A 72,089-nucleotide genomic window follows, 5' to 3' on the forward strand; every position below is an offset into this window, starting at 1 on the left:
CAGTATATGGCTTCCCTGAGGAATCTGATTGTAACTTGTGACTTTGGGAATATGGCAGATGAGATGATTAGAGACCAGCTCATTGAGAAAACAACCATGCTTCGTGTAAGAGAACGCTTACTTCTAGAACCACAACTTACACTAGAAAAAGCAATAACCATTGCTTCTCAGATTGAGTCAGCTACAGCTGAAGCCAAAATAATGAGCAAAGATACAGGAGACACAGTCCACGCTGTGACTCCTTTGCAGAAAAGTTCACTATCGCTGCAGACAAACAATTGCAAGAGAAAAATAGTTGAACAGAACCAAGAAAAGTATAAGACTTTCACAGACAAATGGCGGGGTGCTAAGGAACCAAAGTTTGAGTATGTTTCCTTCGTTAGAATACGAAAATCTGGAATCTTACGCAAAGGGGACCATAAATTCACAGCTCCTCTTAAAATCATAGAGAAGAAGGGACCTTACACCTATCGACTTTCTGATGGGCGGGTATGGAATGCTTCTTATCTTGCACCTGCCTATGCACCAAGAGGAGATTATGCCAACACCCAGTCTGCATTGGATGACTTCACCGTAGAACCAACACAACAAGACACTGCACTGGAACCGGGGCTTGAGAGATGGCCTGTCAGACCCAGATGACCACCTGTCTGGACTAAAGACTATGTTATGTAGTATCTACAGTGTTTTCAGTGTAATATTCCTGCCAACAGTATAGTGTCTTGTTTCCTATTTGTTCCTGTGGTTAGAACAACAATGTTTATTTTAATTGGGAGAGTTTCTTAAGAGAGGAGGGAATGTGGTGTTTAGATGCTGCATGTGATTATTAGAACTGGGAGCACTGGCTGTTGGGAGTCTGAAAGGACAGGAAACAGGAAGGAGGGGGGAGGAGTTGAGGAGGCGGAGTGAGAGTTACAGAGGGTGCAGCAGCTGCTTGGTAAAGAGGTTTCCATTGTAAAAATAAAGTCCTGTTGAAGCTTGTTAGTACCTTGCCTGCTCGATACAACACTCCCCACAAGCAGCCAACTTGAAATCCTATTCACCAGGTCCTCGAACCCTGGATCACAGTGAGAAGAATGTCAGCTTGCACTGCCTCCCTACCCCCTACAAATGAAGTTAGTCTTCAGAGCTGTCTGCCATTCTCTCCACTGTGCTCTGGGGTTGGTAAATCCGGAGTGTAAACTTTGATGCTGGCCAGCCAACCCATTCCAATCCTGATTTGCTTCAAAACTGGGGAACCTCCAGGCTCATGCAGTGAAGAGTACACTACCATACAGTGTACCATCAGTGCTAAGAGTACATGGTTAACTGGGACATTGTGTTAAATCAGGCTTATACTTAACTGAACCTTGTCCCCACCGCCCTTTTTCACATATCTGTAGACATTTCTCTTTTGCCTCAGGCTTCTTTTCCCTAGAATGAACACGGCCAGCTCTCTTTACCTGAATTCATTAATCTTAATTTCAAAAGCTTTTGCTATTTTTGTTGCTGTCCTCTGAGTTGTCTCAAATTGTTGTCCTCCATGTATGTATGCAGGAAAGATAACCTGGGTATCAAGAGTGTAAAGATACTATGGTCACCTTGTCAACGAAGAAAAACACAACAGGTACTGAAAGAATAATTCAGCTCAAGTTAAATAGTCCATTTAGTAGTCTCAGGACGCGTGAGAGGCTAATGCTTAGGCTCTTGTTTTCTTGCTCAAAAAATGTGACTGAAATTGACAGCTAAAGTATCAGTGTTGTAGGAACACTAGAAGAAAACAAAAATGACTAAGCTGTCTATAAACTTCTGAATCAGTGAACTATTTGAAAGGGCAGGATGTGCATTGTCAACATTGGCTAGGCCACATCAAGGATGGAAATGAAATCATGTAAGTCTGACTCAGATAGGCCCATATTCTAGTAGTCTATTGCTATTCACTGGCGTTGTGACAATGTGGGTAAGAACCGTAAACTTCTGACTGGAGTTTTGTAGGGTTGCTTTCACTTTCTTCTCCCTCTGCCGCACAGTTTAGCTTATAGCTTTGGGTGGTTATAACCCAAACACACTCACGTGGGAATCAGTAGTAGTGTTAGCAAGGGCCACTAACAACTGCAGTAGGTTACCATATTGAAGCTACAGGAAACGTATAAAGGGGTAGAGAGAACAGCAAGCCAGTAAGGAGGATGAGGGGGTTACAATTATTTAGTAGGTCAAAGTGTGAATGGTGACACCCCCAGAGTTGGGGGGGAGCGTATTACTCAGTGTTGTTCTGACCTTCTTCCCCACCCAAGCTGGGGACAGCAGAATCAGTAAAGAAACCAGTCGTTATCTGACTGATTAGCACACCAGGGTTATAGCCAGTCTAGTTGTTCAGGCCCTTTGACAGGCTGTCAGAGTATCTTGTGTCTATTTTGCACGGGCTCTGGGACAACTAGCTGACACTGGGCAGTAGAGCAGTTAGGGAACTTGGTGTGTGAGGGGAGGGGAATGTCAGAAAATGCTGATTTATCAAAACCAAAAACATTTTGCAGAAACTTACCAGTTTTGACAACAAACTTTACAGGAGGGGTGTGTCTGAGTCTCTGGAATAGCCCAGTGGTTAGGGCAGTCAGCTGTGAGACCCAGGTTTAAGTCCCTGCTCTGCCTAACTTAGAATAGGGACTTGACCCTGAGTTTCCTACAGCCCAAGGGAGTACCCAAGCTCCCAAGCAATTGGATATGCTAGGTCGCTCCTGCAGGAGCTCTTCCACTTTGTATATAGCCACTGGGCCAGAGAAAGCGAGGCTGACTCCATACCCAGTGGTCAGGGCCCTCAATCAGGCAGAGAAGGACGTGAATCAAGCTCTGCCACATGCCAACTGAGTGCCCCAGTAACCAAGCTATAAAGTCAGTCTCTTGTTCTAGCCCAATTACTATTTATACACAAGGGAACAACTCCGACTAGAAGACAATGAGAGAGGCCTGCCCCTGAATAGCCCATAACCTGGTAGCTAGGGCATTCCTCTAGAATGTGGGAAACCAGTTCAATTCCTTGCTCTAACTCAAGCAGAACAGAGTCTTGAACCTGGGAGACCCAGCTCCACCAGCAGAGACTGAGCAAGGCCCAACCCTGAATAGCCACACATCCCAGGTAATGTGCCTGACCCACTGGCTATTCTGAGGTGGGTCTCTCTCCATAAAACATTTCCCAAGGTCTCAATTTTTTTTTTCTCACAACAAAACTAAACTCCAAAACCTCAGAATTTTTTTACAAAATAGTTCTTGTTTTCCAGCCAGCCCTACTGGGCAGAAACTGTATCACATCAACACCTGCCCCAGGACTTTGTGATACTTTACTTTAATTAAACAGTTGGATTCCAGCTCTGCACCAGTTCTACACTGGCAGCCAGGTGCTGCCCTACCCCATCTCCACAATGGGGACACAGGATGTGATTTCTGCCCAGAATGTCAGCTGGTTACTCTAGAGCCAGTTAGATATAGACACTCATTGATCCCACTGTCAGCATCATACATCTAAACACATAGGGATGGCTTATAAGATTGGGGCTCCAGTCTTCCCTTTGACAAAAGCACTTAAGTACATGCTTAACTTTAGGCATGTGCTTAAGAGCTTTGCTGAATAGGGATGGGCATTTAAGCACAAGCTTAAATGCTGTGCAGAATTGGGACCACATGTAGACCCTGAAAGAACAGTCTCACAAGCAATTGCTAAAGGCTGAGTCATTGTCCACCTTTTTTCTTCTTCTCAACAGTCACAAAGTGTGAGTGAAGGTACACAACTCTTCTAGTACAGCCCAGAGTACAAGAAGAACAGGGAAACAATGAACATACAAGCAGAAAAAATTCATGGACTGAGTTCATGGAGATGTGTGGATAACTGAGGGGATTTCTTAAAATAGAAAGGGGTATAGTTTTCCAGCTAACTCAATCAGCATATATTCTTCAACAGTTATTTCTCAGAAGAAAGATTTATAGGTATTGGGGAAAACCTGTCAATGTTCCATACTGGTATTGGGAATGAAGAAGTAACAACAGCATTTTAATTGCTGTCATCTAATGTTGCTCAGGTCAAGTCTAGTTGACATTGTTGCTGTTAGCCTTTTAAGCACTAACAGCCTGTCTGCATTGAGATTCCCAACTTCACTGGAGCTGTAATGGTGATTTGCAAAATATCCCTAGTCTATACTGGACGAGGGCTATAGATACATTCAGTCACTTCTACATGCAAACCAGTGGCAACATTAGATTTTAAGCTCTGTAGGGAAAGTACCATCTATTTGTTCAGCTCTTAGCACAATGGGGTCCTGAGCCATGACTGGGACTGCTAGACACTACCGCAATACAACATTTGTTTTATTTCTTCCTAAAACATTCAGGAAGTTCTCCCTAATGCACTGTGCTGTTCCAAATATATACAGGAGTCCAGACACACCAATACAATGAAATTCTAATTAACCAATATGTTGTAACTTTAAGAGGTTAGCTCAGACTATTATTTTCAGTAGAATGGCAAAAGAGTTTCAGTTCACACTAACTGGAGTATTACTTGGCTATCTGTCTATGTCTAAGGCATTCAAGCGGTTACATTAATTGGAGCTAAATTTCAAAAAACCTTTGGCGACTAATTCACATTTAACATAAGTCAGAGCAGAAATAGCTGTTGTTTCCACTGGAGCATCAAATTAGGCCCATTAATTAGTCCCTATTAATACACAATCCCTTGGTGCCGCTAGCACATTTCTGCTGGCAATTTATTCACAGAGACATTCACTAGTTCTAATTGCCCTAGCTGTTTTTAAAATATCTAACAGGTGCTGTTGGATGGAAATTAGACTGCAACAACAAAAAATCCCCAAAAGCCACACACTATCAGCACAGAACTTGGGTCTGATCCATCAGTCACTGAAGTCAAGAGAAAGATTTCCATTGACATCAATGGTCTTTGGATTAGGCCCTTTCAGACAGGATTTTTGCAAGACTTTTAACTTTTTTTTTTGTAGGAGGGTTCACAAAACTATGCCATGTTCATTCTAATTGACACTCAAATGATAAAAGGTTTAGAACAACCTGACCTATGAGGAAAGGTTAAAAAAACAGGGCATGTTTCGTCTTGAGAAAAGAAGACTGATGGGGAACTGATAATCTTCAAATATGTTAAGGGCTGTTATAGAGAGGTTGGTGATCAATTGGTCGCCATGTCCACTGAAGGTAGAACCAAAAGTAATGGGCTTAATCTGCAGCAAGGGAGATTTAGGATAGATTTTAGGAAAAACTAACTATAAAGGTAGTTTAGCTCTGGAATATGTGACCAAGGCCTGAGCTACACTAGCGGGGGGTTCGAATTAAGATACGCAACTTCAGCTATGCTATTCGCATAGCTGAAGTCGAAGTATCTTAGTTCAACTTACCTGGCCGTCCTCACGGCAGCGAGTCGACCGCTGCAGCTCCCCCGTCGACTCCGCTTACTCCTCCTGCCGAGGTGGAGTATGGGTGTCGATTCGCGGATCGATTTATCGCGTCCAGATGAGACATAATAAATTGATCCCCGATACATCGAACACTACCCACCGGATCGGTGGGTAGTATAGACGTACCCCAAGAGAGGTTGTGGAATCCCCATCTGCGGAGGTTTTTAAGAACAGGTTAGACAAACACCTGTCAAGCATGGTCTAGGTTTATTTGGTCCTGTCTCAGTGCAGGGGGCTGGACTTGGTGATTCCTTGAGGTCCCTTCCAGCTCTATATTTCTGTGATATGGAGAGATTTTGCAACTCATTCACATTGGGAAGCACTACCTTTAATGCGACTACTCATGTGAGTCAATGGAACTGCTTGCATGAGTAAGAGGGTCCCAACACCAGCAAGGGTTATAAAGCCTAACCAATAGTTTTTAGGTAATATTACATCCACCAAGTGTTTTTCTCTGTATAAAAGTAAGCCTTTATCCTTTTCTATTAAGGACAGAGGTGAGTTCAGCCCCCCAGTCTTGCTCCCACTGAGGTTCCAATGGAACTGTTGGGCCAAACTGGTGCCCTAGATATGCTATAGCATTTTTATCTGAATCTGTCTCTTCCTGTTTCTTTTTCACATCCTCTCTGTTTTAGCTGTTCACTTTGCCCACTCTCTGACTCTTTTTCAGGCTAAATTCTCAGGCCTCCGACCTGTGATGTAACCACAAGACACTCTCTCCCAGTTTATCCATCCCAACTGGTTAACTCTCAGTATTTTCCAGGCAAATGGAGCTCTATCTCTCCCACCCCCTATGCACCCACCCAAGCTTTAACTGCTATGTGTTTGATTGTTCCATTTGCCCAGGGCTTAGGAGGCACAAGATCTCCTGTGGCTTATTCTCACACATGGCGTTTGCCCTCTGCATCTCTCATTATGATGGTGCAGATTGCACACCTAGTGTGCCAGCCTTACTCTGCAGACTGGTGCAGGGGTGAAGGGTAGGACATGGCCCTGCATCTTCCCGACTCCTTTCTGAGTGATTTACTCCTTGCAGGGACCAAGGGCCAACCCTTCTCTGCCCATAGAGACTGCATTCTGATGTGCAAATCTTGCACAGGCTGCCTGAGATTGTGAGGAAGGGGAAGCTTCTTGCATGCGTCTCTGGCGCAAATGTAAGTGGGGGAATGGTCCCTCTATTGTGGGGAACTTTCCTGGCTTCTGCACTACCGTGGTGAAATGGGTTAGCGGAAGGATCTGAGTCCTCGCTCCCACTTCCTTTACCCAGAGGCCTCCCTGCCCTTGTGGACTCCCCTTCCACTCTCCTGTCTGGCAGAGTCCTCGTAACCCAAACAAGGCTGGGCCCAGGATTCCTGGGGGGCTCGACCCCCAACCTTGCTGTGGTCACCTAGGACAGGGGCTAGGGTGTCCCCACTCCAGAGTACTCTCTTTGCACTGGATGCTTTCCTGACCCACTGATCATTACATATAATTTAAAGCAATACAGTTTATTTAATTAACAATTAGTTTAAAAAGGAATAAAGGAAAAATGGGAAAGGTTGAAGGAAACACATCACCCTGCTCTGTGGCACGGAACATCACAAACAGAGTCTCTGGAACATCAGGGCAGTTCATAGTCTGTTTCTTGTAGGTCCCAGGCCTCCTCCTCAGGCCCGGGCTGTGCTGCAGGGATGATGCGGGTTGGACACTTGCTCTGGCAGCGGCCACACGCTCTCAGGCTCTAGGTGGCAGGACCCTTCTTCCCAGCGTCACCCCTCTGGCTCTGGTTGCTGCAGCTCTGCCCCCAGGGCAGGTCTGCTCTCTCTGGGCTGTGCTCTGGCTTTGGGGCTGCAGCTCTGCTTCCCAGCTCAGCTTGGGCCCCTGCTCTCTCCTTAGCTCGGCCCCACTCTGTCTGACCCAGGCAATTCCAGCTCACACAGAGGACGGGACCTCCTGGGCTCCTGACTCCCTGATTAACCTGCCCACCCTGTCAATCAGGCTGACCTGGAGCATTGGCCTCTCCCCATTGCCCCTGGGGACTGTCAGTCTCAGGGTCCTGATTTCCCATCGACCCTTCCCCTTTTAGTACTGGGAGCTAGCCAATCAAAACACCCCCACTGAATGTTAGTAAGGGGATAACAGTCCCCTTACACAAAGGCAAATGACAATCTGGCCCTACAGATGCAAAACCCAGCTCAAGCCTCCTGTAACTCCACTCTCTTCAGTGAAGCGGCTCCCAGTACCAGAGCTGAACTTGGCCTATAAATTGCCAACTGCCTCAGTCATGTAATTTACAGAAGTGGCTGTGAAGGTCAGTCCAACTCGGACAATGTGTGGTGAGTGCAATAAAAGCACTTGTGCATTTGCACAGACAGGATAATTATTTTAAAAAATAGCACTTGGGAGCATATTGATATAGCACTGGCTGAGCAGACTAATCCAGCCATTAATTTAATATCACAAGCCTTACATCACTGACTGGCACTCTAATTAACTAATTCCCCAAGGTTTCATTGAGTGCTCTTTCATGACCCTGAGTCTCTCCCATTTGGCACATTGCAGACTTTTACAGACCCCTTCATAAAAATACAATGTGTACTTTATGATTTAAAGACAGTGGAAGTGCTTTCTCTACTGAAAAACTAGTATAAACCTAGACAGCAGCCAAGGATTTTTTAAAAAGCCAAGATTTTATTAGGAGTTATTGAAATTCAGGGTGGTCTCTCTTCCCTACCAAATTTCTGGCTTTTTAGTTCCAGATTCCTTTTTTCCTCAAGGTATTTTGAAGATCAACAGAAAGCAAAGGAATTGCCATACTGGCTCAGACTAGTCTATCTGGTCCAGGATCCTGTCTCTGACAGCAGCCAGCCCCTGCTGCTTCAAAGGAATGGGATATCTTGCTTAATTACTTCTTTTTTACCTGGTCATTCTTTAATTTAAGAATCGCCTATCATATGGCCTGCATTATACAGAAGACCAGACTACATGATCGTAGAGGTCCCTTCTGGCCTTATATACTCTATGAGCCTGGTTTCAAAGTAATTTACTGGCATATTTCCAAACGTTGGTTAGAACATATCATGGCAGCCTCTACTAGAACCATTGTAGTAAAGTTTGAGATAGTTTATTGCAGAAACACTAATACTTTCAAGCAGAGGCACTGAGTTCCCAAGGGCTGCTCAACCCCTACCCCAAGCCCAGTCCCCACTCCACCTCTTTCCCCAAACCGCCACCTCCATCCGACCCCTTCCTGCCCTGTTCCATGCCCTTCCCCATGTCTTCCTGTCCCTGCTCCTCCACCTCTCACCCAGTGCTTCCTGCATGCTGCTGAACAGCTGATCATGGTGAGTGGGAGGCGCTGTGAGGGACGGGGAGGATCTGATCCATGGGGCTGCCAGTGGGTGCTGAGCACCCACTATTTTTTTCCTGTGGATACTCTAGCCCCAGGGCACCCATGGAGCAGGGGCCTATGATTTCAAGGGTTTGCAATTTAGTGATAAAACCCACCTTTTTCCTGAGTTGAAACTTGGCATACACCCCTCAGCTAGAATATAATAAAGAGCTGGCAGATTCTTCCCTCCACCCCCAGAAATCAAACCAAGTTTAAAGTGCTTTGAACAAAATTGAGCTAACTTTTTTAAAAGATTTTTTTTCATTTTCATTCACACCTTATACTGCTCTACTGAGACCAATTGGAATTCATTGATTGGCAAGAAACCCAGATAAACAATCTAAGGTTGCTTCCAAGCTTCAATTTAAGAGGTCCTGTTGCCTAGGGCCTGATCCAAAGCCTATTGACATTACTGGGGGGTGGTCTGGGGTGGAACACACACACACATATATTGATTTCAAAGGATTTTGGATCAGGCCCCAAATCTTTCGTCTGTTAAAGTGACACTTTCTTGCAGTCTGAAAGAAATCACCGCATGAGGTGATATGATTGCCATCAGAATTCAGAAACTAATCAGGGTTTACCTTGCTATATGGCTAGTGGGCCTCTACAGAAAACCAATGACAGTAAGGGAAGAGGTATTGATAATTCAGTAGTTAGTTCTCTTCCCCCTGCCCCATCACCTGAGTGAGAGTTAAGCCATTGTCCGAGCCTAATGCTTTATGGCATGGTGATGACAGAAGTATTAACTTTAAGATGAGATGTAAGCATAAGGAGAAGTTCAGAGGTTTGATCATTGGGTGAGGTTTCTTTCAATGCTGCTCTATGCAGTGCTGTAGGACTCATGCAATTTCACTTGTAATCCTCCTCCTTGCAAGAGAAAATGTTTTTGTGTTATTAAATCTCTGGAGAACCCTGTGCACTTGGCCTGATTCTCCTCTCACATATGCCGCTATAAAACAGGAGCAATCAGAATGAAGTAAATGGAATTATATCTGTGTGAAAACAGTGTAAGACAAGAATTAGAATCCCTGCAATTTTGAGAGACTTGGTATATTAAATTAACCCCAATATCCTGCTTAAAAATTAATATGGGTTACAACATTTGTCTACTCCTGCTTTGGATAAGGCACTTTATATTCACTTCCTAACCTAATCTGTTGGGTAACAGTGCAGATACTATTGCAAAAATCTATATTTTACATAGGTTTTTATACCATTCTTATTTTCATAGTATGTGCACCTTACTGTACTGCATTGAGATATGACTAATGTATGTTACATGAAGTTTGTTCTTTCAGTCTCTCTATGGGGGGGAGAATTGTGTGTGCAGTGTAGTGTTTTGTTGTAGTAAGTTTCGGGGGGGGGGGGATGTTCAGCGGCACTATTCGTGCATACATAACTAATGACAGCAACTGGTGAGGGAAATGAAATACAAAAAGAAGGGCTTGCTAAGTGATCGTGCAGGATTCTAGAGAGACCAGGTGGGTGAGGTAACAATTTTTACTGGACCAACTTCCAGTGTTGGTGAGAGAGACAAGCCTCCGAGCTTACACAGAACTCTTCTTCAGGACTCTGAAATTTAGCTAGAGTATGAGGGAAGCGTTTGCACAGATTTCCAAAGACATTGCTCTTCATGCAATAAAAAACCTTGTATTGAAGTTCTGTATGTCTGGACACCAGTTGGCCTTGATAACATTTAATACAACAAGGCAGCTGATATACAGTGTACTTAGTCTATACTAAGATAAAAAAAACCTCCATGTAAATCATTCTTTTCTTATTAGCATCAAATGAGAACCCCCAAATATGTATGTTCATTCATTTCCAAGTTAAAAGTGTAGAATTCTCCTACTAGAATTATTTCTCCCAATATCATTAGATGCCACAGTGAGGAACTCCCTGGATGAGTTTTATTTATAAGCTGAAAGCTGACTGAAAACAACCCAGCTCATTTAATAGATTAGACAACTAAAGCGATGGGACATGTCAGACAATAATATTTCTTATGCTCCCAAGGGGACTGGATGGCTCAGAGAATTGGTGAGGCTGTACTGGAGTTTCATTCTAGGATGCCCTTCAAATCCAGCCCAAATTGAGAGTGTACTTAAATAGTGGTCTATGTGAAAAGAATTGGTTAGCTCTGTGGTCTATCTCACAAGTGCCACCAACACAACTGACCCCAGTTTGTAAACTTGACTTTGTGTATCAGGCAAAAATGGATCCGTTTTCACTATGAGATCCTCACCAGAACAAGATTTCTTCTAGCCCCCTTGGTTTTCCATGGAAGCATCCCATTCACAGACTGACTGGGTTAGACTAGATTCGTGATCCTGTGCTGGCAACATCTCTCACATCTGCCAATGTGAGTTATAGCAGAACTAATATATGCCAGTGGGTGAACCAACCCCAGACTGTATTTAGGTTCGGGGGTGAGGTGGGGAGAGGGTGGAAAGCCATCTGCCCCCTCTCTTAAGAGCACTGAGCAGGCAGACCTAAAAATATGGGCTGATACAGGTAAAGCACCAAAAGTCTTTCAAAATTTACTCTCTAGCTGTTGACAAGATTCACATTTCAGCAGGTACAACTGGCACTGTTATTGAAAGCAAAAGAGCAATTGATCAGACAAGTCAGTAGAGAAACCACAACAACAAAATGCTGAGGATACATATAATTCTTATGCTAGATTTTTTAAAAATGGTTACGTTTAGTGCAGTGGTCACCACTGAAAATCAGCATTTGCCAACTGTCACTTACAATGGCACTTTAAGAACAACTTCCCCATACTTACAATAGGAATAAAGGTTTCAGATAGCATGATGTGGTAGCTTCAGGTGGATACTGACATTTTCATTGGTAGCCACAATAGGCAAATACCATTCACCGTATACCACTACCGATGATGTAGTAATAGTAGTATTTTCCTCTCAGTCTACTCACCACCACATTTCTGAAGACAGTGTTTTCAAACAAATCAGGTTCAGTGCTAAGTGACAAGTGGGTCCGTATTTTCTCTCCATATGGAAGTTTTTTTAAAGCAAAAATTAATTAAATTTAAAATAAGAGACATAGATGCTGTATTTACAGGTATATTATGCTTTACATTCTCTCTAACAATAAAAAGATTTGAAGTTGAGCTATGTTTTTTCCATACCACACTATTTCTGATTTTTAAACAGTATTAAGTCTTATATGCTACATATGATCGTTTTTCTTTATATCCAAAAGCGTATTTCCTTTCATCCAGAGTTGGAATGCAGAATTGCATCAATGCATACAAATGAAAAGCTGCTGAAGCAATGCTACCCTCTGGTGGGTAGCAAAGAATGTGCATTCTAAAGCCTCTGAAGCATCATATTCCTTTAGGAATTTTACTTCTGCGACTACAGAGGTGTTCCACAACTGGAGTAATCCTTCCTTTACATCTTTGGGTATAAGAGAGTAATGCTTGGTGGCTAACAGGCAACTTAACAGAGGATATTTATACCGTAGGTGGTTTCCAGAGAGGTCTGTGAATACACTAGAGCCGTGGTTTTCAACCATGGGGGTCCACAGACTATGTCTAAGATTTCCAAAGGGGTGCACACCTCCATTTGAAATTTTTAGGGGTCTACAAATGAGAAAAGGTTGAAACCCACTGCATTAGAGGAATCTCCTTCCAAAGAACTTTACGCTCAGTAGAAACGGGTCAATAAAAATAGTCCTCCACTAAGTACAAATGCTCTTCCCTTTATGTAGCTTCCACATTCTGCCAGAAGTTTTGGGTTGGACACCCTCCCGAAAGGATGCTGGCTCTGATAATGACGCTTGCTGCTGCATGGAGCCACCAGAGTTCTCTCCCATCTGGGGCACTTTGTGAGATGGTTTCTCATGTCTGGGGCAGCAGTTGAGGATGATGATAGAGCTGCAGGACCAGTAGGTATAAATGCAGGCCACTCACCAGAGAGGCCAGGCCCGCTCCATGCCTCAGGTGAAGGAGGCAGAGATAGGCTGGAGCAAGCCTGCTGCAATAGTAATTTGTGAGAGCTTAACTGTGTGAGGATGTGAGTGGAAGGGTCACACAGTGGATGAAGAACAGCGAGGAGAAAAATTCCTAATGCCTAACACCAATACTAGCCAGTTCCAAGGCTGAACACAAAGTGGGTACTAAAGGGTTTATTTTTCTTGCCTTTATCATGGTGGAGAATAAGTGAGCCCCAATAACCATAGTTCTTGCCATAGGCAAAAACCTGGGCACAAAGTTGGCAAATTTGGTTTAGCCAAAACAAGGTTGATTTGCGGTTGCCTTCTCTGTCTTTAGGAGATTGGAATTCTCTGTCAGACAGGGACTCAGCCCTATTTGCCTAGGAGGAGGAACTTCAAGCTGAGCCAACGGCACTGGAATCAAGGGACCCAGAGGGCCATGGCCCCCATTCTTTAATATGGACGGAGTTTGTGGGCAGTGTTGCCCTTCTCCCCAAACTGCAAGCCTTGGGCAGGTGTATAGTGAAGCCAGCAGGGGCTACGCTTCACAGCAGGGGAGCTGATCATCATTATCAGCTCCCCCACTGCAAAGCGCAGCCTCTACCAGTGCCACTCTGCACCTGCCCAAAGCTTGCCGTTTGATGGGGCAATGCCACCTCCTGCCTCCCAAACTACAGCCATGTTAAAGAGTGGGGGGGCATGGCCTAGAGGCTATTGCAGCCAGCAAACTGAGTCATTTGGGTGCAGACAGGCATCTCTCACATCAGGGGCTAGGTCTCTGCCTGCTGCATGGGTGTGTGGAGGGAGAGAGAGATTTAACCCTCTCCTAGCCAGCATGGGGCCTGTCTGATGCAGCACACCCATACCGATCATGAATTAATTCCACTCTCAGGGAGTCCACAAGCCTAGTTTCCGAGCCAGTCAAAGCCCACTGACTGCAGCAGCGCTTAAGCTGTAGGTGCCAGAGCTCAAGCAATTCATTTAGTTTCATAACTGACGCGGCAAGCCCAGAGCTGCCAAGGCTCAGCCATGGCACCCATTAAGCCCCGGACTGCAGTGAGACCAGAACTGGGAATTCATGCCGGTCTTCAAAGTGTTTTCACTTGCACTCAAAGTCACAGAAAAATGCAGGTTAATCTTTGTTGGCAATTTCTGTACTCAGGTACTTACAGACTTGTGGCTACTCAGCCCGGAACTCTGGGCACAGCTGGCCTTTCTGCTGACTGAAAGAAAGGAGGCTCCAACAGCAGCAACATGGGCCCAGATCCTCAAAAGGTTATTTAGGCACCTAACTGCCATTGATTGGAGTGTCTGGGCCAGGGTGTAGAACAGCACTGATGTGTACACATGGAGCCGTTTGTGAGTTTGCACTAGGCCTGTGTACAGTATACTCCTTAAGCCAAGGCTGAGCTGGGTATATTTTACCAAAATTTACAAACAAATGAATATAGTCAAATGGGAAAATAATCAGTGCTCAGTGTTTCCTAAATCTAATTTCCAGATTTCTAAAAATCACGTGACATCCCTCCCACCCCCAAGGTTTTTAAACACACACACACACACACACACACACACACACACACACACAGCGCGCTTTTGGGCTCTGATCACAGTTCATGAGGAAAGGTTAAGTTGAGCTACCGCTTTTGTTTGTCCAATCAAGAAAAGAGTAATTTCTGACAAAAAGTGCAGGGAGCAGTGCCTCACCATGAAGTGGCAATTAATCAGTCAGCCATCATGACATGACCTTAAAAGCAACCCGTTTACCACCAAGTGAGACTTTTCCACTGGGTCATTCATTAAGACTCTAAAGGCACACTCTCTAGTTGACTTTAGCCATGGAAGGGTTGGATTTTTCAGATGTGCTGACCACCCCAAATCCCATTGACTTGAATTGGAGAAGAATTCCCACCAGCGTTTTTTTTTTTTTTTAAATAAAGACTCCTAGGTGTCTAAAGCTGAGCATACAAAATTGGAAGCCATTTTTTTAAAGTTGGCCCAGAGTGATTTAGCCAAGACTAATATGTCTGTGTCACAACAAAGAATGGAGCTCCTAATTCCCAGTCCCATATGACCTGGTTTGGCATTGATGTAACAACACCCTTATAAAAAATAGATACTATGTCTTTGTAGCTCCCCCTCTTCTCACTCCCATGTGTAAATAACTTTAAACAAAAAAGGATTTAAAAGTGCAAGTGCCAGACAGTAACAGTCTAAGTGATTGCTCATTTTTAGAGGGATCCTCTCAGGTCTTCTGACAGCAGGGGTACATTTGTAATACTCCTCTTACAAAAGGGTGACTTTCTTCCAATCAAGGCTGTTACATGGCTTTCTCCAGACCCATTTGATCCCATGATGCAGCTTAGCCATAACAAAAAGAACGAGGAGTACTTATGGCACCTTAGCTTTCATGGGCTAAAATCCACTTCATCGGATGCATGTGGAGGAAAATACAGTAAGAAGACATATGTGTATATCTATACACATACACACACAGAGAGAACATGAAAAAAAATGGGTGTTGCCACACCAACTATAACGAGACTAATCAATTAAGGTGGGCTATTATCAACAGGAGAAAAAAAACGTTTGTAGTGATAATGAAGATGGCCCATTTCCAACAGTTGACAAGAAGGCGTGAGTAACAGTAGGGGAAAAATTAGCATGAGGAAATAGTATTTACTTTGTGTAATGACCCATCCACTCCCAGTCTTTATTCAAGCCTAATTTAATGGTGTCCAGTTTGCAAATTAATTCCAATTCTGCAGTTTCTCATTGGAGTCTGTTTTTGAAGTTTTTTTGTTGGAGAATTGCGACTTTTAGGTCTGTAATTGAGTGACAGGGAGGTTGAAGTGTTCTCCGACTGGTTTTTGAATGTTATAATTCTTGATGTCTGATTTGTGTCCATTTATTCTTTTGCGTAGAGACTGTCCAGTTTGACCAATGTACATGGCAGAAGGGCATTGCTGGCATATATCACATTTGTAGATGTGCAGGTGAATGAGCCTCTGATGGTGTGGCTGATGTGATTAGGTCCTATGATGATGTCCCTTGAATAGATATGTGGACAGAGTTGACAACGGGCTTTGTTGCCAGGATAGGTTCCTGGATTAGTGTTTTTGTTGTGTGGTTGCTGGTATTTGCTTCAGGTTGGGGGCCTGTCTGTAAGCAAGGACTGGCCTGTCTCCCAAGATCTGTGAGAGTGAGGGATCATCCTTCAGGATAGGTTGTAGATCCTTGATGATGCGCTGGAGAGGTTTTAGTTGGGGGCTGAAGGTGACGGCTAGTGGTGTCCTGTTACTTTCTTTGTTGGGCCTGTCCTGGAGTAGGTGACTTCTGGGTATTCTTCTGGGTCTGTCAAATAGTTTTCTGCAGAGCAATGCAAATGCTAGCTTGGCTCTTCTTTTTTAAGGCTATATTAATCCATTTAGCAGTATGATTGAGAACATTGAATTCCCAGGAAATTACGATTAGGGCTACACAAAATATCTTCAAAATAATTGAGAGCCTTCAATTTGGAGGTTTTTGCATTTTCAGTTGGGATTTGAGAGCAGCCCAGTTGTTCCTTTCTAATTTTGCACTCAATAAAATAGGATTATTTTGAGTGAACAAGAAGCTCACATTGAGTGTTCAGACAAAGATAATTGTTGCATCAAAATAAGCAAACATTTGAATTTTTATCTTTTGCTATCTAATTTGTGATTATGTCTCAAAAAGCAAATGTCTAGGTACTGAAGTGGCAGAGAGCAAATTGCAAAGAGAAAAAATGCATTTGTTTTCATACCTAAATTACTACTACTGTTTTAAAATACTTGCAAGTATTAATTAGCAAGGGACCTGTAGAACAAGGCAGTTTGTGATCATAGATTCATAGATTATAGGACTGGAAGGGACCTCGAGAGGTCATCGAGTCCAGTCCCCTGCCCGCATGGCAGGACCAAATACTGTCTAAACCATCCCTGATAGACATTTATCTAACCTACTCTTAAATATCTCCAGAGACGGAGATTCCACAACCTCCCTAGGCAATTTGTTCCAGTGTTTAACCACCCTGACAGTTAGGAACTTTTTCCTAATGTCCAACCTAGACCTCCCTTGCTGCAGTTTAAACCCATTGTTTAAATTAGATGTAATTAAATTAAATTAATGTAATTAAAATGTAATTAAATTAAATGTAATTAGAGATTGTATTGTGGCCCCTCATTTATTTACAAGGACTGTACAAAGTCCTGCTTCTGTGAACACAGGAGGAACCAGATAGCTGGTGATAGCTTCTTTGCTTAGCCAGCGCCAGAGCCCAAAACTCTCCCTTCTAGCTTCAAGGAACACACTGTGCTTATGGGCTGCTGCTTAGCTCTCCTCTCAGACGCACAAGACCTTTGAGTTACAAACAAATAGCAAAATTTCATAACTCCAAACACAATGTTGATACACACATTGTAACAAGATAATAATATTCAGCAGGTTATATAAACTTTGCCTTGTAAGGTATCATTGGACTACTTTGTTCAAGATTTATCACAACTTTGTAAAAGTGGTGACCATATTAGTGTAGATAGTCACCTTCCCCTTTAGACACCCTTACCACAGTATTAATGAAGCATCACACCCTTACCACAGTATTAATGAAGGATGGCAAGGTTTAACCCAGCTCATAACTGTATCATAATGCACACGCACAAGAAGTCTTAATAAAATTGAATGGGCAATGTTAATTCTGTCATTCCCTAACTTTTGAACACTTGACTTCGCAGCTTTACCTTTATTGTAACAGAGGAGAGGGTTTGTAATGTAGTTATTTATAGTGCCCAAACTGTGCTAGCTGCTGCACAAACATGTAACAGGAGGCTCTTATCCAAAGAGTCACCTTGCTCTTACCAAGCTCCCAAGAGCACCCCAGAAAAGGGTGGCTGTATTAACAGTGGAGTCCAGAATATAGTTATAAGAGATCACCTTTAAGTTATACAGCAGAAGGGGTTTCAAATAAAAAGTCAACATTTACAGACATTTTCTTGGCTTGTACAACAATCCAAAGCATATAAATGTAGTCCAACTATAATGGCATATTTATAAGCCCGTAACACTTACACTGCAGATTTCATATTTCATTTGAAAGAAGCAGCGATGTTCTAGAATATAATTTGATTTTGTTATAACTATAGCTCATGATATAATGTTGCCATATTTAAGTGATATTACTTATACTGCTCAGTTGCTAAAAGTTTTGTAAAATGAAATAATTTCTCATTTGGCTATTCCCAGTTGGCTTATCAAATATCCATATTCAGGTCCATTTATTATTTTTAATAACCTAAAGAATTCTAAAGACTAAACTAACTAACTAGATGCCCAGAAGTCAATTATTTTAATCAGACCAGTTCTTCTGGAAAAATGAGGTCTTATGTTCACCGTTACCATTTATTTTTCAAAAATTGAAAGAAATATTATATAGATATAGATGAATAGATTTTTATCTGCTAACATTTTTTGCTGGCATATTTGTAAGGGGTTCAGGATGTCTAACATTTCTGCAACATAAAAGGCAGAGATAATGTTGGGAATTATTTCTCAGGATGCAATTAGGTTTTATTTTGTTTTTTGGGTTAAAAAAAAAAAAAAACACTTTCTAGAAATTGTTTTACAACCTTTAAGGAAAAGCCTATAGACCATTGTCATGTCGGCAATCCAGACCACTGAGGAGTTGTGTCACAACCTACCCAATAACCCTGGATGCCTCAAATGTTCAACTGCTGTGGCTCACAGCCTAGACACCAGCACCCAGCAGACAAGGATGCAGGTCACATCCTGAGTGTCTGTGTGCTGTACATCCTTGGATCAACAACTCTGACTCCAACATCCTGCCTACAGCACAACAGCCCCACCCTGGCTTCCACCAATCCTGGAACATTCAGAAATAAGAAGGTTCATTTTCTCCTTTAAAGAGACAAAAGCACATTACAGCTTATTGACTGAACTGGATAAATACACTCATCCTTTCAAACACAACACTGAGTTGGTTTGTAATAAAAGTAAAACAAATGTATTAATAATAGGACATAGGTTAAGTGATGCCATGTAAAAAGCAAATAAAAGTGAAAATGCAACTAGAAGTCTAAAACTAAACCTAACAAGGTACAGACTTTGTCCAATCAATCCTTTCCAGCCAGGCAGGATCTTCCACAGAAGTACAAGGTGCTGGCTTCCCTTGTCTTCTTAAGTAAAAGACCTTTGCATAAGCGGGTTTCTCATCTATAGTCAGTTCCCAGAGACTTCAATCCCATTGGCTGAACAGCCCATCTTTCTCAGCTTGCAAAACCTCTGACCACCCACCACCCCCATGTCTGCCTAGTGATGATCCCCAAATATGGCTTCTGTCCTTACTTATCTCTCTCAAAGTTCAGTGACCTTATTTCACGAGGCAGGATGACCTCATGCTGTTCTTCCCTTCCTGTGGTCTCATTCCCCCGCTGATCTCAACCTAAATGGGGCTTCCATTGGTTTTGGTCATACCTTGCTTAATTTCATTGGAGACAGGTAGATAGATGCCTTCCCTCCTGTGTGGGAGAGACCTGTTTCTTCCTTTCTTTGGTGTCAGATTATAAAGCACAATATCAATAAGTATCTATAATTCCTTCTGTAGTGTTAGTACATACAATTCACAATGATATCAATCACCTCTGTGTCATAGGCTTTCCTAAAACACCACACTCGTTATGCTATTATAATACAGGAATATTGTATACAATCAGCTAATTCAGTTGTTTGTCACTTAAGGTTCACATCCCATCTTTATAGCCCAGATAAAGTTTCTCTTCCCTACTGCGGTGTAGATGCCAAGCTGTTTCCTCCTCTGCTTGTTACCTAGACAGCTTTGTTTATTTAATATGTAAATAGACATTCATTGTCAGAGATGACGGGGGGGGGCACGTGGGGACACGTGCTCCCTCAGACTTCTGCCTTCCATTTAGCAACAGCCTCTACCCAGAGGTTTTCAAACTGTGGGACACGTTCCCCTAGAGGGGCACAGAGGAACGTTTGGGGCTGGGGCTCTGAGAGGGAGTGCCACTTCCACCTTCTGACTCACCTCAGCAATGGGGCTTGGACCAGCCCTGCACAGCTCGGGAAGAGAGCACCACCTCCACCCCCAACTCACCTCAGCAGGCCACTGAGGTGAGTCAGGGAGTGGAAGTGGCGCTCCCTCCCGAGCCCTGCCTGGCACTGCCAGCCTGGGCTACTAAACGTTCCTCCGCGCCCCCGTTTGAAAACCTCAGTTCTAGATCCAGAGACAATGCATGGGGCAGTCATGTGGCTCCCGCAGAGTCTTTAAAATTTTGCCCTCCCCCTAACAACATTACATGTCACCTCTGTTCATTGTCTTTGCCTGACCACCGGGCTGCTCAGTGAAGGAAACGCATTCCTTTGTCTAGTGCAGACCTGTTTGCCAACTCCCCCTGAGATGCCTGGTTTAAACATACAATCATAATTCCAGCATATATCCATAACGCTTAATGCACACCCCATACAAACATCACACAATAATATTAATGATCAGTGAGTTATTAGTTTGCCAATGACATATTACATGACATCTTTTAGATACAGATTATAAGCATAGTGAGTTGGGTGGGGTGTGGGTATGCTGCTCGGATGAGCTGAAATTCATTCCCTTCTGGCACTGGGATGCCCTTAGCGTCACAAATATATAATCGTGATGAAAATAGAAATGTAGCAGAGTTCTTTAGAAATCTACTGAATTTATTAGAGAAAAACATCCTTTTATGTGTTTTCTTAAATCATCCTTTATAATTCTTTAGCAGGGACAAAGTAGTTCCATCAAATTCTACAGGACGGTCCAAAATATTCTATAGAAAATTAATATTTTTCTATTCCATTTTATAGGTTTTCCCCCCATAAAAGTGTGATTTTCACAAAGACAAGCGCTCCAGGCAATCACACTGTTCCTCTAGACCCCATTAACACAAGGGCCAGGAATTTGCTAGCTTATCTCCATGTTTAAACACAGTTGTTGCTAGTAGAGCTCAAGCATGGTGCTATTATTGTTATTCTTTATGTTGTGTTAGTGTGCCTAGGAGCCCCTATCCTGGGCAAGGAGGAGGATCCCTTTAAGCTAGGCACCATACAAACACAGAACAAAAAGAGGTTTTCCCACTTACTTCCAAATTAATTTCTGAGAACTGTGCTACAGAGTGCCTCCCCTTATGGCCGGTCTACACTATGCTACCAACAGAATCCCCCATGAAGCCTGCCAAAGAGATGGTCACAAATTTGGAGACTGTCACAAACACTGTCATGAAAACATGACTGGCCCAGCAAATTGCCAAGCAAGCGCAGTGGTCACACTTGAGTTCTGTTACTGGGAGAGTGCAAGTGAGTACACTGCCCAGTAGGCATCTCCTCAGGGCCGGGTATGGTGTGGCAGCTCTCTTGCTGGGCTAGTGCCCCTCTGCCCCCAACAGTTACTTCAGCAGTTCCTCTTCCAATGACCCAGCCCTGCAGCATGGTCACCATCTTAAGTTCAACACTTCCAGGGTCACAATTATCAAACTGAAAGTCCCAAAAACATCTTTAAAACAAACAAAAATCCTTCCCCCTCTCTGGGGCGCTCCCTTAGCCTGTCTTCCGCTCAGCCTGTAGCCCCCTTGCTGGGTTCAGCTTGTACAGCCCCTTCCTTGGGGCAAGTAGGGGAATCCAGTCCCACCTCCCATTCTAAGTTCTAGCACAGAGCCCTGTACTGAACAGTTAGGTTTGTTCCTTTACTTCTGCTGCAGTTTTCCCTGGGCCACTTCCTCCCTAGGCTCTTAAATTCTCTTTCTCTCTTCCCTCCTTAATCAGAGTCTCTCCCAGGCCTCTCTGTCTGAAGAGCTTTTCCCAATCTCTTCCCTATTTTCATCAGGGCCTCTCCCTACTGGAGAGAGAGTGACATACTCTCTGAGCTTTCACCACGGGCATAGCCAAGGGTAGGCCTGGGTGTGCTGTGGCCCACCCACTTAGCATCCAGGCCCACCCCTGAGCAGGGGTGTAGTGTTGCCACGGTGGCCCAGAGCATCACTCAGGCACCTGAAATCCAGGACAGAGCTATACACCCGCCCTTCAGAAAGCTACACTCCGGCAGCTCTGCCTTGCCATTTTCTGAGCCGCCCCATGCACGTGCCCAGCTCAGAAGGTGAAGCCCTGTGTCCAGGGGCATAGCATCAGGGGAGAAGCTGAGCTAGCACAGTTTGCCATTACCCATCCACCTAAAAGTCAGGGCCCACCCAAATTTCCACTCCTAGCTACGCCACCGGCACTCACCCTCTTCCCCAGCCAGTCTTCATCACCACATAAGCTTGGTTCTCTCCCTCCCTTCCACTGCAGCCACCTTCTGCTCTTTCTGGGTAATTGCCTGATTCTCCTCAGGAGGGACTCATTCAGTAATTAGCCTCAGGCTCTCCAGCCCACGGGGAAGGCATCCTGTTACAGAGAAGGATGAGAACAGAACAGAGAACCAAACATCTTTCAAGCTTTCAGCAAAAGCAAGTTACAGGATCAAATTCTCTACTGTGATGGGGCCTCTTTGTACCACATTGCAATTGTATTGTATCTGTAAACTGGCTTAACCAGCTCAGGGAAGATCGGCTCCCTGTTATGTTGAGCCTCTAGTGCCATTGAGCCAATATAGGTGCTTGTATGCCACTGCCCCTCCCACTACCAGCACAGCATAGAAAACAGAGTGTGTGACCAGTAGAAAGAGTATGTGGTAAAATATTCTTTTACCACACTAATCCTCAACTGCTTTTGTGGCCATTTGCACTGGAGTAAATTAAAGCAGTCTTTCGGCTGTTACAGCAGTGCATGGGAACTGGCGCTTCAGCAGGATGAGGGAGTGCAAAGGGGAACTTTAAGCCACCTTTGTACCCTGACTTGCGCTCTATGCAGATTAGCCACACCTCAGGATCTGGTCCACAGAATCTATGGGCCAGGTGCTCAGCTGGTGTAAAATTAGCATAACTCCATTGTGGAGTTGGAGGATGTGGTTGTTTGAAATTACTATAAGGTTGCAATTACTTCCTTTTTAACTGCATTGCCAGAACAAAAGTCTTGGTGATGTGTTATGAAGGCTAATGTGTGTGTTTATGATACTGAACCACAGGTCTGACTCCCCCCGCTTTGCATCTTTTGTCACAATTTCCCCCTGTGCAAAGTGAATGTACAATGCTCTATACCAGCAATGGTGTTTTATACTCCCTCTGCACATCACTATATAAGGGGAAAGCAGGAGAGAATCAGGCCCATGATTTTGTACCTTATAACGTTAGAAAGAAAGTAGGCCTCAAGGATGAATCTTAGAAAGAGCCAAGGTAGAAGGATTATTACAGAAAAAAATAATGCAAGGAGCTTTGAAAAATAACACTCTAAACCATGTACAACTGATATTTTGACCTGGAATTTTTTCACACAACTTTTAATAGGAGGGAATGGCAGGCAAAGGAGGAATAAGGATATGTTTTGTTACAAAATCAAGGTTGTCCCTGAAAGTTAGGGGCAGGTTAGACTAGAGATGGGAGAAATCTTTCAGCTAATTTTTTTTGGGGGGGAGGGGGGGAAGGGCTTGAAAAATGCAGATTTGGCAAAACTAAACACGTCAGTTTTGCCAAATTGTTCATCTTGGAGGGAAAAGGAAAAAAGAAAAATCCAGAAAGAGTCAAAACATTTTGCTCTGACATTTTCAAAATGAAACATTTTGATTTTTTAATTTTGTTTCGATATTTCCTTCAATTTTATTTTTAAAAAATTAAAAAGTTTTAAAATGCTCAAACTTGAAAAATTGGTTTTGACTTTTTGATTTCCCAAAAATTTGGTTGTGGGTCACCCAAAACAATTTTCCCCCCAGAATTGCCAGTAAACTTGTCAAATCAGTTAATCACACACAGCTCTAGTTGAGCATGAGATCTATTATAGTTCATTAAAATGTGAGAGTTTTTAAATGTGTTCATGCATATTTTACATGCCCTTGTTACACAACTCGTAATTAGCATTAAACTTTACCACAGTATCTCTGGAATTATAATTGGGAATGTTTCCATGTCTGAAGGTGAATGTGCCCCTCTACTTTACTAGTTCATAAGAGAAATTCGTTTCCTTGTCAAAATCTGAGGGATTTAAGCCTAAAATATGGTACTGCTCTTGGCACATTATTACCATAAATCAGAGATTCTTTCTGCATTACAGACATTTAGGGTCTTTTCACTGGAATTCTTGGGCTTCTCAAGAAGTAATTATTATACTAACAATAATATCTTGAGTAAGGCTTCTCTAACTGGTTAAAACCTCCAAAACTTATACATTCCATTAACCAGGATATGGAATTTATAGTGGCTCCATCCCCTTGACTAGCACAGTCTCCTTATTAAAAACAAATTCCCTGCCAAAATTAGTTTACTTTTATCTGATGATCCACTGCAGTTTCCTCAATAAAGCAGGGAAAGTATTTAACCATTGTTTATAACTTTTTTTTGCAATTTGAAAACACTGCAGGGGTCTATTTTTTGTGGGTTTTCCAAGATAAAAAGACTTTATTATTAAAACCAGATATTTGGAGCTTGCTATATCTGTGATACTGTGTATATACATTAAGATCTAAGTAAATCTTTCTTCAGGAAAGACTGTGGGTTGATTTCCCAACAGTGCACAGATCGTCAATGGACAAGCAAGACAGTGGAAATCAATCCACGTTCTTTCCTTACAACAATGCTGATCTTGTGTGTGCAAACCTGACTATGGGAGAGGTTCCCAGATCCACACTGCTCAAAGACATGGTCAGCACTCAATTTAAATCAAGACATATATGTTGGGCTAGATTTAAACCTATTTAAGCTAGCTCCCTTCTTTTATTTATAAACTTGGTGTTCTGGTAAATTCTGTCAAGTGAATTCTGGTAGTGTGTTTAAACCAGTCTAAGAGGTAGACTTTCTCCTAAGTTTGAGTTCCTTTTGAACTGCAAGAAACAGTTTTACAATTTTCCTTTGCTACACTTCTCTCCTTCTGATTTTCAAGACTATTATTGAAAGTGAGCTGTCTGAAAGTCATATCTCCCTCTGAATCTCAGCCTCATGTCTAGATTTCATGAGCTCGACTCTTGTGGTGGTGACGCTTTCCTGCAGACTCTAAGAAGTTCAATAAGACTTTGGCCATCATAAAATCCAGACATCAAAAGGAGTGGATCAAATTCAGAGTTTTCTGCCTCACCGATACCTCCTTTAACATTGGACTCAAATGCCAAAAAGAAAACTATATAATTGGACTGCTAATCCCCAGAACAGGCATTAGGATGCTTGCCATAGAAATCAACTCCTTGGACATATATATATGAGAAATGCTGACATAGATGGCATAACTATAAACTAAAGGAATTGTAATAATGTCCAGATAACTTACAGATGCATTACAGGCCACATAACGGGTGTTATAGATCTTTTATGTTCTCCTACTCTTTCTCTTCAACTATTCAAATGCCTTTTAACACTTCTTTAACTAGTAATTTAAATATGATTCTCTTGGCGTAAATAATTTCCATGACCAGCCTGTTTATTGTTGAGATATAGCCCTTCATTCTCTTTTGCCTGTTTTGCCCTCTACTTTGTCTCTTCTGCCTCCAAAAGTGAATGATTTTTATGTCTCACAAATGGCCTCCATCTATCAAATTGAGTTTCAAAAGTGAGTTAATTTTCCCAAGTAAATAACACACTCAAATATGAGCAGAGTGCTGCCAGCACAATTAACACAGTTGATAGAAGTAGTCAATATTTATGGCACGGGAACACCAAAAGGCCACAGTTCTAATTGGGGTTCATTGTGCAGGGCACTATACAAACAGAAAATCAACAATCCCTGCTCCAGAGGATTTACAATCTAAAAGAACTGAGAGTTAGTTTAAACCAATCAGCTAAGCTCATTTTCTCACCTGCCAAGTCCATTTTAAGGCTCTCCCACTATTTTCAAGGGTTGAGATCATCAGGAAATTGGAATGGAATAGGTATGCATATCAATCTATTCCCTATTTCTTTGTTTATATAATTCTACCTTTCCCAACTCACTGAGCCCGGTGACGTCGATGCTGCCGACCGGTGTTCCAACGCAGTGACTGAAGAGCTCTGTGAAGGGGGCATCGTCATGACTGGTATGCCCCACGCGCTCCAATAAGGCCACTGTGCTGGTCATTGGCCGTGCTGCCACTGCGGTGCCGCAGACGATGTGCAGGTTCCAGTGCCCAGTCTCGCCAGTGGGACCTGGGCGATGGGCTGAACTGGCCCTCCATAACAGACGAATCACCTTGACCCTTGGGTTTGTTTACTGGTTGTGGCTACCGGCGACCGATGACCAGATGTGGGAGACTGGTGTCGATACCGAGATCGGTACCAGTGCCCGGGAGACTGGTGCTGAGATGGGGAACGCGTCCATCAGGACGGATGTTGAGAAGATGACCAACGGGAGGATGACTGGTGCCGGGAATAGTATGGGGAATGTCAACCCTGTACAAATGAGTAACACCGAGGGGATCTCGATGCTAGTCTGGCCAAACGATGAAGGGTCTCGGATCTGTCCCAGATGACTCAGCACCAGAGTCATCATCAGAGCAGGTGGAGACCTGTGCTCTCGCTGCACCTGGGGAGCCTGAGAGGACGATGGTGCCGGCAGGGGTGTGGGTCCCGTACTGTTCCCAGGAGTCAGTGGCAGACCTTTGAGGGGGCTAGGGGCCCCAACCAGGGAGGCACGAGCACGTGGCTCCAGAATAGCCTGGTGGCCAGGCCCGGGTCCCTTGGCCAATGACCCTTGGACCTTTTGCTCAGTGCCAGGGAGCTGCACTTTTTCGTTTTCTTTTTCAGCACGGGCGATGGCATCGGTGCCGGGAGGAGCCGGGTGCTGGCAGCATGCTGCGCATGGAGGCTATGGATACCACTAAGGCAAAAATCTCCGACGACTGTGCATGTGGGTGTGCACATACCTCGAATGGAATCGACATGAACAAGCACTCAAAGAAGAACAATCCTTTTCACAATCAGGACCCAATTTTCAAATATCACTGCCTTTATAACAGTGACATAGGTACTTAGGTGTATAATTGTTCAATTAATATGATTACAAGCCAAAATAAACATCTAGAAGCAGGATTTGGCTGATCTATTAAGGCCCCATGTTCGAAATTTGGGGTCTTAGTACAAGTTATATGATCAGGCAGGGTGAAATTATTCTTTGTTATGCATCTTCTCAGTCACATGCAGTTATCTACTAGAAAATGGTTAAAGTCCCTCAGAGCCATTTGTCTCATTCTAGAAATTTTTGCTGAAATTTGCCATAGAACTGCTTTGTGGAGCTGAAAATACCACAATACGACATTTTTTTATTTTAAATGCATTGCAGTCAGAAAATATGCACTAGAGCCAGTCCTCCTCCAGGCATCCAGGACCAATTATTTTGAAGTACTCAAATTGCTGACAATAGGAAGTGATAATTAAATACTGCAAACCTCTGTGGAACTATAGCCATATGAGAGCTCCTTTATTGGGCTCACACTTTAGAGTAACTGGAGTAGCAATCTGAAATAATTGTTGCTTCTGATTACCCTGGGAACTAGACAGAGGTCTAGCTTTTTCAAAAGACAGACTGGTTGTGACTCACCTACCGCTTAGGAAGCATGATTGAGAACATAGGCTCCGACTCCATGGGCGGCAGCTCTCTGCCCCACCCCCCTGCCCCAGCTCACCTCCGCCTCTGCTCCACCTCCTCTCCTGAGCACTCCGCTTCTCCCCCTAGCTCCCAGTGCTGGCAAGGAGGGGGGAAGAGGGGGAACACAGCACTCTCGGGGAAGAGGCGGGGCCGGGGTGGGGATTTGGGGAAGAAGTCCAATAGGGGCAGGGAGGAGGCGGAGTTGGGGCAGGGACTTTGGGAAAGGGGTTGGAATGGGAGCAGGGCAGGGGAGGAGCAGGAGTGGAGTTGGGGCGGGGCCGGGGGGGCGCAAGCCCCCTCCGGTGCTGGGAAAAGTTGGAGTCCATGATTGAGAATCTGAAGGCTTATGTGGGTGAAGGAGAATGATACTTGGCGACTTACTAAAATAACGTATCCCATTTCAACCATGCCTGATACTTCAAAGTCTCTTTCATTAGTGACACAAGGTGAAATCAAGTCAATGGGAGTTTTACTGTTGACTTCAATGAAGCCAGGATTTTACCCACACATTTTCCTCATTGGGGTGAAATTCACCTTTAGGTAGAGATCCCACACAAGGCCTATGCCCCAAGAAAGTCCTATTTGAGATCTATTATAAGTCCGTACGTTATTATTTATTGTTTGTATTACCGCAGCACCCAGGAGCCCCAGTCATGTACTAGGACCCTACTGTGCTAGGTGCAGGACAAACACAGAACAAAAAGAAGGTCCCTGCCCCAAAGAGTTTACAATCTAAGTGGGGCTTAACTGGGGTATAGACCTCACACTACCCATCTCCAGAAGGGTGAATTTCACCCATGGGTGCCTATTTGACCACAGAGATTTAGATCTAAGCTTCAAAGAATTCAGCAGGATGCTACAAAACTGTATGATCTTTCAAGATGCTACTTATCGTACAATAGTTAATTGGTATTGGTGGTAACATGTCACCATAAAAATAAAATATTAATAAAAAATTCAGTATACATAGGTATGTGCTTCTGTATTTTTATTACAGATGGCTAGAAGTGGATTCAGCTGCCCAGTCAAAGCTGACTGTTACAAATAACAGGCCTGATTGTCCACTGTCTTGTATAGATTGGTCATTTATTTACACCTGTGAAAAGATGCCTAAAAAATCTGAATGGTAGCATTTTACGTCCACTCTGCACCAACTTTACGAAAGTGTAAATGATCACACAGGTGCATGACAATGGAAAGCCATGCCTGATGGAAATGCAGTCCAGCTTGCTTAATAAGGAGAACATCATTACTAGGCAATATGTTTTTTACATCATCCAGGATTTTCCAATATGCAATCGGTTTGCTCCGAGCTGAAAGTGAAAACACCAAAGGGGACATCATCAGTCCAGTATAAACTAAACCAAATGCATATAATCATATAATATTATACACTGAGAACCCTGTTGGACTGGATGGGCATGAGGTGTTTAAATAATAGACATTATGGGCTAGATTGTGACTCAGATAACAGACCACACAAGGTAGGGAGTACACTCCCACATGGACTCCCCACATATTGGATCTGGGTGTATAGCTGTTGTGATAAATGAAGGGGGGCAGGGGGTAGCTCCCTGTTATGGACACTCAGCCAGCCAGTTAGCTATAAAATCCCTCTTAGTAGCTGTTCTCTACTTGCTTTACCTTTAAAGGGTTAAAAAGTATCACTGCTATGCATAAGTAAAAGGAAGTGAGTGGGCACCTGACCAAAAGAGCCAATGGGAAGGCTAGAACTTTTTAAAATTGAGAAAAACTTCCCCTTTGTCTGTCTGTCTGTCTGTTATTCTCTGGAGAGAGGGAACAGAGCAGCAATGCTGTAAGATGCTTTGGGCTAGGTATGAAAAATCATCAGATCATACCTAGAAACTTCTCATTTGAAACCCCAGATATGTAAGTAGATCACGAAATGTCTAGGAAGGCACGATTAGGTTTATCTCTTTTTTATTTCTTTATGGCTTGTGGACTCCTCTGTGCTAACCCCAAATGCTTTTGTTTTGCTTGTAACCTTTAAGCTGGACCTCAAGAAAGTTATTCTTGATGCTTAATCCTTGTAAGTGTATTTTTTTTAAATCTAGCAATAGCCTGAGTTTCCAAATGTATTTTCTTTCTTTTTGTTTTTAATAAAATTTACCTTTTTTAAAAAACAGGATTGGATTTTTGTGTCCTAAGAGATTTGTGCACATGTTGTTTAATTAGCTGGTGGCAACAGCTGATTTCCTTTGTTTTTTTCCTCAGCTCTTCCCAGGAGAGGAGGTGAAAGGGCTTGAGGGTACCCCACAGGAAGGAATTCCCAAATGTGCCTTCCTGGGTTCTCAAAGGGGTTTTGCACTTGGGTGGTAGCAGCATCTGCCCATCCAAGGTCGGAGAAAAGCTGTAACCTCGAGAGTTTAATACAAGCCTGGAGTGACCAGTATTAATTTTTAGAATACTTGCGGGCCCCCACCTTCTGCACTCAAAGTGCCAGAGTGGGGAATCACCCTTGACAGCTGTAAGTACACAACAACCTGATTTTCTTCTGGTATAATAGGCCAGCAGCAATTATTATCTCCACTCCTGTAGCAAAGAGAAAGCAGAGTCAGATTTGTGACTTAGAGGTATATCTTTGAGGCACAGTCTTCCTGGTGCTATTCCTGGGGAGGTGCACCTGACATATCACCTCTTGCTCAAGATTGGACCTAAAGTCATAATCTGTTTGAAGCAGAAAGTCTGATTTTTTTAGCTGAAAGAAAGAAGAAATTGTTTGGTGTCAATTAACAAAAAACAAGTCAAACGGCACCAAACCATTTAGACTAAATTCAGTATAATGGGATTTTCCCCTCCCCCAATTTTGGGAAACTTTCCATCAACTGACACAAATAAGCTCAGGTGTAAGGTTTTGGGGCTCTCCCCAAACTCCCCTCTTTTTCTTCTCCTTTCTAAATTAAGCAATCCCAATCTCTTTGATCTCTCTTTTTAAAGAGTTTTTCCCCAGGCCCTTAATCATTCTTGTAATCCTTTTTCAAGCCCCCTCTAATTCTGCATTATCCTTTTTAGCTAGGGAGAGCAGTAGTGTTCCAGATGAGGCTATATCATTAATGTTCTGTGTTATCCTCCATACCATTTTTATTCATCCTAACAAGCTTATTTAGTGAGCAGAAAAATGGGTTGATGTGCTCATGTGCTGATGAATGGCTGCTGCTCATATAGCAGTGCTCATGACTAATGCGTCCTACCGTCTCCAGCTGCCTAGGACATTGTCCACAAGGATGGGATGTAGTGTCCTAGGCAGCTGGAGATGGTAGGATGCATTACTCAGGGACACTGCTTTATGAGATTGGAGAGTTTGTCTACACTAATACTGGAGATGTAATTCCCAGTTCTGGTAAATGTACATGCACTAGCTTTCATCAAGCTAGCATGCTAAAAATAGCAGCGTAGCTGTGGACAGCAGCATGGACTAGCTACCCAAGTTCTTACCTAGAGTCTTGGCTGGGATTGTATTTGCCCAGCCTGCCACCTGAACCGCTATTTTTAGTATGCTAGCTTCATCAAAGCTAGTGCATGTACATTTACTCAAACTGGGAATTACACCTCTAGCTGAAGTGTAAACATACCCTCTGTGTTAGCAAAGAATCTGGGAGAACTTCTAAATTGTGGACTGACTGGAGTAATTATGGGTGTATGTTTTTGACCAGAGAACATTGCACTGTATCTACAAATTGTTCAAAATGTTTTTCACTGCAAATAAGAGTTTCTTTACATTTTGTTCTTCTAAAGTTAACTTCTAAAGTTTCTTTCTTTAAATCACCCTTAGATGGAAAACTTCAGTGCTGGGAATATGTTGTCTATATGAATATAAAGTGCCATGTCAATTTTACAGTGCTCTAAGAGATTGTTAATAATAGAAGTAATTTAAAAAAAAAATAAACAGCAGCTCTTTAGCTGCATACAGCAACATATACAACAGTTTAGGAGAGAAAGCAAAGTGAAATATTTTATTCAACTGAAACTGCAGGAGGAATGTTGATGGGGCAGAATGCACTTCCCTAAATTGGGATTTAGCCAGGAGAATGTGATTAACACATCTATTCTTGCAGAAAGTACCATTAGATCTTTAAGTCACTGTTACAAACATTAAGAACCTCAGTGTTATGTCTCTATAGAGTGATCCTTTTGATAATAGCACAGTTCCTAGATGTACAGGTCTTTGGAAAAGTGAAAGAAGAAACTTGCAATTCAAATTAAAGGACATACACTCAGATCCTCAACTGGTATAAATTGATTCAGCTCCTTTGAATTACTCCAGCTGAAGTTCTGAGCAACCATACTGAAGCATTTGGCAGTTGGTCAATAAGCTGTGAAGAAAAAAAGATGAAGAGGAACAAAAACATTAAGAAACAAAGAAAATCCGTCAATAGTCAGAGGCTGGAACCCCAAGGGGCTGATCCTGTAAGGAGCTGACTTGAATGCCTCCTGAGAGGATCTGAAAAAAATCAAAATTAAACAACATATGAAAACAGAAAATGGTAACATATAGCAACAGAAATACATATGAACAATATGAATTCTTTGTAAATATCACTCTCCCAAGAGGAGTTTATCCCTGTCACTTGTTTTCCGAGTCATGTGTGTGATCTAGAATGCTGGTATAAGACAAGTGCTGGTGGAGTTTAGTTGCCTCCATTCTCTTGATGATTCTTCCCAGAAACAGGATGGAGATGGGCTAGTAGTTAATGAAGTTATTGGCATCCAGTGATGGCTTCTTGAGCACTGGCTGAACTACTGTGTGCTTCAAGGTGATTGGCAGATTTCCTCCTTCAGGAAAGGCATTCATGACTTAGGTCAGAAATGGGCCTAATTGTACTCTGCCATCTGAACAAATCTGGTATTGCCCAAGCTGCTTAAATAATATGAATCCTTATGTAACAGGTGATGTAATAGCTATATCCATATATTAAACCAGTAATGACCAGATCAGAAAGTTTCTTAACAAGTGTTATTAGGGTTCTCAGCAGGAAACTTTCTTCAGCTTGTAAGTAAGCAGATGTAATTTACTTTTCCAGACATTTATTATTACAATTCTATTTTTAACCCCCCAAAACCTACTGACTATTTACCATAGAGCAAAGAGCTCAAATGAGTGACTTTTTTTGCCTTTGGGGTGGGAAGGTGGGGGTGGAAGCATGGAATCCTTTCAAAGATTCCTTTTTTGCAGGCCTGTCTCGCAACAATTTACTGTATACTTTAAAGCTAAGTGCTGTAAATTGTTGTGATTCAGAATGCATGGTCATGTACTGACCTTCATATGTTTTGGTTAAATCAGTGGGAATTTGCACATGATGACTGAGTATATGGTATAGCTCTTAATAGCTTACTTCTGGATGTCCAAATGTTCCTGTTTTGTTTTTTGTTTTTAAAAGCAGTCTTTACTTTATTGAAACATATTAATGGGTTGGCTTTTTGGATGTATGCCATATTATGTTCTGTTAGAAAAAGAACTCGACTAAAGAATTACGCAAAATGCTTTAATCATTTAAAAACATTCAGCCATGTGGAAATGTACAATTAGTTTGATGTTTTGTGGGAAACTTACAGTAGTTATGAAGTTAATGGGTTTTTAATGACCCATCCATCATTTAACACTACAGTACACAGAAGTAACAGAACATTTACCCTACTGCAATTTACCATACATACTGAAATGCTCAGAGACAAACTTGAGGTACAAAACTTGAAGACTAATCAAACCTCCTCTCTAGAGTTTAGGAATGTGTAGATTTGAGGTTTAGTCCCGCTATCTCTGGCAACATCATCACTATCATCTTTGTATGAGAAAATATCATTATGATATTACACAAAATGGAAGACATAACCCAATAATGTGATTAGGCAGTAGTTATATTTTTCCTTTAATGCTTTGTAAAGAAATAAAGCTGAAAGAAATATTGACAGGCAAAAATTAGCATTCCATTGACAAATATTGCAATGAAGTACATTATTCCTATGTAAATAATTTCCTTGAGCAATAATATATTTTTAAAAGGTAAAATTAAATGTCAATAGTTGGTTCACTGTATAAAAGTGACATCTATAAGAATCTGATGATCTTATGCCCTACTCACAGCAAAAATATCCTTAAAATCTGCAGCAGTACTAAAAAGATGTAAACATGTCAAATATATTACTCTGAAGTAAATTAATAATTATTTTTCAGTAACCTAGCATAGGAACAAGTAGTAATGATTTTCTTATAAAAACTATCAAAAATTGTTGGAGAAAATATATGTAGTGTAGTTGATTAAATCTGCAACATGGCCAAAGAGAAATATGCTGCAGATTGTCAAATTAGCTCTTGTGCAGAAATATCCACCATAAGTTTATTAATTCATTTTTCACTGGAGGACAGCAGAAGGTTCCATAATGCAACCATCATAGTCCAATTGATTCCATACTGTACCATTAAACTTTACCCGTAGTTGTACCTTACGACAGTTAAGATTTTTGGTGCTCTGAACTTTCTTGCTGGCTGGACTTATAAAAATCTTCAGCGGAAAGGCAGCTGTCCCTTAAGTTTAGATGAGTGGTCTATGCAAAGGACTGATTCAAAGGAAAAAAATAGTTTTAGATGGACTGATATAACAATAATATAAGACATTAGCACTTTTAAAACAGAATCTGTTAAACAAGGGAGTTTGGAAGGGGAGCAGGAAGGGGGCGAGGTTCCATCTGTTTTCTCTTGATTCCCCTTAATACCTATAAAGCAACTACATTCTAACTTTTTGCTTAAACAACCCTTTCAGCTGACAGGGGGCTGCAGACGGGAGTTTGACAGAGGGAGGCTTACGATGGTTAGGAAGACCCGCAACACCTGTGCCAGCACTGCTACTGTCTCCTCCACCTGTGCCTGTAGCCAGACAGAGTGCCTAAGCATGGATGCCTCTACCCAGATCCTGGTGTGGTTTTGCAAAGACTGTAACTTGCAATTTCCACTTACTGATATCCAGGCTGGGGGGACCATCCAATGTGAGAGGTGCCTGCTGGTGGAATCTCTCAGGCAGCAGGTGGGAGAGCTACAGGAGGAGGTGGCTAGGTTGAGGAGCATCCGTATCCACGAGCAATTCCTCGACAGTGTCCATGTGGAGACAGCTGAGGTAGCTGTCCCAGTACACAGGACTGCTGATACACCACTGGTGGAGGAGGAGATGGCTCAGGGTGGACACTGGCAGCTGGTTACTTCTGGCAGCAGGCAGTGCTCCACCCTTGCTCTGAACCCTCCTGACGTGGTTATAGGTAACCGTTATGCTCTTCTTGATACAGGAAAGAAGGAATCACTCCCTACAGTAAAGGAGGAGAAGCCTCGTACCCCTAAGGCTGGAAAGTCTGCTGCCACCACTGCGAATAGGAAACGTAGGGTAGTGGTGGTCGGAGACTCTCTGCTGAGGGGGACGGAGGCGCCCATCTGTCGCCCTGACATTTCATCTCGGGAGGTATGCTGCCTGCCGGGGGCCCGTATCCGAGACGTTACGGAGGCATTGTCGAGGATTATCCGGCCCTCTGACTACTACCCCATGCTACTCATCCATGTGGGCACAAATGATACTGCGCGGTGTGACAGTGAGCGGATCAAGAGTGACTACAGGGCTCTGGGAGTACGGGTGAAGGAGTTTGGAGCGCAGGTGGTATTCTCTTCAATTCTTCCTGTCAAAGGTAGGGGCCCGGGCAGAGACAGATGCATCATGGAGGTGAATGCCTGGCTGCGAAGATGGTGTCGAGGGCTTTGGCTTCCTAGACCACGGGATGCTATTCGAGGAAGGACTGCTAGGCAGAGATGGCGTTCACCTTTCGAGGAGAGGAAAGACCCTGTTCGGACACAGACTGGCTAACCTAGTGAGGAGGGCTTTAAACTAGGTTCGACGGGGACAGGTGAGCAAAGCCCACAGGTAAGTGGGGAACATGGAGACCGGGGAAATGAGTCGGAAACAAGAGGGAGTGTGGGCTATATTGGCAGAGAGAAAGGAGAGTCAGGACAAAACTGGGAGGAAAGATCAAACAAGTATCTTAGATGCCTATATACAAATGCGAGAAGTATGGGGAATAAGCAGGAAGAACTGGAAGTGCTAATAAATAAATACAACTATGACATTGTTGGCATCACTGAAACTTGGTGGGATAATACACATGATTGGAATGTTGGTGTGGATGGGTACAGCTTGCTCAGGAAGGATAGACAGGGGAAAAAGGGAGGAGGTGTTGCCTTATATATTAAAAATGTACACACTTGGACTGAGGTAGAGATGGACATAGGAGACGGAAGTGTTGAGAGTCTCTGGGTTAGGCTTAAAGGGGCAAAAAACAAGGGAGATGTCATGCTAGGCGTCTACTACAGGCCACCTAACCAGGTGGAAGAGGTGGATGAGGCTTTTTTCAAGCAACTAACAAAATCATCCAAAGCCCAAGATTTGGTGGTGATGGGGGACTTCAACTATCCGGATATATGTTGGGAAAATAACACAGCGGGGAACAGACTATCCAACAAATTCTTGGACTGCATTGGAGACAACTTTTTATTTCAGAAGGTTGAAAAAGCTACTAGGGGGGAAGCTGTTCTAGACTTGATTTTAACAAATAGGGAGGAACTCGTTGAGAATGTGAAAGTAGAAGGCAGCCTGGGTGAAAGTGATCATGAAATCATAGAGTTTGCAATTCTAAGGAAGGGTAGAAGGGAGAACAGCAAAATAGAGACAATGGATTTCAGGAAGGCAGATTTTGGGAAGCTCAGAGAGCTGATAGGTAAGGTCCCATGGGAATCAAGACTGAGGGGAAAAACAACTGAGGAGAGTTGGCAGTTTTTCAAAGGGACACTATTAGGGGCCCAAAAGCAAGCTATTCCGCTGGTTAGGAAAGATAGAAAATGTGGCAAAAGACCACCTTGGCTTAACCACGAGATCTTGCATGATCTAAAAAATAAAAAGGAGTCATATAAAAAATGGAAACTAGGACAGATTACAAAGGATGAATATAGGCAAACAACACAGGAATGCAGGGGCAAGATTAGAAAGGCAAAGGCACAAAATGAGCTCAAACTAGCTACGGGAATAAAAGGAAACAAGAAGACTTTTTATCAATACATTAGAAGCAAGAGGAAGACCAAAGATAGGGTAGGCCCACTGCTTAGTGAAGAGGGAGAAACAGTAACAGGAAACTTGGAAATGGCAGAGATGCTTAGTGACTTCTTTGTTTCGGTCTTCACCGAGAAGTCTGAAGGAATGCCTAACATAGTGAATACTAATGGGAAGGGGGTAGGTGTAGCGGATAAAATAAAAAAAGAACAAGTTAAAAATCACTTAGAAAAGTTAGATGCCTGCAAGTCACCAGGGCCTGATGAAATGCATCCTAGAATACTCAAGGAGCTAATAGAGGAGGTATCTGAGCCTCTAGCTATTATCTTTGGAAAGTCATGGGAGACGGGAGAGATTCCAGAAGACTGGAAAAGGGCAAATATAGTGCCCATCTATAAAAAGGGAAATAAAAACAACCCAGGTAACTACAGACCAGTTAGTTTAACTTCTGTGCCAGGGAAGATAATGGAGCAAGTAATTAAGGAAATCATCTGCCAACACTTGGAAGGTGGTAAGGTGATAGGGAATAGCCAGCATGGATTTGTGAAGAACAAATCATGTCAAACCAATCTGATAGCTTTCTTTGATAGGATAACGAGCCTTGTGGATAAGGGTGAAGCTGTGGATGTGGTATACCTAGACTTTAGTAAGGCATTTGATACGGTCTCGCATGATATTCTTATCGATAAACTAGGCAAATACAAATTAGATGGGGCTACTATAAGGTGGGTGCATAACTGGCTGGATAACCGTACTCAGAGAGTTGTTATTAATGGTTCCCAATCCTGCTGGAAAGGCGTAACGAGTGGGGTACCGCAGGGGTCTGTTTTGGGACCGGCTCTGTTCAATATCTTCATCAACGACTTAGATATTGGCATAGAAAGTACGCTTATTAAGTTTGCGGATGATACCAAACTGGGAGGGATTGCAACTACTTTGGAGGACAGGGTCATAATTCAAAATGATCTGGACAAATTGGAGAAATGGTCTGAGTTAAACAGGATGAAGTTTAACAAAGACAAATGCAAAGTGCTCCACTTAGGAAGGAAAAATCAATTTCACACATACAGAATGGGAAAAGACTGTCTAGGAAGGAGTACGGCAGAAAGGGATCTAGGGGTTATAGTGGACCACAAGCTAAATATGAGTCAACAGTGTGATGCTGTTGCAAAGAAAGCAAACATGATTCTGGGATGCATTAACAGGTGTGTTGTGAGCAAGACACGAGAAGTCATTCTTCCGCTCTACTCTGCTCTGGTTAGGCCTCAGCTGGAGTATTGTGTCCAGTTCTGGGCGCCTCATTTCAAGAAAGATGTGGAGAAATTGGAAAGGGTCCAAAGAAGAGCAACAAGAATGATTAAAGATCTTGAGAACATGACCTATGAAGGAAGGCTGAAAGAACTGGGTTTGTTTAGTTTGGAAAAGAGAAGACTGAGAGGGGACATGATAGCAGTTTTCAGGTATCTAAAAGGGTGTCATAAGGAGGAGGGAGAGAACTTGTTCACCTTAGCCTCTAAGGATAGAACCAGAAACAATGGGTTTAAACTGCAGCAAGGGAGGTCTAGGTTGGACATTAGGAAAAAGTTCCTAACTGTCAGGGTGGTTAAACACTGGAACAAATTGCCTAGGGAGGTTGTGGAATCTCCGTCTCTGGAGATATTTAAGAGTAGGTTAGATAAATGTCTATTAGGGATGGTCTAGGCGGTATTTGGTCCTGCCATGCGGGCAGGGGACTGGACTCGATGACCTCTCGAGGTCCCTTCCAGTCCTATAATTTATGAATCTATGAATCTATGAATCTATGAATCTATGAATCTATTAGCTATGTCTTTGTTAGAAATGCAATAGAGGCTTCAGAGCCCAGATACTGCAAACATAGGTGTATATGAGCAGTCCTGTAAAATTCGATGGGATGCTTTACATGTGTAAAGTTACACATGAGTAAGTCTTCCCAACATGAGGCACTGATTCAGCAAGCAAGGGCTTGCTCCTGCACCATTCAAGTCAATGGAAATTTTTCCATTGGGTTGAATGGGAAAAGGATCAAACTCCAAGAAATATACTTTTAAGTATATGAGTAGTCCCGATGAAGCCAAAGGGACCATTCACATGCTTTAACTAACCATGTGCTTAAGTGCTTTGCTGGATTGCAACCAAAGTGCTTAACACTGCTCAAAATTATTCCGTTTAAACTGTTTTTGGTAGAAAAATTGGGGGTTTGATTAAACTGAAGTATCTGCTTTCTATGGAAATGTTATTATTTTGAGAAACCCATCACTTGAAAACCAAAATATTTTAGTTTTCAGATTAAATGTTTGAAACTTTGAATTCCCACTGGAACATCTAAATTTCCCATAGAAAATTTAAATGAAAAAGATTTTTTTCCCTCTTCACTGAAATTTTCTGTGGGAAAACCCTACTTTTTTTTTTTTTTTTTTAACCATTTCTACCCAGTATCTCGGAGGATCAAGCCATAGATATCTTATATATTATTAAGACAGCTCCATGGAAATAGTCTAATACCTCACTTGTTTTATATATTTGGTGCCAAACCATGCCCTGGCCCTTGTATTTGTGCTAAATCTGAAAATAAGTACTGTAATCGCAAATGACCTGCTTCCATTAAAACCTTCTTCAAGTCTACTGGCCTGATTCTACCAAGTGCTGAGCACCTTTACTCTCATTAAAGTAAATGGGAATTGAGGGCACCCAGCTTCTCACCAGAGGCTCTCGGTAACACTATAAGATCAGACCTTATTTCAGTCAATACATTTATAATGGGGTTGTCAGTACTGTAAAGTAAGTCCGAAAACACATGGTAGCAACATAAGAAATGTGGTTATTGAATTCTTTTCTTTTTACTTAAAAATTCTACACATATAAAATTTGTTAAATCATACTGTACCTCCTGATGATTCAATCTTGGTGTATTATTTTCCTCTAATCTTAAAGGGAAAAAAGAAAGGCATACACAGTTAAAATATGGCATATTATTAATTTTAACACCATGGAATGTAATACAGTGCAACAGATTAATCATTTTCTATATCAACTGAATGTATTATTATCTGCTTGTATAGTAGTAGCATCTAGACCTCCCCAATCAGGGATCAGAGCCCCAGGTGTCAGAACGCAGACACTGTTTTATTAAGTATAAAAATATAAGATATATTTATATGTCATATCATTCTCTTGTTATCAAGCAAGAATCTTTAAAGCTAATGCATGTTCTCTCTGCCTCAAGAAAAAATATCAAATTGTGATGGGTGCAGCATAAGCTAGACAGAACAGAACTAAATCTGAAATCAAGCAATCACTGCCTTGCTACTGTTGGAATTAAGCATAATTTAAGTAAATACATTCAGAACTATAAGGAACACTAAAACTCCATAAATATATATCACAGCCCCTTAATCCTGTGAGGTGTTTACACTGAATACCACTAAAAACACTGAAAGATTATATTAAAATTACTCATGAGAGACAAAATACTGCAAATATATCATGGTCAGAAGCAGATTGTTGCTTTTTGATTACTACAGTAGGCAGATGGAAATTTAAACGAATAGGAAAAATGACCATAGCTACTGTAAATAATTCCATGCAATTAAATTGCTCCCTATGCTGGTCAGTCTTACTGAAATAATATATATTGTAAAAGATTAAAATGAATGGGAAAAGCAGAGGAAATACAATAAACAATCTACAAGTACCTTTAGGTTCAGTCTTTGTCTGACTGGGAGCCATGGTAGCAACCTCAGATGGCAGACCAACGTATACACCACCATAGTTCCTTATTTGAAGAGAAATCATGGCTTAGTGTTAATGCTTTCCCATAGAATGTCTACATAAAACAGCCACATTAGAAAGGCCATAGAGGGACAAACAGAGGATGATTTGTAACTACTTTTATAAAAGAATCCCTTGTTTCCAATGCGTATTAAGAGGCTGCAATTTTAAATGTAATGTTTTTATTAAAACTGAGCCCTTGTTTGACAAAAATAAATTTAGGCTGGCCATTGATTTTAAAAAGGTACTTATGCTAGGAAGGGAGCAAAGACCTAATGGGTCCTCAACCAAGTTCTTCATACTTTCCATCAAAACCCAACCTTTTCATGGCAACAAATACCCTCTGACACTCTTCTTTCTTACCCCCAAAGTTGTCTAGTGTTTGCCTGATGGGAGATTTAATCTGCTAGTAATGTACGCTATTGAGACAATTTACGCAACTCACTTGCATGATGCACGCAAAAAAGGGGGTCATGTCCCCTCCCCCACCCCCGATTTAGTAAAAAAGGGCCTGGATCCCTCTCCACACAGCCATGCATGGGGGACCTGTCTACATGCAGAAGGCTTATGGGTGCCAAATGCCTCCACAGTCCATCCCACTCCTTCTGTGAGCCCAAGGGTCTGAGATCTGACTGGCAGGATGGGGAAAACATGAGGTGGGCAAGGGGAGGAATGGGTGAGGTGGAACATACATCTTTCTTCTCCCTTCCAGCCCAGGAGAGATTCCTGAGAAATGATAATACAGCTTATAATAATTATATTATGTATTATCATTCTGCAGAGCACCCACACCCAAGCCCAGGGTCCCTAGTGTCCTGACTCTAATAAAGCCAGGAGCCAGAGTTGATGTGAAGGCAGAGGTCTTCTGCACCAATAGTCTTTTTTCCACTGGCAGATCCCTTGAGATCTGCAAGGTTTGGGGGCTGGGCTCAGTGGCCTATTTCGTGAGTAGGCAAAACCCCTTCCACAACAAAATGCAAGGGGAGAACTCTTACAGAGGGATCCTCATGGAGATTTCTTCCCCCATATCCCCTCCCTTTGTTTTTTTCCAGGTGATCCTCATTTGATGGCAGAATTCTGTCTGAGCTATTCAAATTGAAGCCATTCCCAGTACAAATCCTACCTCCTTTTGTCATCTTCTGACACTGATTCTTCTGGTCTATAATTTACAAAAACATGTAAAACTCATTAGCAACCAGTTTATTACAATTGCTCCATTCATCTACTGTTTAGTTTCAGTGGGAGGCAGAGGAAGAGAATGATCAATCAGAGTGTAATCTAGAGTTACTATTCAGTACTTGGTGCCTACCTCACTTACCTATATAAGAGAAAAAAAACACTTATTACTTAACTACGTATGTGTATAAGAGAGAACAGGACTTGACAACAGAGTGAACTAAGATTTCATAAATGTCCTGTCAGAATATCTTATAGAACCTTTTTGTAAAGCAAAATGTTAAATTTCTTTGAATCAAAAGAAAAGCTGAATAATCTAATTTGAACTCAGTTATTTAAACCTTTATAAATAGACTATGACTTTTATTAGACACTTAGGGCAAGATTATGGCTTGTCTTATGCATCCACAGGGAGTGGGTGGATTTTTGACTCTGCCCATCAGTGTGCCAGCCAGCACAGCTGGTCTGATGTGGAGGGCAGAGTAATCAGCATCAGGTATAGGGTTGGCACAGATGACTTCACCCTTCAACCAATGTGGAAAACAGAGACTTAATTGTTACTCTCTGAGTTACCATCTAGACTCTGGCCTGCTGCTAGAGCAATACTACTGTGTGTTGCCCCTTACTCAGCCCCAGTGATAAATCCACAATCCAGCCCTCAGAAAGCATTTCTGAACTACAGTATTAAAAAGTGACTTATAATGTTTATCATTACTAATCACTTATTTAAAAATATAAATGTGCTGTCTGTTCAGTAGGCAAAGCCATATCCTGCAATTGATGCATTAAGCCCATGGGAGTTTGATAGATGGCAGGAAGTGGGATATGGCCTTAAATACAGATAAAACTTGTTTGGATAATAAAAATGTTTGGATGGTAATAATTTCCTACCATTTCAATCTTCTTTCCACTCAGCTATCTATTGCCTTGAGGATATAATGTATAATAAGATAAGCTCTCTTCTTCCCCACCAATGGAGCAACAGCAAAGAAGGTAGCAGAATTCAGAACTTCAATCAGCTTAGCATATAATTAGCATGGCTTTATGGAGTCTCTGATATTACTCTGACCCAGTTCATCCCCTCCCACAGAAAACCTAGCAGGAGAGGCCCAAGGAGAGGCAGTCTTTGGGAGCATTCTCTCACAAGGATTTCCTGCCCTTTCACACTGTCCTATCGTGGGGGTGGGGGGAAGGGGGATCGCCCCCACAGAATAAGTCATGGGATGCCTCAACCTGGGTAGCCTGGGCTGTCTGCATGAAGAACCAGTGCCTCTATACCAGCTATGGCCCCCAACACCTTGGCAAACTAAAATTGCAGTCAAATGGAACCACACGACCAAAAATTACCCCAGCCATGGCTGCCCCCAGGAGACTTGTCTAGTGGGCTCCTGGGGATGTATCATATTTTCTAGTTATCTTCCAAAGGTGGTGGGAATTGTGTACCCCCTTACAATCCTGCCTCAGCCTGCCTATTCTTTTCCCAGCCCACCGAGTCTCCCCTAGCTCCCTCAGACAAACCCCAGACTGTTCAGAAGGGACTCTACAAGGTCTGGAGGATAGGAGACAACACCATGGAGATGACTAAGCCCCCCTCCCCACCCCAAGTTATCACAAAAGGAGGAGATGTGTGCAGGTATGGATCCTTTGCCCATGTGTCTGCTAGATATCAATTTGTATCTTGTTCTGATAGTCAGCTGGCTGAAGTGAAAGAGAGGAGACTCCAAAATTCTAAAAGGGAAAACTGGCAGTTTTGTGGACAAACAGCTATTAGCTTGCCTGATAGCTTTTCTTGCCCTTAAAAAGGCTTTACACTTTGCTTTTCCCCTGCCACAGATAGCTAATAGGGATATATGGATCTTTGTAACACTGGAGGTTTGGTAATAATTTGTGCATGCAAAAGAAATCATCTAGATGGAAGATGAAGGTTGAGAGTCTTAAGGACCCAACTAAACGTGACCTTTTTCAGCAGTGCCTCACCGAGAAACTGATAAATATCAAAACTGAGATGGAAAGCTCCAAAGTGCACTGGAAAGTGCTCAAATTGGCTATCCATGCTGCATGTGAGGGAACACTGGGCTTCTCAACCAGGAAGCACCAAGACTGCTTTGACAAGAACGATCAGGAAACCCAAGACCTGATCGACCATAAGCACAAGGCCTTCTGTGCTTGGCAGAATGACATCAATTCCAAGGGGAAGTAATACATCAACCATCAACTCAAAGCTGAGGTTCAAAGGCAAATCCATGAAATGGTGGGAGAAGAAAGAGAAGGAGAACAAGTGCTGGGAGAACAAAGAGAAGGAGATCCAACAACTCGCCGACACCCATGACATGTGCAGATTCTTCAATGCCATCACAAGCCCTTTATGGTCCCAACACCCAAGGGCTAACCCCCCTCAGATCCAGATCCTTCCAGAATTGCAATGTGCTTTCAGACCATCTTGAGGTACCACCGACATGATCTTCACTGCCCGCCAACTTCAGGAAATGCCACGAACAACATCGACCACTGTACATCACCTTCATTGACCTCACAAAAGCATTCGAGGCTCTGTGAAGAATTCTCCTTAAATTTGGATGCCCACCAAAATTTGTTGCTGTCCTCTGACTCCTCCATGACAACATGTCTGTGACGGTTGTCAACAATGGATCCAAAACAGAACCCTTCTAGTCAAGAAAGGAGTTAAGCAAGGCTATGTCATCACTCCAGTCCTTTTCTCCATCTTCCTTGCTGTCATCCTCCTTCTCATCGCTGACAAGTTCCCCTGCAGAATTGACATCCAATGCAAAATGGACGGCAAGTTCTTCAATTTCAGTTGCCTCTGATCCAAGACAAAGACTATCACTAAATCAGTCATTGAACTCCAATATGCAGACAACTGTGCCCTGTGCGCCCACTCAGAAGATCTTCAAAAAATGGTCAACACTTTCTCTGAGGCCTAAAACCAACACCCAACACCAAGAAAATTAAAGTACTCCACCAACAGGCTCTGAATCACCAGGATCCTGCTCCCGTAATTCAGAGCAATAAAGAGATCCTGGAGAACGTTGAGCACTTCCTTTACCTCAGCAGCTATATGGCACAGAAAGCTGACATTGACAAGGAAATGCAACACCACCTTAAATGCGCCAGTACAGTTTTGGGACACTTGAGAAAATGTGTCTTCGAAGATCATGACATCAAGAATCAAACCAAGCTTCTCACGTACTAGGCAGTTGATATCCTGCTCTCTTGTACAGTGCCAAAACCTGGGACATGTACTGTAGACACCTCAATGTTATTGAGCAATACCATCAATGTTGCCTCCCGCAAGATCTTCTGAATCAAGTGGGATGACTGACACACCAACATCAGTGTTCTGTCCCAACCCAAAACTTGCAGCATTGAAACTATGATCATCCATCACCAACTCCGTAGGGCTGGTCATGTTCTTTGAATGCCAGAAAATCGACTCCCAAAGCAGGTCATGTTCTCACAACTGACCCATGGCCAATGGACGATGAGCGGGTAAAAACAGCACTTCAAAGACACCCTCAAAGCCAACATGAAGAAGTGCAATATTGACATAAACTCATGGGAAACCCAAGTTCTCGACCGACCAAAAAGAAAAAGGACCTTTTGGCAAGGATCCCAGTATTTCGAGATCCAACGGAAACAACAGGAAATGGAGAAATAGGAAAGAACGCACCACAGCCTGACTCAATAATCCAGATCTGTCCCTTCCATTGGGAAATGTCTGCCCCAGTAATGACAAGATCTATGGATCCCAGATCAGTCTCATTAGCCACCTGAGGATTCACCGGCAATAACTGGCTATCATTTTATAGAAGATTTTTATTGAGCCCATATATTAAAGACGGCCCTTATTCCAGAGCAGAACACCCACTGATGACAATGACAATTGTGTGTCCATATCAAAAGATCAATTCTTAAAATTTCATTCAAAAGAATGACTGGATTAGACCAAAAGGAAATATAAAGCACTGGGTCAAAAGTTTAGAAAAGGGGTAGACAACCTATGGCACGCGTGCCAAAGGCGGCACGTGAGCTGATTTTCAGTGGCACTCATACTGCCCGGGTCCTGGCCACCGGTCCAGGGGGCTCTGCATTTGAATTTAATTTTAAATGAAGCTTCTTAAACATTTTAAAAACCTTATTTACTCTACATACAACAATAATTTAGTTATATATTATAGACTTATAGAAAGAGACCTTCTAAAAATGTTAAAATATATTACTGGCACACGAAACCTTAAATTAGAATGAATAAATGAAGACACGGCACACCACTTCTGAAAGGTTGCCGACCCCTGGTTTAGAAAATAACTTTTGTTGGCAGATTCTGTATTAGGGTGACCCACTGCACTGTATCTTTTTGAAAAATAAAATTAATAAAAGATTTTCTGCTACTCCAGAACTGTTTTATAGCTGAGCATCATCTGGACCATTATTGACATCCTTTGGCCAGACAGAATAATGATAGTAATAATAATAAAGAGAGGAAGGATGGTCCAGTGTTTGGGGCACTGGCAAAACCTGGATTCAATTCCCTGCTCCACCATGGACTTCCTGTGACACCTTGAGCAAGTCACTTACCCAATCTGTGCCTCAGTTCCCTGATATGTAATCTGCAGAGTCAGTTTTTAAACTCCCTGCTTTGCTCCTTCCTTTCAATATTTTAATACACTTCTACCTCGATATAACGCTGTCCTCGGGAGCCAAAAAATCTTAACGCGTTATAGGTGAAACCGCGTTATATCGAATTTGCTTTGATCCGCTGGAGTGCGCAGCCCCTCCTCCCCAGAGCACTGCTTTACCACGTTATATCAGAATTCATGTTATATCAGGTCATGTTATATCGGGGTAGAGGTGTAGTTACAAATTAAGTTCATTTCTTGTAATCACCCCTCTACTGAACTCACAACAGCAAAAATAGCCTGGGATTTGGATTGACTATCTCTGGCTTTCTTGACTGTAATTTCTTATAGTTCCTCTGGGAGAGAGGAGACGGGCATAACAGAGATGTGGAAATGTGGAAGGGAGAGACAAAGGAAGAGTGCTGGGGATGATAGAGGGGGAAGCAGCCACTCATCGTTGCATTCTCCTCTGGGGTCCCTTATTTAGCACTGTGGGACTTAATACTGCTCCAATGTATTGCACTACACATAGTTATACACTTCTTGCCTTTACAGTTTAAAGACCAACATAACAATTTTGCAGGCTGAAATTTGTGGGTGCAAATATGAGACACACAAGACCTGATTCTCATTCTGTGCTCAGATATAATGGCCTTTAGGGGCTGCTGGGAACTGGTTACAGCTCTCTGATCCTCAATCGCTTGGCCTCAGTGGAAGTTACAGCAAAAAGCTGCCTCCTCTGACTTCTGCCATTGGCATAAATGCCTGATCTGACACCAGAAAGGGATCAGACATCACAGAGCTTGGCTCTACTGCATCCTTTCCTGTCCTGCCCCACAATCCACCCCAATGTGCTCCCACCTACTGCTTACACTGGTGATGAGGGGGGCAGCTGGTGTAAAAGGCAGGTAGGGTGCCTCTGCCAGTTTTACACGAGGGGAGATTTCCCCCTAAACCGGGGGAATCCCCTAGGGGGAATCTCGAACTGGTTTAAGTTCATTTTGTGCCACGTAAGTAGCAAAAAGGGAACCTAGTAGACCGCATCCAGCCAAAGTGTTCAGTGCTGGTCTGCTTTTGCGCCACTACATCTTTCCTCAGAAACTAGCATCTATTGCAAGGAAAATAAGATTATATTTTTAAATTGGTATCTTAGATGGAAAGGAGTTCCGTAGCTGTTAGAGGGATTTAACATCAATGTCATGTAACACCATTCTCTTTCCAGCTAGAAGAAATTCCTCTTCCAGTGAGACTTTTCTTTTCCTGGAAAGCCTCTTGTCATACTGTTATGTTTGGAAAGTACAGTTAAGACCCCTGATATTGGTTCTTTAGTCATCATTTTCCATGTTCCATGTCCATTTTTTGACACACACATAAGCTGCCATTTTTCAAATAATATTTGAGTTTAAAATCTCTTGGATTCACAATACTACTGTCCATCCATTTTTTCCTCATCTCAACATTTCTGATTTTATTCATTTGTATCCACTCTATAACATTCTCTATTAACATTCCTTTCATTCAGTCCTTCCGCTCAACCCAGATGGTTCATTGCACTACACACGCTGACAGTTTCAGCTCTTTAATTTCTAAATGTTTCTTGGGAGGTTGAGACTACTCTTTTACAACCTTTGTATTTTTGTCCAACATTTTGAAACAGCTTTTAGTCCTTGGGTATGTCTACACAGTATTTTTGAGCCCATGACAGCGAATCTCTCAGCCCAGGTTAACAGACTTGGGCCGCAGGGCTCAGACCAGCACTGCAAAAATAGTTGCATAGACAGCACTTTGAAGTTGTGGCTCCAAGTCGAGCCACAATTTTTAAGTGCCGTCTACACACAGCTATATTTAGAGCACTGGTGCGAACCTTGCTAACTCGTGTCTATTGACCCAGGCTGGAAGGTTCACTACCATGGGCTCCAAAATGCTGTGTAGACATACCCTTAGTGTCCTGAATTGTTACTACTGCTTATCGTCAGAAGAATTAAGCCACATTTCTGTGCATAACTGTCATCACTTTATTTTCCACTACATACTTTTCCACTATCACAAAGTGATAGATGATATATACAAATGAATAGCATTTTCCTCATGTAAGTCCTAAGGCACCTGAACCTGCAAACACATTCAGATGCACAAGCATCTTTATGCACTTGAGTAGTCCCACTGAACTCATTTTCATAGCGTTTGCATTTCTGGGGTCCAAAACTAAAGGAAGAGCGAGGCCAACAATTTATTTCTCAAATAAAAAACAGACAAACTCAAATGGACAAACTCTTGAATGAAAAACTCACAGGTTCTTATCAAATCCAAATCAGAATATATCCAAATTTAAGTAACTGGCTAATTAATGTTTGTACAATGCTTTAAAATACATTAGAAGTGCTAGGTGGTAAATGTTATGTAATACACCATTTCTGATTTGTAAAGAGACTTTTTATTACTTAATAAAAAATATGTTGCCATTTATGGAAAGTGATTTTTAGGCCTGGTTCTCATTCACACTAAGGACCTTTACACTGCTTTGGCAGTGTAAAAGCAGCCTTCAAATGGGTGCAAATTTAATTTTATGCACACTTTAAGGCACCTTTTATACTACCAAAGTTGTGTAAAGAGGCCTTAGTGTAAATAAAGACTAGTTCCTTTATATATATAAAATTATTAAAGGCATGGGTCCAGTAGGCTATGTCAAGAGGATGTTCCCCCATAAACTTGCCCTAAGTAGTCCATTCATTTTCCAATCAGTGACAATGAAAATTTAGAAAATAAGTTACATGTTCAAGTAGATCTTGAGATTACCTATGACATCAGTATTCATCTGTTACATTGTCGATCTTTGGTTCTTGGCTCTAATCTGTGGCAGCAGACTCAGAGCTACTGTTATGCATTTATCTACTGTTATTTAGATGTGACGGTGGCACTCATTTCTATACTGGGATTCTTCTACCTACTCAAAGTAGTTAGTCTAAAAAAAATTGAATTAAATTCAATAATTTTTTTTACTTAATAACATCAATTTTTGTTCGGGTTACTTGGACTCAAGGCAGAGCTCAAACTCTAGTAATAAAAAGTTTGTCCCTTGCAACAGAGGGAAGCAAGAGCTAGACCTTGGGAGGTCTTCCTTTATACCTTCTTCCATTGAAGGAGACATGGTTGAGGGAGGCCACTCCCGAAAATTTTTGCTTGAATGGGTGAATACTTGGCTGTGAGAGGCTACCTCCTGCTTCCCTTTTTCACTGAGACAGAAATGAGAGCAAAGGAGGTTCAGGCCTTCTCCCCTTCATTGGGAATGTGAAAAAAAAGCAGTACAGGGTGAGAATATCCTCAATGCTAATCACCGAGATTGATGGAGAAGAGAGAAGCTGCCAATTACAATCTTCAATGTGGAGAGGAATTAGGCCATGAAAAGCAATTCCTTTTTGCTCCCTCAGTGGCAGAGGAGACCTCATCTAGAGCTGAGACTGGGGATGCTGGATGTTTTTGCAGGGCAGTCTGTATGAGGTGCCAAGTGTCTCTCAAAGAAAGTGAAGTACATGAGTTGTTCTCTAAATGTCTTACAGGCAGTGGGAGAGACGTATATGAGCACTGTATTTCTCACAAAGGGAGAAACATGCTTTGGGGTGTACCAGTACATGGTAGGAATGAGTAAATACAAGGGCCATGGGCGGGCATGGGAGACAGATGTCTTACAAGTCAGAAAGAGAGGGAGAGCTTTTGTTATATAAGTATAAAGGGGAATTGTCTCTACAGGGGTAAGTGAGCCACCCGCAGTCCCTTCACTCTGATTCTGCTGTCTCTATTTGGGTGATGGAAGCAGGCTATCAATTGATGACCTCTAGATCAGGGTATGGTGGGTCTAACATATTGGGTAGCAACTGAACCACGTATAACAAAATGAACTATTGTGCTAATGTGATTATAAATAACCCTTGAGTTATGTTGCTGAAGGTGTACAGACTATTGTAAGTACTTACACATCTTTAGCTGTCCCTGCAGTACCTAGAATGAAAAAGAAAATGTGTTTTACTGTGTGATGGTGTGATCATGCTCAAGCTAACCAAAATGACACTAAAAATCTTTCTCCCCTTCTCCCCTCTTGCTCTCACAAACAATCCTCTCACATACAAACCCCAAAAATGGATGGACACAGTAAAGGACACTTGTTGTTATCGTGATTAGCTACTTTCTCCTTAACTCTGTCACACTCATACCTCTCTTTCCGAGCCAAATCCTCAGCGGATGTAAATGGTAAACTACAAGTAAAGCTTCAGTGGACCTGTGCCCATTTACACCAGCTGAGGATGATATCTGTATTTTTTTACTTTCTACATAAGCTAAATTGCAATATTCTGCATTTTGGGGTTTTTCCAGTTGTAAGTTACCACAACTAACTAAGCAATTATCCTTAAATGTCTATTTATTTTGTGAACATGCTGTTTGATTCTGTTACAGACTTGGTACTGCGTGTGAAATGCTGTGGCATAAAATAATTTTTTTTTATATAAAACTACTAGACTGAAATAACTTTAACATTGGGACACAATCCACCCAGAAATCCCAGACATCTACAAAATCAGGTTCTTCCTAATTCAGCTTGTAATTTAAAAAATAAGGGACAAAAATTACAACTTTGCTCTATGGTTCTAAGCGTTGAATTTTCATGACTCAGTCACCACATGGTGGGAGAGCCGGAATCACTTAAAGATGACCTACTTCTTGGTCCTCCCAAGTTACTAAAGACTGTGTTGTTGTTGCAGGTATGTCATTCAGTTGCACAGTCAGTAAACCATCCCTTCCATGAACTTCAAGCGCCAACAAAGGCATTAGAAACCCCTTTCACTCCTCCATCTCCTCTCAGGAGAAATTCAAGGTTAGCTCACTCTAAAGAAGCTACAGGTTTAGTCACAGCCTGAAAGGTTTTGCAGCATTTTTCCCCTAACACTCTTTGTTTCTTAGAAAACATTTTTTTTCTGGTGTGAAATTGCTGCAAAAACTAATACAGCTCTTCCCTCATTATTGTGGATGGAAGCTGAAGCTAGACAAATTTGAACAGGAAATAAGGCACAAATTGTTAACAATGATAGTAATAAACCATTGAAACAATTTACCAAGGGTTGTGGTGGATTCTCCATCACTGACAATTTTAAATCCAAGATTAGATATTTTTCTAAAAGTTATGCTCTAGGAATTATTTTGGGGAAGTTCTATGGCCTGTGATATAGAGGATCTATGAATTGCATGGAAGAATGTGTAGTTTGTGCCTCACTTTAAAACTACAATTGAGCAGGCAGGGTTCTGAGGCTTCCCAGAACCAGGCTCTTGTATGAGCACACGAATATTATACATGTAAGGAAAGCCTCTCTCTCCATTTAAGTCCTGTATGTAATTTTGGTTCCAGTTTCTATTACTTGGCTATCCCTCACACTGATATCATCACCAATAAAGATTTAAATTACAGTGCTTGCAGAACAACCCTCCTTTATATTATATTGTTTCCAAGATCCCTTTGGGTCTCCTCACTGTACAGTAGGCCCAACTGTAATACATCACTGGAGAAAACCCTTGGTAAGGTTTTAGGGAGCTCCTCGCTTGGGATCTGGTTGACGTCCTGATTTTAAAACTTCCTTTAAACCGGCAGTGTTCTGAGGGTCCCCAGCTCTATATGCTGGCGATGTCTCTCAAATAACCATCATGTTTGAAAAGCCCACTGTGACAGTTCTCGGGGTACTCAGGATTGTGAGTCACCTTGTTATCCCCTGCCTCCAGCAAGAGGAAATCTCGCACATTGTGGCTGGGTGTTAGCTCCCTAACACCACCAGCCTTTCAGCCACTCCAGCACTCTCCTCTGGGCTATGCCAGCCCTAGTTTCACCTTGCAGGTTAACAATACCGCAGTCCCTGAGTCCCTTTGAAGCATTCCCCTGCAATATCCAGCCCCTGACACTGGTTACTGACAGAAATAAGAACATAAGAACCGCTATACTGGGTCAGACCAATGGTCCATCTAGCCCAGTATCCTATCTTCTGACAGTATCCAGTGCCACATGCTTCAGAGGGAATGAACAGAACAGGGTAATTTCAAGTGCTCCATCTCCTATTGCCCACCTTCTTGCAGTTGGAAGTTTAGGGACACACAGAGTAGAGATTACATCCCTGACCATCTTGGCTAAAAGCCAAGTTCATCCTCCATGAACTTACCTAATTCTTTTCTGAACCCAGTTATACTTTTGGCATTTACTATATTCCCTGGCAATAAGTTCCACAGGTTGACTGTGTGTTATGTGAAGAAATTCTTCCTTATATTTGTTTTAAACCTGCTGCCTGTTAATTTCATCAGGTGACCCTGGTTCTTGTGTTATGTGAAGGTTTAAATAACACCTATTTACTTTCTCCACACCATTCATTATTTTACAGACCACTATCATCTATCTATCCCCCCCTTTAGTTGTGTCTTTTCTAAGTCCCAATCTTTTTAATATCTCCTTATGTGGAAGATGTCCCATGCCCCTACTCATTTTTGTTGCCCTTCTCGGTACCTTTTCCAATATATATATATTTTAAATGGGAAGTGTGTGTACCCCAGTTTACTAGTTTTACCTTAAACTACCACTTCTGTATAACACACACCACTTGTGAGCACTTATAATGAAACAAAAGTAGAGAAAGTGATGAAAACAAATGGTTACAATACAAAACAAAATAATAAAATGAGCACTAGGACCTACACTTATTAATAGTTATCTTTCCTGTCTGATAAAGTACGTTTCCCCCCCAAAGTTCAGTCGGTTGCTGAGCTTGCTCCTCAAGATGTTTCCACTGTGAATGGATACAGAGTGCCTCACCCCACTCTGTTATACTGCAACAGTCTTTTGTGCCTATTCATAGAATATTTTATTCTATAAAATCCCGCCTGTTGTAAAGTTCCGTTTTTACCTCCAAGTGGGGTCGGATTCTTTGCAGTTGTCTCTGATGGTTTTCCATTGATAGTCTTGGGATGGAGCAAGGCTAGAAAACTGAGCCTTGCATTACATCACCAACTAACCAGGGATGGTGACAGCTCCCTGCTGCTTGAATAGGCCATCACCCATTTACTATTCATCACCAAGCTATATTATCCTCTGGTGACTAACTTTTATGCCAAGTTCATAAAAGCATACATTCAATATAGTTACATTATTCTTTAAATATTACCTGTAAGTACATCTCACAATGATTGAGTCTTGGTAAGTTATGAGCTTTCTGTAAGTACCTTACATGTGATCTCTTATTGATAAATACCCTGCCAGACATGTGTTTGGTGTAGTGAGTTTGTTAGGCCTAAGACAAGAATTGTTTGCAAAGAACAGAGCACCCGCTGCCAAGACTCCTCTGTGTCACATCTATCTATGTGGCTATACCTAGGGAAAACACTTCTTTAGTGACTACTCCCAAGGGATAAGATACATCCATCTCTCCTTCCATTCCTGTATGATCACCTTCCAGCATCATGCAGTCTCTGTCTGTCTGGAACTTGGCAGCTCTTGCAGTACAGAGTTATCCTACAGTATCGTTTCATTTAGGTTCACATTACCTACCTTTGGGGATCAAACAAAACCTGAAGCTCAAGGGAAAACTGGAAAAACTGTCAAATGTCGCCTGGTTTTGCATCAAAACCATGAATTGCCTCCCCCTTCACTTAAAGACAGGTGCAGGACACCTGGGGCATTACTATTAAGCCACTATTACAAGCACTACACTTCACTACCTAACAACTCTGTGGCTGGTGCAGTCATACAGTGTGGACCCCAGGACCATGTTCATGTTACTCCTCGAGCCTCTCCCAAAACCTCTTCACATGCACTCATGGATTGGGGCCAGCCACATATTTTGACTCAAAGAGAGCAGGAGGCATAAAATTCCCCTGCATGACTTCTGTGCTTCTTGCCTCCACCCATACACAGTAGGACCACAGCTGCATTTTAGCCCTTCTATGGCTGCAGAAGGAGGAGGAGCAGGATTTCACCCTTAGGAATAAATGAGGCACATTCAGATATTCTGTACATTGAATTATTAAAGAATAACATTCAGAATACTGTAGCTGCAAACCCCCCAAGTACATATCATTTAAACAGTTGCATGTGAAGGACAAAAATGTATCTTGGGGGCATCTTTCATTGATCAAGACGGTTACTGTAGTTTTAAAACAACAGATGCTTGGTACGGAGCATCACCACAGAATGTTAATAAGTGGACTCTGAATGAAGAAGACTGTTGAAAGAATTTTACATACATATTTTTCTGAGCTGAAGAAATGCATTATGAGTGACTGCATATAAGAGGGAGCATGGCTTCAGGGGAAAAGTGTTAAGAAGGATAAGAGATAACCAAACACTGACTTAATGGAATAAATACATTAATATAGAAAAAGAGACCCTCCTCTCTCTATAGATATCTGGCTAACAGAGTTGGTCAGGAAATAATTTTTCCCATGAAAATTTTTGACATAAATAAAAATGTTCTTAGAGAAATTTCTTACAATATTTTTTGGAGTTTAAACAAAAACTCAAAATCAAAAAATGAAAATTATGTGGGCTAGCAGCTTCTCTCTTTTTTTAAACGAAAGCTTAGGTCTCCAGCAGCCATTGAGCACCCACATTTAAGGCTGTCATTGCTCCCACCATTACTCCCAACAGTGGCAGTGCAAAGATGGGACATTTTAAGAAAATTGCTAGCACAGACAATGCTGGAATGGTGGGACATACCCTAACATGGGACAAACTTAACAAAGTAATGTTTAAGGACAGATTTCTTATGGGCAAAAAAGAAAAGCCACTTTGGAGCTTCTAAAACCCATCAAAAAATAAAAAGGAAAATAGGGATTTGTTAGTAGAAACTCCTTATGGATAATAGGAAAGTTTAAAAATAAACATCCTCTATAACTAAGGGTATGGCTACACTACAGCTTAAGTCAACCTAAGTTATGTCGCTCAAAGGTGTGAATTAGCCACCCCACCCCCCAAGCAACATAACTTATACCGACATAAGCACTGGTGTGAACAATGCTATGTCGGTGAGAGAGCGTCTCCCACTGAGATAGCTGCCACCGCTTGTTGGGAGTGGATTAATTAAGTCGACAGGAGAGCTCTCTCCCGTCGGCTTAGAGCGGCTACACAGAGAGCTTACAGTGGTGCAGTGGTGCAGCTGAACTGATTCTCTAATGTACCTTAGCCTAGTGTACTGTAGCTTAAAGACTTAAAATTGTGGGGCTATAAATAAAAAGAGGGCGTATACTTCAGTTTACTTGGATCACAGAAATTGCCATGTTGCAAGAGACCAATGATCCATTTAGTCTTGAATCCTGCCTCCAATGCTTGATGCTTGGAAGACGATTTAAACACCCCATAATATACTTTATTGTGAAATACTATACTTAGGGTGGTAATTTTGTTCTTAATCCCACCTGTCTATTCATTTATATCCTCCTGACTCATGAGGATTGATAGCTCTTCTAGTGCTATACTAGCTAGCATAACTGAAAGTGCTGTTATTCTATGCATTGGGCAGATAGTATAATTACATATATGCCTTACTCAGACAAAACTCGCATTGACATCAATGGTTATTTTACCTAAAAAAGGAAAGGGGTATCAGACTCATACATGCCTAAGCCTTTTTGTGAAATTTACTAAAGTATTAGCTTCTGTAACAGTGTATGACAGATCGTGTTTCAGGTTAATTATATGTCATGCAATGCTAGCTTTGCTATTCCTGATAGCAGCACAGCTATAACTTAAAGCTGGGTTTACACTACCCGCCTGAATCGGCGGGTAGAAATCGACCTCTCGGGGATCGATTTATCGCGTCCCGCCGGGACGCAACAATCGATCCCCGAATCGACGCTCTTACTCCACCAGCGGAGGTGGGAGTAAGCGCCGTCGACGGGAAGCCGCAGAGGTCGATTTTGTCGCCGTCCTCACAGCGGGGTAAGTCGGCTGCGATATGTCGAATTCAGCTACGCTATTCACGTAGCTGAATTTGCGTATCTTAAATCGACTCCCCCCCTGTAGTGTAGATGTAGCCTTAGTCTTCAAAGATGCAGCGTTACTGTACAAAGCAGAAAACTAATTTGTTTGTAAATACAGTGTAATATTTTTATTTGTAATGTGATGGGAATTATTTTTTCTTTATAACTCCAGCATGATGATAGAAAGCTATATCTCTGTCCTTTCCTTAAATAAAACATCATTTTATTTTAATTAGACCTACTTTTAAAAATGTTTGCCTTTCAGGACCTGTACTCTTTTTATATGATTTTATGAAGAAAATTAAATGCTAGGAACCTGATTCTCTGATCACTTATGCCATGTTTACATTAGTGCAATTTCATTGACTTCACTGGAGTTATTCCAGATGTACATTGGTGTCAATGAGAGGAGAATCAGGCCTAGGAGATGTGTGTATAGACAAGCCTAAAAGAAAAACAGAAGTTCCACTAGTATAAATTAAATTGGTTTACAGACATAAATGTATCTAAACTGTGCTCAATCTGGGTCCGTCCAGACTGGAGTTTTTAACCCATTACTTGATTGCCACTTAACTTGAGCTAGCTAAAATGTTCGTAAATGCTAATCTGTTTGTGGTTTACCTGTTTGTATCCTGAAACAAAAGTTTGTGGTGTGTCCAAACTAGCATTTACAAACAGATTATCTAATTTAACTGGCAAACAATTAACCTCAATTACAAAAGTTTTATACTAGTCAAACTCTCTGTTACACTTGCACCAGTGTTTGCATCTAGTTAATCAGAAGTGGGATGTGTTAACGCTGCCACTAGCCTGATTTAACTCACATCAGTATGAAGTTGTGTCAGTTGTGAACTGGAATGACTTCTAGCAACTGCAGCCTAGAGAACCACTGATGGGAGAGAAAGTGTGAAGGAGGCATGGCAGCTCCCACTAATAGATGTAAAACTATACTGGTGCAATTTGTGAGTATAGATAAGGCCTCTCAGGTATTTACAGTCATTATACTCATTAATGGAAACAGGAGTCACACAAGCATTAATGGGATAAAAAAGTCCTAAACAATTAACATATAGTCCAGGGTTTAGTGAGAAGACCAGCAACTACAGCACACAAATTTAATTACATACAGTTCAGCGAGCATATGACCAACATAATTTACACTCACAAACTATGTCTACAACTACACTGCATTGTAGTGTGGATTACAGGGGTGTGAACTGCAGAGCACACCAAAGTGTGGCAATCTAGCTGCCCCATGTGGATGCTGCTGGAGTGAACTAAAAGGTACCTAGTTCATGTTAATGTAGTCCTCTTGCAAACAAAACTATGTTAACCAAACTAGGTACCTTTTAGTTCACTCCAGCAGCATCCACATGGGGCAGTTAGAGCACAACACATTTATGCACTCTTTAATTCATAGTCCTTAGTCTGCACTGCAGCATGGTGTAGATAAATCCTTAATTAGACATACCTCTGTAATTCAGGAGCAACTCCATTAAAGTCAATGGAATTAGATCAATGTAAAACTGGTGTAAATGTCAAAAGAATCAGGCCCCACATTTCTAACAGAATCTACCTCTGCTTTACTGGGTTGTTTCAAATGATTGTGAATACCCTAACAACAAATAAATAAATAAGAGGGGGGAAAGCACTTAAATATATTGCTTAATGTTTACCAAATGATTTGAAGATGAAAAGTGCTATATAAGTGCTCACTATTACTACCATTTTAAAATTATCATAGCCCTTTTTTTCACTCCAGCAGCACTGACAAACATCAAATCTATTTTTAAAATAACACAACAAGCTGTGGAACCAGCTGGATGGATCAGTTAGTAATACACATTAACATGAGGACAACGTCCATGAAGGAACAACTTCTCAGACAAGCAGAGTGTACAGGAAGGTGCATGAATTGATTATAGAAGTGGTGTTCTTAGTCCTTGTGGGAAGTGAAGAGGATACAAGTTACATCCCAGTTGCATGACCGCATGTAGATTTTGACTCCTGCTGCCTATGGCTGCAGGATGTAAATGCTCTGGAGACCTGAAGAAGAGCTCTGTGTAAGATTGAAAGCTTGTTTCTCACCAACAGAAGTTATTCCAATAAAAGATATTACCTCACCCACCTTGTCTCTCTAATGTTTTATGGGGCTGATCTAAAGCTTGCTTATGCCAATGGAAAGACTGTCAGTGATTTCAATGGGCTTTTTGGATCAGGTCCTTTATGAAAGGAAACTGGAACATTGTTAGGGATAAAGATGCCATTCAGAATGAGAAGAATGTAAAGTCAAAGATTCCCACCCTGACCAATCCACATTCACAGATCCAAAAACAAAAGCTCTGTTGTCTTATAGGTTGGACAAGAAACGCTTGAAGTTCCAGCCACCAAACACAGAAAGTGCTTATTACCAAAACCACACAAATCATAGTTAAAGGACAGATGCAGACACTGCGCCTAACAAACATTTACTATTAGTCTCCTTATATTTTTATTACTCTTTAGAATCTTTTAGAATCCGAAGAAGTGAGGTTTTTACTCACGAAAGCTTATGCCCAAATAAATCTGTTAGTCTTTAAGGTGCCACCAGACTCTTTGTTGTTTTTTTAGAATCTTATTACTCGATGAAAACTGGCTCAAGTATGGTATTATTTATTAGCCTAGAGGAATAATTTCCCCAGTAAACTGGATCCTTTTGATGGGTTGTTTACACAGCATATTTTGCACAATATGTTCTGAATTGCTAACATGTGCCCTCTCTAGCTTCAGCATTTTAACAGCTATGTGGAATGGAGCTGGGAAGCCTTTAAAAAGCACTAGTTTAAAAAATATTTCCCCCTCCAAAAAAGATAAAGCCTGCGCGCTGCATCCTGAAGCAGCTGAGGAGAGTCTCTTGTTCAGCATGAGAGCAGCCCTGCCCTGGCAAAGTGAAATGTAGTTTCCAGTTCTAGAAACGCCCGGTCTCCTCTTCCTTAAGGAAGGAAAAGCCTCTTCTCCCTGAGCCTGAACCTAGGAACAGCTTCCCAGCCCTGCCTCCCTTCCAGACCCTACTCCTCCGTCCTCGGATCCTACCTACCGCCCCCGGCCCCTCCCACCTCCCACCTACTCCTGCCCGTACCCCCACCTACCCCATCTCCTACCCCCTCCCCTGTCCCGCCAGTTCCCTCCTCCGCGCCGCCCTCACCTCGGCTGCCCGCGCTGCTGGCCGTGGAGTTCCCGCAGCCCATGGCCCGGCGGGCGCCGCGGGGGGCCGGGGCAGGCGGCGGGAGCCCGGCCGGGGGATGGAGCCAGGGGGCGGCAGCAGCAGGCTGCCCAGGGGTCGCGCTGCGCCCGGTGCCGATGCGGCGGGCTCGGGAAGGAGGATGCGGGGGCGGCGGGGACGACACGGGGACTCACCTCCCCGCCCATCGCCTGGGTAACGGCGGAGACCAATCAGCGCTGCCGGCAGCTCGGCTGGCCCTGCGGGGAGCGGGACCCCCCAGGGGGCTAGAGGCAGGGGGCGAGGCACCCGGCCCCCGGCCTGCCCAGGTGTCTCCTCTCTGGCAGCTCCAGCTCCCCCTGGCTCTCTGCTTCTCCTTCCTCAGCCCAGCCACCACCGCCTCCCGCGGGGCACTGTGCCCTGCTCCCAGCTGCAGGGTGTGTGGGGGGATCCAGTGCCCTCCACTCTCATCCTCACTTCTGCCCTCCGCAGTGCCCACCTCCATGAGACTACAGACTTTACTGGCAGGGAAGGTGCTGGGTGACACCCCTGCTCTTCCACCTGGGGTGACAGGCTGAGGTTGGGAAGGAGGTGAGACCACCTGGCAGAAGGATGATGTCCTTTGTTCAAAGTTTGTGCAAATCTGACAGATGTGTTGTCAATCCTGCGGATTGCTCACACTACTCAGTCTCCCAGGGAAGACCTGCCATCACACACCCTGTGACCATTAAGCCACTATGCAAAGATTAGAGAGGGAGATCTAGCCATCTGCTAATAAAAGCCTTATGGAAAAACAAAACCACAGATTTTTTTTATCCCAAAATCTGCATTGTTCCCACAGGGAGTTTTATTTTTTATTTTCTTTGCTACTTGGCCCTACTTCCATACAGAGCAGTTGAGCATTTCCAGAATTTACAGCCTTAATCCTGTATAATCCTTTCAAATGAAAGGAAAGTGAGAATGTGAGAGATCCTCCAGTGCAGCTGGATGTAACACACTAGCTGAATGTTCCTGCTACAACAAATCAGCACTGAAAGAGTTGACAATGCTGCCATTTAAGTGCTCATAAGCAGGCTTCAACTCCGCCAGTGCCGGTCCCAAGCCCGGATCAAAAAGGAGGAGGGTTGGTCAATGGGGCGGGCTTCCTGTCACCATAAAAAAAAGTTCTAGCTACAGCCACTACTCACATCAAACACGTAAACCAAAAATCATGGCCTGAGGAGGATGAAAGCATTCAGATGCGCATATGACAGTGGATGATCAAATCCATTGGGAAGTCACCCCCTCCATGGTCCAAATTCTGACAGCCAAAAAGAGTACATTCATAGCTACCTGGAATGTACGAACTCTAAAAAGTGCAGGAAAATTAGCACAGGTAATCAAAGAAATTGATAGATATAAAATTGACATCCTAGGACTTTGTGAAGTTAGATAGAAAGATCAAAGTATGATAACATCTGCAAAAAAAACAATGATATATTCAGGTGGAACAAAACATGAGAGAGGTGTAGAAATCATCACAAATAGCACTGCAAAGAAATTACACGTGAATTGGCAGCCAATATCAGATAAGCTACTAGCAGCTAGATTCCACTCTCGGCACATTAAGTGCACCATAGTCCAAGCATATGCTCCAACAAATGATGCAGATGAAGAGGACAGAGATTCTATACAGAACTGAATGATGTAATGAAAGAAATAGCAAACCACGATCTTGTCCTGGTTATGGGAGATTTTAATGCCCAGATTGGAAATGAAAGAAGAGGTTGGGAAACAATCATTGGCCCACATACAAATGGAACAATGACAGACAACAGCACAAGACTTCTTGAATTTAGCATCTGCAATTCTTTTTTCCAACATAAAAACATACACAAAAAGACAAGGATTTCAACAGATGGTTGTACACAAACTGAGATCAATGATATCTGTGTTAGTCAGAGGTGGACAACATCAGTGTTAGACACAAGAGTATTCAGAGGAGCAGATATAGGGAGCGATCACTATTTGCTGAAAGCAAACATCAAATTGAAGTTTAAAGCGTTTAAAAAGAAAGAACACAGACTCAGATTATTCAATACACAGAAACTACAAGATTGCAGGATACGAAAAGAGTACCAGATAGAGGTCAAGAATAGGTTTGAGGCTCTTAAAGATCTTGAAGAAACTGAAGTGGAAAAATACTGGGATCTTTTCAAAACAGCTTTGCTAGAAGCAGCTGGAAAGATAATTGGTTGAAAGAGAGGAGGCAATAAAGAACAGTGGATCTCAGAAGAAACATGGAAAATTATAGACAAAAGAAGAAAACAAAAGGCTCTAGTAAGGGGGGGGCAAACTTTTTGGCCTGAGGGCCACATCTTGGTATGGAAATTGTATGGAGGGCCAGCTGGGGCAGGGGATTGGGATGCATGGGGGGATGAGGGCTCCGTCTGGGTGTGCAGATTCTGGGGTAGGGCTGGGAATGAGGGGTTTGGGGTGCAGGAGGGTGCTCCGGGCTGGGATCAAAGGGTTTGGAGGGCAATCAGGGCTGGAATAGGCAGTTGGGGTGCAGGGGGGGGGGGCGCTCAGGGGTGCAGGATCTGGGAGACCCTTACCAGAAGTGGCTCCTGGAAACAGCAGCCCGTTCCCCACTCTGGCTCCCACGCGGAGGCAGGGCCACACCGTTCTGCACACTGCCCTGTCTGCAGGCACCGCCCCTGCAGCTCCCATTGGCTGCGGTTCCTGGCCAATGGGAGCTGCAGAGCCGGAGTTTGGGGTGGAGGCAGCATGTGGAGCCCCCTGGCTGCCCCTGCCTCTGGGAGCCGCATGGAGCTGCTGCACATGTGGAGCAGAGCAAGGCAAGACCCCAACCCTGCTCCCGGGCTGGAGCCCCAGAGCAGGGAAACTCCCAAACCTGCTCCACAGCGGGAGCTCGAGGGCCGAATTATAAGGTCTGATGGGCTGAACGTGTCCCGCGGGCTGTAGTTTGCCCACCCCTGCTCTAGTACTACAACATGCGACTGAAGAAACAAAACAAACCTACAGGAACCTTGACAAAGCAGTAAAGAAACAATGCAAAAAAGATAAGCAAAATTGCAAAGAAAGTAAGTCTAGTGAAGCTGAAGAAGCATGGGAAAGAAATGATACAAGAACATTCTGCACGATCCTGAAACAGTTAACAGGATATGGATCAAAATTCAGGAGGGTCCCAGTGAAAGGGAAACAAGGAGAAATTTTGAAAACACAAAGAAAATAGATGGGTGGAATACTTCAAAGAAGTGCTAAACAAAACCAGGACCAATTACAAGACTGTAATTTAACAATGATAAACCATTAGACCTAGATATAGATGTATCTGAAGTAAAAATTGAAGAAGAAAAAAAAGCATTGCAGAAGCTGAAAAACAACAAGGCACCTGGTTTGGACGGCATTCATCCTGAGATGCTTAAATATGGAGGCAAAGACATGGAATCAGTCATCTGTTCGCTGTGCAACAAAATATAGACGGAGGAGAAAGTGCCAGAAGATTGGACCCTCAATATCATATTCAAGTTAGCAAAGAAAGGTGATCTAAACAATTGTTCAAATTGGAGGGGAGTAACACTTCTATCTGTCACAGGAAAAGTCACCCTGAACAGAATGAAAGGAAAGATGGATACCATCCTATGTGTATAGCAATCTGGATTTAGACAAAGGAGATCATGCACAAATGCTATTTTCACCCTGAGACGGATTATTGAGAACACAATTGAATTCCAAGGCAGTCTTTCCATCAATTTTGTGGACCTTCAAAAGGCATTCGATAGTGTAAACAGAGAAACAATGTGAAAAATTGTGGAACAATATGGAATTCCAACAAACTTAATTAACATTATGAAGGCATTCTATGCCAACTCACAATGCTGCATTAAATGGAAAATGGATTGAGTAAGCCATTCAGCATCATGATAGGTGTAAGGCAGGGGTGTGTCCTGTCTCCTTTTTTGGCTTTTGCTAGTCATCAACTATGGATTAAAACAATGCAACAGTGATACATATGGCCTAAAATGGAACAATTCAAGGCTAGACTTTGCTGACGACATTGCTCTTATCAATGAAGATGCCAGCGAACTACAAAAATGCACAAACCAAGTAAAAGAAATAATGGAGAAGATAGGTTTGAGATACAATGCAAAGAAATGTAAAGTCATGTTAATGGGGACTATAGGGACAGAAATCAAAATTGAAGAAGAGAAACTGGAGAAGGCAGACAATTTTACCTATCTTGGAAGTACCATCAGCCAAGATGGTACTAGTTCTGAGAAAATAAGAAGAATCAGGAAGGCAAATGATGTATTTGGAAGACTCAAAAACATCTGGCAACTCAAAAACATCTCCCTCAAGACAAAACTGAATGTGTACAAAGCAATTGTTATTGCCATCACAACATATAGCAGTGAGACATGGCAACTTACCAAGAGAGATACGCAAAAGCTGGATGCTTTTCATCAGAAATGTCTGAGAAGAATATTGGAAATAACATATAGAGATAGGAAGACAAATGAAGAAGTCAGAAAAATTACTGGACAAGGCACCCTCTCACAAATAATCTACAAAAGAAGACATCAGTGGCTGGGACATGTGCTGAGAATGGAAAAAGAACACTTACCAAATACTGCCGTTGAATAGAAGCCAGAAAATGCAAGAAAGAGAGGAAGACCTTGCATATCATGGAAACGAACAGTTCTGAATGACATCAAGCACCTCAACATGAAATGGGAAGATTTGGATAAAAGGGCAGTTGACAGGCAAGGATGGCAAATGTGGGTAACCCAATGTGCAGCAAAGCACAGGATGGATTAAGGTAAGCAGGCTTCAGAGCCATCATCCAATCACCCATGGAAGACTGTTATGTGAACACTCAGGTGTACATAGGACATGCATACCTTTTACATCAGCGTTTTCTACAGGAGGATAAGAGAACAAGTAGCTGTTGCCAGGTTTCTCACCACCTCTCACTAATGCAAGGCAAGATATCACTTTTTTTAGGAGCAACATAAAAAAATACCCAGTTAATTATTTCATTCATCTATTCTATATGGTTTCTTACACTGTGCTCGCCACCGTAGTATCTGGGCAGCTTCCAGTAGGGCATTGAGCAATGTGGCTAACATCGGCCATATGTTGTTTGTTCCCTCATCCTCTCCCCAGTGGGAGAAGTGTGTGCAGTGCACTGTCTTGTTTTGGTAGGTGTTTTTTGGGGCTGGTTGGATTTTTTATTTGTTAAAGGGGGAGCAGATTGTTGCAAGGGGTTTTTGCTTATTTGGTTTGTTTTTGTGTTGGCGAAGTGCTGGTAATTCTGCATTTGTTCTGTGGTGTTCTGACACCCGCTCTTCCCCTGCGGTGGTAGCTGGGGCTCATGAGCTCACAGTGCCTCTAGCAGTTTGTCATAGCAGTGCTGGAGCAGATCCTTGCCTAGAACAATGGGGGAGGAGGGGTAAGGCATGGTTATCTGTATCACTCATTGATCCCTGTCAATGCAGTATCTTGGAGCCCAGCTGCACATCAGCAAGCATGCTGTGCACACACACACACGCACACACACATGTGCGTGTATTTATGTTAGAGAATGCAAGAAGAAATGTGTTTTGCACTTGGAGTGAAAGGTGGTAAGGTTTGGGATGATCCTTATATTCCTTAGATGGTCTTTAGATATCTTAGATGGCTAGGCTTTTTGAAAATGTATAAAAGAAAAATGAATTGCTAGGCTGAGACTCCATATACCAAGCTTCAGTCCAAAGTGAATTTTTATGGCAGAGTTATAAGTCCCTAGGAAAAAGGGGGTATTATGAAGGCCAGGCTGAAAGGCATGTTACTTAATATCTAATGGGTACAATTATGAAATCTTAATGAATGTGCAAGTAAGTACTACTCAGTAGTGGTTCCCCAATACAAAACAATACCAGATCACAAATTTGCCATTTTTTGGAATAAAGCAGAATATGATTTTAATATACAGTATATAAGGTGTGAAGCTTAACTGCAAATCACAGAGGGCTGGATCATCTTGTTCCAAATTAAAACCAGTGGGAGGAGGCTTTTGGGGTGAAAATCTCATGCAGATTCCCTCACTCCATGTCACTGCCCTGCCTCACATGGAAGACAGCATTAGATCCACCTACAAACCTGGAAGATTCTCGGGGACTGCCGGGCCATCCATGGGAAGGCCCTGTGACTCAATACTGGTTCTGGTCCCTGGTTGTCTATCTGGAAGGATGGCTCAGTAGTCCCACACTAACAGGGACGCTATAAAGATCAAACCCCAGAACTGGTGTGGTGTTGTTTTAGTGGTGCATTTACTTCAGTCAGGAACTTTGAAAATAAACTAAAGAATGTCTGGGCATACCTCTCAAATGTCTCTCATTTTAAGGGACATGACTCATTTTAGTTCCTAAGTTATCTATGTTTCATAGAAATGGGATGCCCTCTTACTTTTATTATTAAAAATTATTGACATCAAAAATAAAATAGCATGAAACAGAGATTATAAAAAGAGTTGTTTATGCGAAAGGAACAAATCCTTCTGAATTGTAAATTTCCTACATGAGCGTTTTTTGGGGGTATATGGGGAATCTGCCATCATGTTGAGGCTTTTCCCACCTTTTGGCTTGGGAAAGTTCAGAGGAATTTCATAGGGGTCTTCTCTAAACCAAAACAGAAATTGACCAAGTTATATTGACAGCCAAGTGGTAGATCTCAAATACATGAGATTAAAAAAAAAAAAAAAAGTAGTGCTAAAGAGACCTTCCAAGTTCTGCTTTTCGCCTTTTTGACCCTCTCCATTAGTTTGGTAGGGAACCCAAACAATCTACTGCTATTATTTGTGCTGGACTGCAGGCTTAGGAAGGAGGAGGCCATATGAGCTCAAAAAGTAATTAGTGTGTATTAAGAAATGCCCCCTAATAGCACTGAAATATTAAAAGTATATTATTTTCTTGATTTCTCTCATACTATACGCTATCTACATAGAGAATCTTATGCACCATCCCATGACATAATACTAAAACACAATGCTTCTAATGGTTTTTGCCTCAATTTATGCAAGTATACAAAAAATGTTAATTTACAATCTACATCCTCCCTCTCCCCCCCCGCCCTTAAAGGCAGTTGGCAGGTGCAGAACAGACACATCTGTTCTCAAATCCATAATGTCCCTGAAAAATCTTGTTCCTTCATCAGTAGTTAATATCCTGGGATTAATCTTCTCCAAAGGAAGCTTACAAATGCAATTTAATTTAAACAAAACTTTTCTGCTCTGATCATTGCTTTACAAATATGCTCAGCCGAAAGGTAACAATTTTAGCATGTTGGATTCTCAATTCTAGCATGTCCATAGTTCAGCTACTAGATCACCAATCATCCAGATTTCTCCTGGATAGTCTTAAATTCCTGCTATGGCATCCTAGTAATATGGCTAGCAGACCCAAATTACTAAGGCTTGGGAAGCTAGCCACTGCTGTTATGTTAACATTTTTGTTGTTGTTTTTTAAACTAATTACATCATTGTGAGCATCTGGTGCTATGGGGATGGTGCTACAAAACATCTGGTGGTTATCTGGCTTTGCGGAGCTTAGCCAGCATTCCAAATAAACCTGAAAGGGGGGATGGTTCTTTTAGGGCAGGATCACCAATGAAAGTCCCTAATCCAAGTCAAGTAGGCAGAAAGGCACTGAGTTTAGTGTCAGCTGGAGGGCATTTGGTGTACCAATCACTTGGTGATGGGCCTTGACTCGGAGTTTCATACAACAAAGATCTGTAGCTTGCTGTGACAGAGTACGGACAAGGGGACAGGGCACTAGACTAGGGCTCAGGAAACCAGTGTTTTATTCCTTGTTGTGGCTGTATATTACTGGATGACTTTGTGCAAGTCACTTCCCACTCTGTACCTAAGTTTCCCCATCTGTAAAATGGGGAAAATTATACTGATCTCTTTTGTAAAGCACTTTGAGATCTAGGGATGAAAAGAACTTGACATTACTCTTTTCAGAACCCCACTTCATTGCTAAAGATACCTTTCATTTTTAATGGCAACAAAAAATAATTAAAAGAGGAAATAGATAGCACAAACAGAATCCAAGGAACCATCACAACAAAAATAAGCTAATAACAAAAAATAAGTCTAAAAAAGAACCCTAAGTTGTTATAATTATTATTATTATTATTAACATTTCTATCGCACTAGTGCTTCAAGGCCACATCAGCTGGGACCCCATACTGCCTGCTGTATAAACACAAAATAAATGATAATCCCTGCCTCAAAGAGCTTGCAGTCTAAAAGACAAGACATAACAAGTGAAGGAGATAAAAAAGTGACCCTGGAGAGGGGAAAGGAGGCAGTGGGACAGGGAAATAAATGTAATGGATGTGGTCAATTCTTAGTCAGTCTGTAGCAGAGATCACAACTTGCCACCTGCTTAGCTGCTATCAGGTATAGTTAATCCCTTCCAAAGTATTTTAACAGCTAAAAGATTTTTTAAAATATATTTTAAACACTGGATCATGCTAACAGTACTTAGCTTACAGTAAGGGGCAATGCAGAGCTCCCCTGTCTCAGGGAGAGCACTGCAGCTTGGAGTACAGGGCAGCTCACAAACTGCTACACCTTTCTGAGGGCTGTAGGGTGCTCCCTTCTCTGAATGCCCAGCATGCATTCGTTGCTGGCAACAAGGTAACAGTGGACACATACCTCCTCATATTCTCCTCGCTACCCCTTTCTTTCCCCTTGGAATGACACACATTCCGTTGAGTTTCGGGGCTACAATTCTGGCCAACCCTTGCTTCCCCCACTCCACTGCTCAGCCACACAAGGGCTAGCCACAACCTCGCCTTAAAGGATTTACACAACATTATTTAAAATGGCAACGTAACAAAAACAGCACCAAACTGCAAGAAAGTACAAAGGAGAAAAAAAAAAAGGATCATCTCTCCCCTCCCCCAAAATAATGTAAATTATATGTTCATAGTCTACTCAGCCCACCTCCCCCCCAAAAAGGTGACATCTGATCTTTTATTAAAAATAACCCCCACAGACATGCAGAGGACTGGACTGGAAGACTGCTCAAGGTCCCTTCCACTCCTACAATTCTATGACTCTATGATTACCTGATTTGCCCCAAAATTATCCATTAAAACCATTTTAAAAAAAATCACATCTTTTCAAACCCCTCTTAAAAAACAAACAGATGTGGCAAGAAGCCAGTAAGAATTTCCTTTTTAAAGGCTTATTCTTTTTGAAGGGCTTATTCCTGCTGCCACTAGAGTCAGAGATAAAATTCCCAACCTTGGGTCAATTTTTCAGCAGCTGTAAATAGGACATGGATTTACATTGGCTGAGGATCTGGCTTATTAAGTCCCAGACAGGAGCAATTCCTAAATTACTAGGCAGAAGTTATCAAGCAATCCTGTGATCAGCAATGAACAAGCTAGGTGCCATTTACAGTACTGATTGGAGGGATCTGGAACTACTGAATGAAGAGTTTACTGATTGCCTGAGGAAATTAGCAATTTAAATCTCTTGTTAGCTAAAGCAACTGCTTTGAAAAACACTCACAAAATGAAGAGTAATGCAATTGACAATCTGTTAGAACTTGGTTGTTGTATTTAATTGCCAAAATCCTCTTTGTTTTTAAAAACTAACACTCACAGTATCTGATTCTTAGCTGTTTTACAAAGGTAACAAGCATGTTCAAGGCACAAGACAGATTGTTCTCTTGGGAGAGGAAAACAAATCCAACACTATTATTCACAGATCAGTGTCTTCATAGTAATTGACTGGCCCATCATCTGTTGACATTTCTAAGATTTAGCATGTAGAGCAGCAGATGGGCTGGCAAGGAATTTGCCGGGAGCTAAGGAACTCCATGAATTTTATTTTAAAACCTTAACAAATATTCAGTTTGGAGCCCAATCATCCAGCTCTCACTGAGTTCATGGGAGTTTTTCCTGAGCAAGGGCTGTGGTCGGTATCAATCCCGCAGCAGACTTCAGAGCTGCATTTTATCAGCCTACTATTCCCTGAACCATTCTACAAATATGGATGATAATGAAACACGTTTCCGGTATTTACAGCATATTCAGGCTTAAGAGAGTGAGTGCTGTTATCAGCTCTCAAATGTGGTTACATTTGGACTGGCAGAGTTCTTCCAGGGACAGGGGCACCCAGAGGATTCAGGGGGCCTGGGGCAAAGCAATTTGGGGGCCCCTTCCATAAAAAAAGTTGCAATACTATAGAATACTATATTCTCGTGGGGGCCCCTGTGGGGCCTGGGGCAAATTGCCCCACTTGCCCCCCACCCCCAGGCAGCCCTGTCCAGGGAAAGGGTGGGGATGGGAGGAAAAAGGATTCAACTGTCCCTTCAGACAACCTCTTTGGACATCTTTACAAGGATCCATGTTCTGATCACGTATGGGTGGATCCCATAATGCTTTGAGGAAGAGTAGGGGTGTCTGGACCGAATTCCAACTTGAGTAATAAATCTTTAAATTCCTCTTGCAACTTTAATTGGATGCAGTTTCTTGTTTTTCTTGTTCCAAAGGTGTATGTAGTGTTGGTATATATGGCTACCATGTCCCATCCCTGAGGTAGGTGCCTTTCAATGATGGGCGAAGAAATTCTTACACTATACATACAGGGAACACTCCTGAATTCTTTCTGCACCCAAAAGTTTTGTTTCTATGGCATGCTGGGATCCCTTGGGATGAATGGTACTATACAAATATAAGATATTTCTAAGGGGCCTTCTACCCCTTAGGTCATTCAGCCTTCCTAGTGCCTACACTGGTAATCAACAGTCATTCTATGGCAGCTTCCCCTGTGCCGTTAGCCTAATATGCAAGCAGAGCAACCGTCACTTTCCTCTGCCTCCCTCAAGAGTTCAGTCAAACCCAGCAACTGCTCACAATAAGTTCAGTTGCAATAAAATCAGCTGTTACTAACAAAGAGAGAATTATAAAATAAAAAGATAATCACATACACACCTAGATATATACAACAGAAAGAATCTCTGGGTTGGCACATCACTAAGGTCCCAATTCAAATCCCTATTGAACAAACACTTGAGCATGTGCTTAAATTTAGGCACAGTCTTAAGTCCCATTGGCTTGGACTTAAGAACTCTTAAATCTTTTGATAGTTTGGGGCTTACTTTTGTAATAGCATATTGTAAGATTACTTTATCCAGATTGCTGCAGGAAAATTTCTTCCTGCCTGGGAGAAGTACATTTAAAAAGGCATGCTCCTCAGAGGAAGACGCTTTGGACAGCGTCAGAGTGGAACTCCAACCATTCAGTTAGAGGTTTTCTTCTCATGAGGTCTTCTCCCTGTACACAAGATGGTTGACTGACAAAAGGAAAAGTGCATTTTAACACTGTATTTTAAGAAGAATGCAGGTTTTTAATCGATTGTTATATAGTAGTTGATTTTGAGGAAAAGCATTTAAAGAAGGTATTTATTTATCAAAAATCAACTATTTATTATACCAGCAAGGGTAGAAATGTACAGTGAAATTACACTGTGCATGCATGTTGTTCTCAAAATAGAGATGTCATCTTCTTAACTGCTATATATAAGGACAGATTGGAATGATTCATTGATTTTTGTGACACAATGATATCTGGTGGACTCCACATGCAGCTAATAGGAAATGTAAAAGCACAAGGAAGTAGGCTAGAGAGAAGCATGGAGACAGACTGAATTTTGGGACTGTGTGGAAAAACTAAATCCACTTGCATCCATTATGCTCTTGATGTAATAATAGAAGCAATTTAGTTAAACCTGATACTCCCTGCTTCCTTCAAAACTTATGTGGAGTTACTCCCAGTATTGGCAACCCCATGTTTTCAAAAACCATGATTTGAGACTTCAAAAAATCCTGAAAGCAGCTTAGAAAATAATAAATTTGGTGAAAGGGATAGGGGGAGGGGGTCTTTGCTTCTGGTTTTTGAGCTTTTAGATTACATTTTCCAGCTTTTCTCTGCAATCAGAAGGGCTAGAAATTTACTTTAAAAAATTAAAACTGAGATTCTTGTGTAATCACATGACTCCAGGAACTGGGGCTTAATGCAAATACCATGAAACTCACAATAAAACTCCAAGAGTTGGCAACACTGTATAGTAGTATAACTGAGAGGAGAATTTGATCCCAGGTAGCTTCTTAGAAATTAATCTAATATTTCTGGATTTTTATTTTTCCAATAATTGAAAATTATTAGCCTTGGCAATGTTCTCATGCTATGGTGCAATGTAAATCAAACATAGTATGACTTTTTCTGAAATACCAAATGTATTTTCAGATCCTTCGAGGTAATGGCTGTAGGATTTCTAAAACTTTTTTATGCATATTCTTACTTAAAAGGGAATAAACGTTATTTAAATACTCAAAAGTGTATCACATTAATTAATTTATTTTAATATTCTGCCTTAAAGACATGCATTTTGGTTTTTGTCTTTCTGTTTTTCTTGGTGTTTACTGTTCTTCAGTATGGTTTGTGTCTGGGAGAATTTCGAGGCTAGTTAGAAACTGGGGCCCCAATACAGGAAACACTTAAGAATATGCTTAGTCTAAGCATCTGCTTAAATCCAATTGACTTCAACTAAAATTAAAGTTAAGTATGTGCTTCACATCTTTCCCAAATTAAGGTGCTTTCCTGAACTGGAGTCTTGGCTAT

General features: G+C 42.2%; 2 long non-coding RNA genes across 3 annotated transcripts; both read right to left on the bottom strand.

Annotated features, from left to right (window-relative positions):
* Positions 1 to 28,241: 28,241 nt before the first annotated feature.
* Positions 28,242 to 39,553, bottom strand: LOC117881279. Of its 2 annotated transcripts, none has more exons than XR_004646750.1 (5): positions 39,511 to 39,553; positions 33,957 to 34,083; positions 31,741 to 31,969; positions 29,951 to 30,060; positions 28,242 to 28,820 (listed from the first exon to the last, which is right to left on the bottom strand). It is a non-coding gene; the product is annotated as an uncharacterized LOC117881279 (long non-coding RNA). The 2 variants fall into 2 exon arrangements; XR_004646749.1 differs by having other exon boundaries at positions 28,247 to 28,820; positions 33,969 to 34,083.
* Positions 39,554 to 40,354: 801 nt separating this feature from the next.
* On the bottom strand, positions 40,355 to 59,528 carry LOC117881285. The gene is made up of 3 exons (XR_004646751.1): positions 59,391 to 59,528; positions 41,518 to 41,553; positions 40,355 to 40,398 (listed from the first exon to the last, which is right to left on the bottom strand). It is a non-coding gene; the product is annotated as an uncharacterized LOC117881285 (long non-coding RNA).
* Between the last annotated feature and the right edge of the window lie 12,561 nt (positions 59,529 to 72,089).

Source organism: Trachemys scripta, chromosome 1, assembly GCF_013100865.1.
Source record: "Trachemys scripta elegans isolate TJP31775 chromosome 1, CAS_Tse_1.0, whole genome shotgun sequence".
NCBI classification, from domain to species: domain Eukaryota; kingdom Metazoa; phylum Chordata; order Testudines; family Emydidae; genus Trachemys; species Trachemys scripta.